Source organism: Miniopterus schreibersii (genome assembly GCF_964146895.1).
Source record: "Miniopterus schreibersii genome assembly, chromosome: 3".
Taxonomy (NCBI): Eukaryota; Metazoa; Chordata; class Mammalia; order Chiroptera; family Miniopteridae; genus Miniopterus; species Miniopterus schreibersii.
Genome location: NC_138103.1, coordinates 41,237,748 through 41,309,836, shown reverse-complemented (window position 1 = coordinate 41,309,836; position 72,089 = coordinate 41,237,748). Strand labels below are relative to the sequence as shown.

Sequence of the window (72,089 nt, the reverse complement as noted above, 5' to 3'; positions counted from 1 at the left end):
GAGCAGGGGTGAGGGGTGGGGAGGGGCAGGGGTCTTGAATTCCAAGAAGATGTAGAAACAGGCCTGGCTTGGCATAGCTCAGCAGTTGAGCATTGACCAAGGATCCAGGAGATTGCAGTTCAATTCCTGGTCAGGGAACATGCCCAGGTTGCGGGCTTGATCCCCAGTTGGAGGTGTGCAGGAGGCAGTTGATCAATGATGACTCTCTCATCACTGATTTTTCTCTCTCTCTCCCGCTCCCTTCCTCTCTCTGGAATCAATAAGGATATATTTTTTTAAAAAAGAGAGATGTGGAAACAGCATATGAGTGCATTTCCTTTTACCCAGGGTTTCTTGGCAAAGTTATAGACTTTCAAATTTGGAAGTAGAAGTTGACCATAGTCAAAGAGGAGAGGAATAATACAGAGAACTAGAAGGTTTTACAACAAAATTCACTGAAAAGTGAAAATATAAGATTGTTTTCATGGGAAGCTAGGTATAGGGCAAGAGGTGGCCCCATCATGGAGAAAGCCTTTAAGTTTTAAGTGTTGTTAATGAGCCCTCAGGGAATCTCAGAGACCTATCCTTGGCCTTCTGCTCTTTTCACTCTACTTGCTTTCCATTGCCTCTTATCTACCTCTCCGCACTCCACTGGGAAGACCCGACCCTTTCTAGTGTCAACAAAAGGCAGGGAGACAATTATCATCAACCCAAAAAGTTTTCCAAAAGCTAATGCATCAAGAAACTAATCTCTACATTCTCCCAGTCTTGGGATTTCATCCCATGCAACAGTGATGACCAGATAGAAAGATATGGCAACACAGATACACAAAGACATTCATCTTAGTTTTACTGACACTAAGCCAGCAAGAGACAGGACAGCTTACAATACAAAAGAAGTTCTGAGCATGAAAGCTCAATCCTGTCCTTTGTCTACAACTCCAAGACCAACACCCCTGTGATCTCACAATCCTCCCAATCCATTCCATACCCATCTTCAAGGTAGAGCTAGACCAAATGCTTTCCTTTCTTAATCATTGATTTATTTACGTTTAACTTGTCTTATTACAATATCGTTTTCAATGAAGAGCCCCCAACACTGATAATCTGGGGCCCAGCAGGTGCCATCTACTCTATATGATAAAGATCTCTGTCTTCTCTGGCCCCACTTCAAGTGTGTTCCTTGTTTATCTCACCCTTAGAGTCACAAGAATTAAAATATTCTTTAGCTTCTTCATTATCTTGGGAAACTGAGCATTTCAACCTAACTTCAAAAACTCCAAGTATTAAGGTTTACAAAATAGCCTCCCTCCTTTTTACAAAGCTTCTTATCAAATACCAAATGTCAATATATCTATTAAATAGATGATTAGATTAATAGTAACATTTCTAGATCCACATACCACCATTGCTTCTATTCTAATATAGCAGTACCCCCCTTCTCTTTGTCGGAATCCATCACCCTCCCTGAGCAATCTCATTTGACCACAGTTTCACTATTGTCTTTAGATGGATGGCATCCAAGTCTCTATCTGCAGCACAGATCTTTCTCCTAAATGCCGGCCCTATTTTCAGCTATTTATCTGACATGTCCCTGAACCATCTTGCTTATCTTGTCATGGACATTGTCAGCCCTCCCGGATCCCCTCGGGTTCCTTTTACTTTTCTGAGTGCCCTGCCCTGGCTCCTGTGTTCTTTGGCCTCAGACATTCCGAGCATGTGCCTCTCTTGGGAGACACCGAGGCTACTAGAGCAGAGGATGACTGGTGCAGGAGTGTGAAAGCCCAGCTCTCTTGTTTTGCATGGGGGCAAACTCTGAATTCCTGGTGGGATTGAGTTGAGGATGAGATCTTGCCTGAAATGTTATGCTTGCTTGGCTCGTTCCCTTCCCCGTCCTGCCTCTCTACCCCCTCATCTACCCCCAGATCTGTCCTGGGATCATGTCTTCAGTAAATCTGCACATGGACCCGGTATTAGGTCTGCTTCTGGGGAAAACAGCTCAGGAAAGATCCTGGATCCTAGGAGGAAGACGGATAGCCTTTTCAAAGGTCCAGCTCTAAACCCTGCAGAAGAGGCAGGTATGTGGGCTTGACAAGATGGGGTCCTAGGGCTCAGATCCCCTGGGTTCAGGATGCTGGTCCTTCACCACCACAACTAATGGATAAGAAAGATGGGATCAGAGCACTCGTTTTGGAATCATCCCATCTGAAATTTGAGAAATAGATGTTCTTACCCTTTCAATTTATCTTTCTGAGCCTTAGTTCCTCCATCTGTGAAACTTTTAAATTAACAAGCTTCACAGGGAGTTAATAGGAATGCCTGGAATTGTATCTTAAACAAAATGTTCTTAAGTTGGAGTATTTTCCCTCTACAACATCACCTCCTCCTGTTTAGGCCACTGTTGGCAAAGACACTGCAGCAAAGCCTGGACAGTTCATGCCTGGCTCCAGCAGGGGTACAGCCACGCCATGGAACCAATACAGGAGTCTCTATGTGAGGGTCAATACCATCACAGTCACCATGCCCACTGAGGAGGCTACTCTTTCTCCAAATTGGTCCATTCAAATTCAGCAAATGCTTCTTGAACTCTCTCTGTGCACCAAGCACACTGTTACCTGCATTGTTAGTGAAAGTGAAAGATTTGCCCTCGTGGAATTACAGACAAAAATTAATAACCCAACAAATAAACACATGCTTGTTAACTACTTTAAATGCCATGAAGGAAAGAGCACAGGGTGCCAGGAGGGCATATAACAGGGGATCTGAACTGCAGGGGTGAAATCCAGGAAGGCCCCCTGAGAAAGCTAAGGGAAGAGCATGGGAAGGAAAGAGTGCAGGCTGAAGGAACCGTGTGCAAAGATTCAAAGGCAGAGAGAAGACTGAACATTAGAACTAAAAGAAAGCCAACAGGGCTGAAGCATGAAGTCAAGTGAATGTGGTGAGAAATGGTGCTGGAGAGGTGACATGAAGAGCTTGCACAGGCCAAAGACCACCAAGCATCTTCCTGTCACTTCTTCCTGCCTAACTGGACCCCCCCCCCCAACCTCTGGGATGCACAGCCCATCCCTACCTAGCAGGTCTGCCTGGGTCCCCCTGGTTTCAACCACATTCCATTTCTGGCATCACCTAATTCAGTATTTTATTGTGAACTGCTACAGAGCCAAGTGTGTGGCACGCTAATGGTGGAAGTGCAATCACAAACTGGGGGGGGGGGGGCAGGGGGGCAGAGGATTTTAGCTTAACAAGGAGGAGTCAAACTGTGGACAATCATTTTCCAGTGATAGCAATTCGGGGTCTGCTTGGTGAAGCTGTAAGTCGTGTTCTCTCCTCTCCTGGATTAAGTAACATAAAGCCTCCTCTGGAAAAAATCTTCTGCTTAGCTGGTGAGCCCAGATCAGAGCACCACTTATCAAGAGACCTCTGAGCACTCGGGGTTTTTTAATGTCATGAGGGACATTCAGCATGAATGCTAAAAACAAAAACAAAAATGCAGCTTTGCCAACAATAACCACAATAAATGTGAAGGACCTGGTCTTTAGTGAATGATGTCCACCGTGAGGAAGAAAGTTCAAGGGAAAAGAGCCCCAGCTGCGGCCTTCGGAGATGAAAGGGACTCTAGGAAAGAGCTCAACCTTGAGCTTCAGCGCTTGAAAGGCAGCTTATCTTTCCACTGTAGTCAGTTTAAAATCCTCACGCTGTTTCAGGGACAGGGACACTCATGAATCCAGAGAAGCAAGTTACAAAAACACAGAATGGAACCCAGGCAGCCCTTTGTCAGGTCCCACAGCCTCCCCGCCCCCAGCAGGGCTGCACTGAGCTGACTCAGACGGTTCTTCTGCCTGAATCCCACCGGCATACTCAGCTGGACCCAGACCACCAGAGAGCAAGATCACGATCACTAAAGCCTATGTTACAAAAAAAACTATATTTGTTTAAGAGATGGAGAAAAATGCAAAAACTGTATGAAGATGTCACTTAGAAATTTAAAAACTAAATAGGAGTGAAGCCTTTTTCAATTCCCTTCCCAAAAGACAGTAGAGATTCACTTTAGATTCATAATGCTTAACTTTTATTTTGAACCCAAGTTGCTCCTTTTTACTATCAGTAGAAAAAGAAGCTTATAAGGGGAAAGAAACCTCAAATATTCCTTTCAGAGTGTGTTTCATGACGAGCTCCCACACTGAGACATGCCCGCTGCAGCTCATCCTCAGCCTTCAGCGATTTTCCAGGCCCCTTGGCCCCCTGTGCTCAGCCCTTCGCCTGAGCCCTCCCTCGGCCTCCTCACTGCAAAACAAGCCCGAGCAGGGTCAGTCCAGGCAACCCACCCGGCCACATCTGGAGGGCACTACGGGGTAACTTGGTCACTCACCCACGGGGCGCTTTCCCTCCACTCACCCGACACTCCAGAATCACAGAATCAGTGGGTTTCTGGGAGCCATTCACGGAAATAAACATTTCTCTTTAAAAAAAGTTTAAGAGAAATCAGTCAGTGGCTCAGAAGTAAACTGTCTGCTTCCCCATAGTCTGTGAGCCTGACCGGGGCACTGTGCTCCCAGAGGGAATCAACTGAGGAAGAATCTTACACTTTCTTTACCTAACAACAGGGAAACTTGTAGAAGGCAAACAAAAGTAAAGGAGCAGCTGCCCAACGAGGCAGCGCAAACTCGGTGGGTCGATGGTTTAAAATAAAATTTGAAGAAGAAAAGTAAGGAAAGTAGCCCTGCTTAACCTGGCAAGGTTTCTGAGCTCCAACTTGACCTTGTCAAGATCACACCAAGGCATTGAGGGCCATTCTCCGAAGTGTCCTATTGCTACTAAAATTCCCTATTTATTGAGCCCCACCTGTATGCCAGGTATGCATGCATATATGTTTAAAATGCTTCATCTGCGTGCTGTCTTTTAATTCTCACAATAACCTCACAAGGTCAGTCTTTTCATTTCTTCTTTATCACAACTGAGGAAACTGGGGCTCAGGAAGTTCAATAAATTGCTCAGGTCGCACAGCTAGGAAGGGCAGACATTCAAACCCAGAGCTGCCTGACCCAAACAAGGGCCACATCTTGTTCCTCTCTGTAGTCTGGCCTCTGTGGCAGAAGGTCAGAAAACAACATTGAGCTGAAATGACACAGCCAGCTTGGATCCAGTTCCCGTCCAGAGCCCAGGGGAGTTCACAGTTCCCACCGCTGGCTCAGGACGGAGGAGAGGGGAGGGAAGGACAAGTCCTTTCCTCTGTTCAAAGAGTGAGCAGACCTATACCAAGTGGCCCCCAGACTCTTGGTGGAGCAGAAAGACAGACTCCCAGTGCAGGGCCAGTTTCCAGCACTCACATCCTCAGAAAGTGGCACTCCTGAAGGCCACGGAAGAAATGTGACACTCTCGAGGGAGAAATGAGAATCCCTCTATGAGGAGACTTACCCTCCACTGCAGGGTTGGAGTTAACTAAGCCATGAGGACAGCTGAACTAACAAGGGACGGACCTCAGGAGGACACAGCTCTGGCTACTACCACTTACTACCAGACCTCCTGGAAGATGCAGAGAGCCAGGTAGCACAGAGACAGCCCTGAAAGGTCAAGGGAGACACAGCCATGGCAGCCCCCAGCCTAGCAAGGACCCAACAGATGAAGGAGTGAACACTGAGCAAACCAGACCTTGGACCTGGATGAGTCTGCCTCACAACCTCTTACGTGGTTGATTATTGAAATTCGTTTGGCCCACATCAGGCACGTGGAGTCGGGTTTCTATGGGGGATTGGGCCTAAAAAATGGCAGCATTTTTAGAAAAGTGAGAGATAGGAAAACAGAGGTGCCTCACCTGAGCTCACATAGGTCAATGAGAGAAACATAAGAAAGAAACCCATCCTTCAATGCCTCCTCCACAGCCTCTCCACTCCACAGGGTTTCCTCACTTGCCTAAGCATAGAGTCACTTGGGCCACTTGTTTTAAAAATACATATTCCTGGGCCTCCCTCGACATTTGCTGAATCAGTCTCCAAGGGCCTGGGCATGTGCATTTTTTGTACAGCCTGCAGGTCCTATTAAGAGCAGACAAGTCTGGTCTCTTGCAGTGGCCTTTCTGATGCAAGAGACACACCAGTGGGACAATTTCAAAAGCCATTTCCAGGCTCAAGTGAACGTTTAGTGGTTTCACGTTTTTAAAAAATTAAAATAAAATACAATGGGAAAATCATCTTTGAGAGAAGAATAGAGATTAAACTTGAATGGATCACTTAGCAATAATTTTCAAAAGCCAGGTGATTTTGAGTAAAACCACCAGCACAGCAGAAGCTAAAGGCTTGTTCCCTTGCATAGAACATGCTAATAAATGTGCTAATAGAGAAGGGTCGTTTGGAATGCAAATAAACTTAAAAGAATGAGCTCATCGGGAGACCTGGCTATATTTTTAGAGACTGTGCTCTCCTAGGAACTTTGGGCCTGAAATTAAGAGAAGTGTATCCTCTGAGTAAATAACTAGGAAAGGTCTTGATCCTGCCCACCTTGCAGAAGGTTGCATTCTCCAGGCCTTGACAAATGGTAGATATTAAACTCTACTCTTTATTTCTACTGATTGGCCTGCAGGAGGCTGGCTGAGAACACTGGCTTTGGAAACAGATTAACTTGGATAGGTTCAAGTCCTGCTTCCAGGACTGTGTCCTTGGGTAAGCAATCTACACTCTCTGGGTCTTGACTATAAAATAGTGTAATAATGAAAGTTCATCCTTAGGGTCGCAATGAGTATAAAATGAAGAAACATAGCATAGCATCTGCACATAGTCAATGCTCTGTAAGTATTAGTCAATTTCATTAGCATTTTTACTGTGAATCATTAATGTTACTCAGCTTTTTAATTAGCATGCCCTTCATTGGTCACTCACTGCAAAAATATTTTCTGTTTCTGATTTCCAAGTTTGCTTGCTATATACCTGACATCTGAATTTTTACCTAAAGCAAGTAGTATCATCCACTTCAGCATCACAACTTTTAAAAATCTATTTCCAGGCAATAAGTTGTTCTTCACTTCCCCATAATAAGTGCTCCTTAGGGGAAATGGCCTAGATTTTCCCATATTTAAACCATGCTGAACAGTCAGATCTTATAGATATATGTATATTTTCTATTTCCTGAAATGGGATTCCCATTCAACCAAGCCTTACTTTTCCTTAAGATGCCTTTCTCCCCAATGAGCATAACCTATGATGAGGTAGCACTTCACTGATGGCCTAAATTCAGCACTTATTCATTCATTCACTCATTTATTCAGCAAAGATTTACCAAATACCTACTATCTGTGAGGCACCAACATTGCTTTTGTCTGTATCTTTCATCTGGCACTTTCTTGTGATTATTTTATTATTATTATTATTATTGTTGTTCCCTCTTTACACTAAATTATGACTCCCCTGTATCAGAGGCCATGCTGAATTCTTCCCTAAATCCTGAGTGCCCAGCAAGCGCTTCCCATACAGCAGACTTGCAAGACAAGTTTTCTTGCGGGCCATCATGCTGACCCTCCAGGTAGAGAGAAGATGTGGTGCTAAACCAGCTTGCTTGGGTTTGCTGCCAACTTTTACGATCTTAAATAAGTCACTTTGTCTCTGAGATCCCCTCAAGCCTCAAGACTTGATGCAACTTAAATCCATGTTATTCTAAAGTTTAGTTACTTCATCCTGGACCTTGGAATCTCCATTAAGGATGCTCCTCTCTGGGTCTCCCAACATAGAAGAAACCCAAGGGGCAGATAGACCTGTGTGTACTCATAGAATGGTTTCTGCATTTTCCCCATGAAGTCACATATTCTGTTTTGGTTTATTATAAAATTCAAAAGCATTCTACTGATAATCTTAACCACCTCTTACAAACCTTTTATCTTCTCCTTCCCCCCAAGAAAAGACAAATAAAAGCATATTAAGACCAAGTTGACTTCAATCATCACCACTTAGCATTCCCTAAAGAACAGTGAACTCAGGAGTTGGCCAGCTACCAAAGATAAGAAAATTATAAAAGTTAAAAGATCCATAGCTACCCTGAAACAGACTAAAAATGTCCTGCCCGTCTACTTTTCATCCAGATGATTTGGCATCATGCAGACACAATTTTTTACTCTGTTTATGCCATCTGCCCTCAAAGGCAATTCATAAGAGAAAAAATAAAAATTCTGTAAAGCAATTCCTAATTCTTGGGTGATGGGAGTTCCAGTAAGACATATTTGTTACCTAGATTTGGCATCATAAATTCTGAGTCTGGTATTTGAATTCTTTCATCAACTTTCCTAGACCTCTAAAATGCAGAAGTTTCACCATATTTCCTCCTTCACTACAGATATTTTCCAATGATGTTTTAAGTTGGTGAGTCATTTATTATAGGAGTTGCCTAAACTGCATAGCCTAGTTGGAGTCCCAGTAACAAGGTCACTCTCTTGGGAGCCACTGGTCTTCACACTGCTCTGGGAGGGCACACTGTATGCATCGCCTGCTCACAGCCCTGTCCTTGAAACCACTGGTCAAGGGGCAGAGAGAACAAGGGTTTCGGTGGATTTCTACAAAGTCATCACCATGACTAGAGAAGCAAAATATGGATTGTGCTTGAGATGGGTGAAAAGCACACTTAACTTTCATAAACTATCACTGGGATGGTCTCAGACAACCTGTGACGCATTTGATTCCCACCCTAAGCTGCCCAAAAGGCAATGACGAGAAAGTCTGGCAATTAGCTCAAGTACATAAAATGCAAGATCAGAAATACTTTATAGATCTCCAATTTGCTGGCTGTTTTCATGCTTAAAAAACATGAGCTTTCATTTCTATTTCTATTCAAACAAATTAAGCCACAGACTCCAGTTCCTGCCACTGGAGCCATCGTATAGCTTTATAACCTCTTTCTGCTTCCCTTGGGTTTAAAGTCTTGGCAGAGGGTGGGATTGTGAAGTGGATCAGAGGACATACTACAGCCCTGATAGAAATAATCTTGCAGAGAACATGAAATGGGCTCTTGGTCATCTTTCTAAGACCTAATGAACACTTAATGCTGGAAGTAGAATAAATATCCTTAATCCTAATTAGTGTACTCTTATCTTGCCTGATAGTGAAATCTGCAGTATGATTTTAAACTAGATCCATCCGTCTGTCCCTAAATTCAATATCTGGGCTCCATAAGTGAAATGGGGGGGCAGGGGGGAGAAAATTCAATAAAAAACAATTGCCCTACAGCTGGTCTTGTCTTTTCACCAGTTCTCTCTGGTTGGGAACAATGCTGGGTGGACCGGCTTTTTAGGGAGCACTTAGCAAATTCATTCTTCCAGAACTCCGACAGACCCATCCCCAAAACTGGATCATTTGTTTGATAAAAGCATTCAGCTCTCATAAAATCGAGGTCATTTGAAACTCTTCCACTCCCTATTTTTAAAAATATGCCCAGTTGGATCAGGTAGTAAAAACGTGATGGGTTATGAGAAATACTAATTCATTTCTCTACTGCTCTTCAATAACATCCTCCTCTCTCCCTTCCCTTTCCTCCCACCATTCCCTTCCTGCTCCTTTAATTTGCCATCCCTATGCACAAAGGGCGTGGGGTCTCTTAGAACAGACTGGATGTTCACGAAGAGGGAAAATACACTGGATCATGGGACAGAAGACAGCTACGACTCAGTTCTTCAAGCAGTAAGATTACCTAACTTCATTCCTTAACTTCCAAACACAAAATGGGTGGCACAAGATGAATATAGCTGAAAGGAAAAAGCCACTTTAATTCAAATAAGAGTAATTTATGACTGTTCCGAATCACCCAGGGTTCAGTATTGCTTTTTTGGCCCTTCTTTCTGAGTAGCAAATAAATTCTATACAGGGAAGTGAAATTGCATGAGTTACACTTTCCAAGTGAGAAAGTGCTAATGTTTTTACATATATATATATATATATATATATATATATATATATGGAAATATAAAGATATATATATGGATAGATCAAGATAAATAGACCTAGATATATGTAGATAAATTGATACATAGACCTATCTAGGTAACTAGATTGATCTAGATATAGATATAGATATAGATATAGATATAGATATAGGTATTTCATCATTCCTAGGACATCAGTAGAGAACTGAAAAACAGTACTGCACGTCTGTATACAAAAAGGGGAAACATATGAAGCCAAACCTAAATAACACTGAGCTGCTTCCCAGAGGTTTTCATGGAAAAATATTTTTCTTCTCAAATGCTATCAGGTGGAGAACACTTGAAGCCAAACCAAATAACACTGAGCTGCTTCCCAGAGGTTTTCATGGAAAAATATTTTTCTTCTCAAATATTATCAGATGGAAAATCCGACAGCCACACTAAAAAGATCACAGTGGGTTACAGCAATGCAGTTCACCATCGACGGGCTTTTGCTATCCTCGCTGCACTGTTTTGGCAGATCATGTTTTGGAGAAAGCAGCTCCAAGGGTTACGAAGAAAACCTATTACAAGTGATTCTTTCCTTCCTTTGTCTTTCTAGAAAGGAATAAGCTCAAAAGCAAACCAACTTCCCCATCATAGCCTGAGATTTCTCGGGCTCCATTTATGGAGGAACAACACCATGGAGTGGCTAAAAGCATGGCCTCCATTGTCAGATATCTGGAATCCACTTCTCCCTCTTCCTAGTACTAGGACCAGAGCCTCAGTTTTCTCTTCAGGCAAATTAAGCTGTTCTCTACTTCATAGTATTATTATGAGATGTAAGATTAATGTCTGTAAAGAATCTAGCCCAGTGTCTGCTGCATAGTAAATTCTCAATAATACCAGCAATAATTATTATTTTTATTAATAAATTGATCATAAGACTTATAGTTAACATTCTACAAATCTTGATATTGTCATGAAAATCATGAGATTGGTTAACAGGACCATATGTCTTAGAATTTCCAGGACAATCTCAGTTTCACCTATATTATCTTATGGTCATACACCCAAAGTGTTGTTTTAGTAAGTAGAGTACTCACTGGTAGATATTGCAGGTTATTTCCAATGAAATACGGAAGGAAGGAGAAATTAAGAGAACACAGGATCTTTTTGGACATGGTAGTTCCCAAACTGGGGTTCCTGAATCCCTTAGATGCTAATGACACTAGTCTTTTTGTATACCTAAAGTCTTAAGAGATATCTTACCAACTACACAGACACAAAGATGCTGAAATATAACCAGCATATTAGGTAAGTATACTGAAGGCTTTAACAAAAAAGGAAATTAGAAATGCTTTTATATATACAACTTACCACTGAGGTGCTAGTGACAGAGATAGTAATGAAAGGGCCATTGAGTTATAGAAAACTTAGAAACTACCCTTTCAGATTGAGTTCTTCTATGGCTTCAGGGGAGTGAACACCAATGCTAGGCAGACAGTAGCCTAGGAATATTCTAGTCAATCAGAATCTTGTCATTTGAATTTTTGATCCAAAGAACAAAGGAAATGCCACCCTCATAAATGCTCCCCAAGCTCCTCTTATATCAAATCAGCAACTGCCTTCTTTTCAAACTATAAATAGATGTGAAGTAATGCTTTTGAAGAAATGGTTCAATAAAATCACATCTTACAGTAAATAGGAAATGTAAAAATATGTATTTTAACTGAGGGTGCTGACCTTTGTGTAAACAGAAAACACAACTTCTTGAATGGGATGGTCTTGAATGGGATGGGATGGTGGTTCTAACAGTGACTTTTCACTGAGGCCTGGGTTCTCCTCCTGTGCATTTATCCTTCTGCCTCTATGGTCAAACCACACCCCTTTGTTGTCTGGATTCAGGAGGACCCTATGGCTGTGGAGTAGAGTTCATCTCTGTGGGGGATAACCAGCTAGTGATGCGGGTGGAAGTTTCCATCTCTGTCTCATCTATGCCTACCTTTTGTGTCCAAGAGATCTTCAACACAAGACTTGGAAGTAGGAGAAGACCACAGGTCCCCCTAAATACACCAGCTTGCAGGTTGACAATCATTATCAGTTCTTAATTGGAGAGCACCAAGCTGTAGCACAATAAAATTTGAGGTATGGAATTTAAAAACTAGAATATCTATATCCCAAGTTAATGACTTAAGAGCTGACTGTGACACTCAACGCACTTACACACAAAAGAAATTCCATCCACTGAGCTAGCCAAACCTCTCTACAGCATAGGCTGGTGTGTGGGTCTGAGGGCCTGAAGCTGTTCACCCAGGAGAGAGGAATTGGGATGCCAAGGAGGAGGGGAGTAATGTCCCTCTTGCTGTGTCTGCCCTCTACTAGGTGATTCCTTATTTTATTTAAAAATATATCTGGGAATGCTCTGAACATACTTCTATATTTTCTTCTAAATAAGACTAAATATGTCTGGACTAGAAAATACTGTGTTGTTACTCTCTGAATAAAAATAAGACAGCAATTAATAGCGAATATCAAGGGATATACCCCCTTACAAAGTAAAGAGTGTTTTTATTGTCACCTTCAAGGTATACCACTGAGGTGTTCCCACCCATCACAAAGAAAAACACACTGAGCTGTCTCTAGGTGGATAGGACCAACTTCCCAGGGTAGGACAGGTGCTATGGGTGCTGTTTTCCCATATTTACTTCTCCTTGTGACCAAAGATTATATTTATGAGATGACTTTTTTATTTTTCCTTTCTTTATGCTTTAATAAATGAATAATCACACTGAAGGATACCATTTATAAAGCACCTACTCGATTCCATGAACAGTAATAAGTCCATTTCATTTAATTTTGCCAACAACCCTTGAGTTAAGTATTATCACCATATCTGGAGGATGAGCAGTCAGAGGCTCAGAGAAGGTGTGTAAGATGCCCCAGCTCACAGTCCTAGCAGCTGCCAGAGCTGGAATTTGGATCCAAGTCTCTCTGTCTAAGTTTTTACCACCTCACTAGACACACCTGCCAAGAGGCAGACTGGCATGTCCAGGGTTAAGTGGATCACGGGGACTGGTGCAAGGAATACCCCAGGATGTCCTGCCTAGTCCTGGCCAGGGCATGAGTCCACACAGCCATGGTTCTCCCCGCCTCCCCTTCCCCACTGGCTAGCTGCCTTCCTGGGCACCAGTCATGGCTTTGACTTGGTGAACTGACTCCAATCTCTTAGCTTCTGACCTCAGTTCCTATTTTTTATCTGCTTTATCCCAAATCCTCACATCTACTCTGAGCTTAATCAACCCTTCCATAGTAGCTATGTCTGTCAGTCTGGAAGCCCACCTCATGGACTAAATGCCAGAAACAATCGGCATGCAGGAGCTAATGAAGTTTTTCTATTAAAGGGGTGTGTGTGTGTATTAGACATAGATACAAACACAGCATTTACTTTTTTTTTTTTTTTTAAGCAGTTCATGCTAAGATGATGACCCTCTGGCTGGCTAGTTGGCCTGAGGAGAGACACCTACTAGGAATCCTTTTGCTCCCTTCAGATAATTCTTCACAGCACTGCATGTCGGGGAAAACAGCCCTACAAGATCCAGCCGATTCACACAACCCACCCATTCTTGCTGTTTTTCCCAGGCCTAGCTTGCCACCTACTGGCAAGAAGCAGGAGCAACCACCCAGGAGCGAGGAACCAGAAAAAGAAAGGACCTGAACCTGACAGCTGCCCTCTGTCTGCCAAGTACTAGTGTCCTTAGACCTTTCAAGGCCCAGATCAGAGAGACAGCCACGGAAAGGCTGGGGGCAAAGGCAGTTCTCTCTCCTAAGCCGCTGTTGACGCCCGTGTCTCCCTAGAGAAACAGGGTGAAGAAGCGAATGGCCTGTGTGTCTGTCAGCAGACAGCAGTCAGAATGCACGAGCCCGCGCAGTGGGCCCAGTGCACCAGGCGCACAGGAAAGCAGTTCAAGCTCTTCCCAGGAACTTGAACTTGGAAACCCCAACTTGAACAAATGCCAACAATGTCAGAGCCCAAAACTAGACCCTACCCTAATGTGATACTTTTACTGACCTTCAAGTGGAAAGAGTCTCTGAAAAAATAATAGTATCCTTACCAAACTCATATAAAATTATGTTTTCAAATACATTTAACATATTAAAACATATCACACAAATTTGATTTTCAAGATCTTCTTTTTCCAACGCCAAATCCTTGCAACATCGTGAACATCTCACTAACAGTGAGACCTTCCAAAAATGACTCTTTTTCAAGCTTTAATTTTGCACCCTAATTTTCTCCACATCCTGAGAAAAAATGAGAATAAAGAAGACCTGTCTACCGGTCCTCATTACCCTCTGCTCTCATATGTTAGAAATCGGCCTAATGGGCTTTAAGTAAATGTTAAATGTCAGGGTCTTTTCTCTATTTAAAGTACATGAGAATTTCAGGTTAATCATGACAGATTGACCACAGGTACTCATTTCCTCTCCCTCCCAACACTCAGCTAAAATGACAATGACAAAATAAAAAAGATATTACCTACCGGGACGAAGAAAATGAGAGAGGAGACAAGAGCAGGCGAGGCTGTCAGCACATCTGTGGGAGGTTGGGGAATGGTGGGCTTACAGGCAGTGCACTGCTCCCCAGCTGCCCCACTGAGCAGCGCAGTGTTCGGTCAGCAGAACCACGGAGGGCCTGTGCGTCTAGAGGCACCGGAATCGAAGGCAGGGTAAAGCAAGGGAGGAGAGAAAAAGGACTTGGTTGAAAGTCTACGCATAGTTGGAAGCCAGACACCCTTTCCAACACCATCCCCACACAGCCAGGTGACTCCCATCCTCCCATTCCCACACTGGTGACTGAGGTGTGTTCTCTGGAGAAATCAAGTCTAAGAGGCTCAAAATTCTGAGATGCCAAATATAGAAAAGGACCCCAATAGAGCATGGGGCTCTCAAAAAAACAAGTTAAACAAGACTTCAGAGTGAACTCCGCTCCCTCCTTCACCGGCACCCTAAATGACAGCAACAAGGTTTATGTGTCACTATGGACTCACATGATATAAACACTGGCTGTTCACTTTACCAAAATTATGTCATAGTCATTACTGATTTAACCAAAAACTGTGGAATAACTATAGGGAGAATTGGGAAAGTGAAGGTAATGGAGAGAAGAGTTACAGCCTCAACTACTATCACAGAAGTCTATGGATCATGTAAAATGAATACATCCTAAAATAGCAGTCAAGGCTTAATAATTTATAAATGTGCAGATAAGCATGAAAAGAAACCATTCGAAGAATAGAAAGTAATTGCCTCTAGGATGAGTCAAGGAAATGGGGAGGAGTGGGGAACTGGTCTTTTTTCTTTATTAGACTTGTACTATATTATTTTTAAATTATATGCATGAGTTACTTTGATAAATATTTTAAAAATTAAAATAGCTAAGAAGTTTCACTTTGGGAAGATGAAAAAGTTCTGGAGATAAATGGTTGTGATGGGTGCATAACAACATGAGTGTACTTAATGCCAATGGCCCACTTAAAAATGGTTAAAAGGGCAAATTTTATGTTTACCAAAATAAATATATTTTTAATTAAAATAGCATTTGATAATTAAACCAGCGATGACTGAACAGTGAACCATCAGTTCCACCTACATTATGTGGCAAGGCAAAATGGTTTTTCTTATGTGAATAAACTTAAGAGTTTAGGGTCAAGCTAGTTGGTCCAGGGCATTTGTTAATTTCACTCAAAAAGTTATCAAGTGATGTGATAGGCACAAAACTAAAGATGACAAGAACAATAGAATATGGATTTTGACCTCAAAGACTTTAGACTTGAATGGAGAGAGAAGAGAGAGCAACAATGCAGATGTAAGAATCGAAGACATAATATGTGAAGACAGGTAGATGGTGCCTTGTAACAACCACTCCATAAGTGCTTGTCAGTGAGAAAGAAAGAAAGAAAGAAAGAAAGAAAGAAAGAAAGAAAGAAAGAAAGAAAGAAAGAAAGAAAGAAAGAAAGAAAGGAAGGAAGGAAGGAAGGAAGGAAGGAAGGAAGGAAGGAAGGAAGGAAGGAAGGAAGGAAGGAAGGAAGGAAGGAAGGAAGGAAGGAAGAAAGAAAGAAAGAAAGAAAGAAAGAAAGAAAGAAAGAAAGAAAGAAAGAAAGAAAGAAAGAAAGAAAGAAAGAAAGAAAGAAAGAAAGAAAGAAAGAAAGAAAGAAAGAACTGCTATGGTACTGGTGATAACAACGTTTTGTCAAACTTAATTCCACCCAAAGGACCAGGGAAGAGATTCCAGAGGAGATGAGTTTTATTTTTTTGTTTGTTTTCCTTTGCTTTGATTTCATTTTCTGCCAAAACTTTAGTCTTTGGGAGGGGAGTTCAAGATTTTTTTAAATTTATTATTCAGTGACAGTTGGCATTCAATATTATCATAGTTTCAGGTATACAACATAGTGATTAGACATTACCTTATAAAGTGATCCCCCCAATAAGTCTAGTGCCCACCTGGTACCACACATAGTTATTACAATATTATTGACTATATTCCCTAAGCTGCACTTTACAGTCATAAAAAAAATGAAGTCTTACCATTTGCGACAACATGGATGGACCTAGAGGGCGTTCTGCAAAGTGAAGTCAGACCGAGAAAGGCAACTGCCATATGGTTTCAGTTACCTATAGGAGATGCCTTTTGAACAGAGGTTTTGTTTTTTTAGATATGTTTTATATTGATTTCAGAGGGAGGAAGAGAGAGATAGAAGCATCCATGATGAGAGTCGTCATTAATCGGCTGCCTCCTGCATGTCCCCGAGCAGGGATCAAACCTCGATCCCCTGGATCCCAGGTCGATGCTCAACCGCTGAGCCACCGGTCAGGCTTGACGAGAGGTTTGAAGAGCATTCCAGTGTCCTCTCCTAGAGCTCCAGGCAGTCCTCACACACTGGAACAGGTGAGCCTGCCGTTTAAAGCTGCAACCACTTTACAATAAAGGCTTTGACATAAAGTCAACAGCAAATGATTTTATAGGGCAAAGCCATGCTGTCTCTGACATGTTACCCCAAAAAGAGAGGCTGACAGTGTGAGCGGGAGCAGGTGGGTGTGAAGAGGAGGCAGGTGGATCACACCTTAGTACTTGCTAATCCTCTTGGTCCTGCTACCCAGAAGCAATTACCCTTCAACTTCACTCGCCTTCTCCTCACTTAAACAAACCAAAAAACTCTCACCTGAGGAAATTGGCAAGATTTTCCCACCACCCAGCAGAAGCAAACAAGACAATTCATAAAGAGCCCCTGGAGCTTAGAGGGGGGGTGCACACTTGGTGTGGCCCTCTTCCTGCTGCTAGCTTCAGAGCTCATCTTTTATTCATGCTTCCACTACAGTGAGGCAAGCCTTTGATTTTTATTTTGATATGCCTCCATGTCCCACACACTGAGATCATGCTTTCTAGCAAAATGCTAGATCTAGCACATTACCCTTAAGACCAAACAAATCACCTGATAGAGCTCCTCAGTGGAATTTCATGGCATGTGGAAGCACTTACTTCCCAATCATCTAATCAGGTCCTGACCTGAGAAAATCTCACCATTACAGGTCTTCCCAGGAATTTTTGAGAATTTGGTTTAGTTCAGTTTCTCTACAGTGGGGATCCCATGAATGCTTTGGTTCTGTTACATTTCTACTGTAATGTTACTTGTGCCCTTTTTAGTTCCCTGTGGAACCGTGAGCCCCTTTTGAGAAGAGACAATGTTTTATTCATTGTGAAAAAGCAGTAAGAGTTGGTAGAAATAGAGAAACATAAAGCAGACGTTATGGGTGTCCTGTGCCAATGACCTCAGCCCACTGTGGAGAGACCTGTAGGTGGTTCTTATTCCCAGTGCTGGCTTCTAGCATCTCTATGCCTGGGGGCATCTGGCCATGGGACTGTGTCAGCCTACATGTGCAAGACAGGCCAAAGTACAAGGAGTGAATGTCCCAGTGAAGGAGGAGAGTTGGTGTGTGAATACCCTAGCCTGATGACCCAGTAGGACAATTCAGAGCTATGTGCCAAACAATTTCTCAGATGGTCCCCAGCAGTGGGTCTAGCAGCATGTTAGAAGCTGCTTTCAAATCAAGATTTTCTTAGGAGTTCACGTATTTTTCAAATTCAGGAGCTGGGTATGGTCAGATCCATGAAGTCCTAAGGTCAGGTAGGTTCAACATACAGGGTGTCCCAAAAAATGTATATACTCTTTGAATAACTATTAATTCCAACAGGTTAAATCTGAAAAGAAAAAAAGAAAAGAAAAAAAAAAAAAACCTATTGAGCTACCAGGAAAAAAGTGTATACATTTTTTTAGGACACCTGTATATGCCTGATATAAGAGAAATGCTACATTTAGGATTGGGCCCAAGTAGGTCTGAAAGATACAATAATCGTATGCAAAAAGATGACCAGACCCTAAGTTGCCAAACTCTCTCATTTAGTTCTTCTATGGCCTTATGATGGATTCTCTAAAACCAGCTGATGGCAAAGTGGGGCAAAAACACGCCTGGGTCATGGGAGGGTCATGAAAACGGTCTGCTACCATACTATAGTACAACTCAGGAAATTCTCCTAGGAGGGAGAACCCCAAGAAGCACACATAGTCATTAACCTTGTGTGGGGAGAAGTGGTCAGAGGGAAGAAGATTCAAGAATTTCTAGACTGATGACTGGATTGGTCGGTTGGTCAGGGGCCTGGAAGGAGCAAGAAAACAATATTTGAAGATAGAGACAAAGAGGTTTGGAGAAGCACATCAGTGGATCAGTGGGAACAGGGACAAAATGTTGCTCTTTGAGATTCGGATCAGTGCCTACCAGACCATCCACCATGAGAAGTTATACAGAAAGGCTCACACCATGGATGCCAGCAAGCCTGTGTCCTCAGACATACCAGTATCTGCAAACACAGGCCCATAGCATGGGCTCCTTCTTACTCAGTCAAATCTTGTTACTCCCACTGCTGAATGTCAGCAATAGAAACTGGTACTGAGCTCTCAATATGGTACATTCCTCAAGGAGTCCAGCAAGCCACATGGTAGCAAGATGATTTCATTGGGTCTTATCCACCCTAAGGAGGACAATAATCTTTGCTTACACTGCCTGTACCAATACCACTATTGGGGAATTCACAGCATGGGATCCCCTATAACATCTCCTTGGACCAAGGGACCCACTTTACAGCAATGCACCAATGAACACATGACCACAGGATCCACTGGTCCTGTTATTATCACTCCACTGAAAAGGCTGCCAATCTGATGGAATATTGGAATCACCTTTTTTTTTTTTTTATTTTAGAGAGAGAGAGAGAGAGAGAGAGAGAGAGAGAGAATGAGAAACATCAATCGGTTGTCTCCTGCATGTGCTTGACCAGGGATCTAACCGACAACCTGGGTATGTGCCCTGACCTGGAATTGAACCTGTGACCCTTTGGTGCACAGGATGATGCTCCAACCAACTGAGCCACACCAGCCAGGACTGGACTCACCTCTTAAAGACACAGTTAAGGTAATGGCTTTAGAATAACACTCACAAAGTTGGGGTGTAACCACTCAAGATGAGTTATAAACATTGAATCAATAACTATTATGTAGTCAGTATCCCCAGTTGTTAGAATACACGAGCCTGGGAACTAAGGGTGTGAGTGTGAGTAACCTCTCGCACCATCGCTTCCAGGGGCCTCTTGTGTATTGTGGACTTCCTGTCCTTGCAACTTTAGGTTCCACAGGATTAGAAGTTACAGTCCCTGATGCCCGGCAAACCCTCAGATCCCTGACTGAGTTCTACTTTAGGGCAAACCCAGGCTAAGACAAAAAGAAAATGAAGGAAAGTTTGATATATCCAACTAAAAACAGAATAATATGAGAACAATGAAAATAAGTATATAGCAATATGGAAAGACACATGCATTACAATGTTAACTGGAAGAATATTGTTTGTCTATTCTGATTACAAGCAAATAAAAGCATATGTTTATAAGGGAATATATAAGATCGATCATTGCTTTGTTGGGGCTGAGGGAGCAAAATTTTTCAAGGAGGGAGAATAACGTTCTAGTAGATAAGGCTGTCATTTACCCAGAAGACTGGGAAGGCTCACCTGAGTCTGCTGGGGCTGTAGAAGGCCTAGCGGGAGAAGTCAAACTAACAATGTGCAGCCCTCATAAACCTTCCGAGTTTGAAAGAAAAGCCTGACTTAATGTTGGGATATTCAGTAGCAAAACTCATTACCCCCAGGGGCCCCAAGCCCTGACCGACCTTCTGAGTCTAACAGGGCTGAAGGTGCCCAAGCCACCAGAATGACCTCATCATGGCCTCTGTCACTGAAAATTTTCCTTTTTACTAAGAGAAACAGATTAGCATGTGTCATAGGCCAGACCATAAATGAAAAAGATGAAACGAGTTATCACATAAAAGCATAGAAAATTTGGAAACAAAATATACTCCAAAAAGAAAGTCAAAAGCTAAATAATAAACTGGAAAAAAGCATGTAATATATATGGCAAAGAGTTAATATCCTTAGTAAATAAAAACAGGAGACAGGTGGTGAATAATCTTTATTCAAAAGCTTCACCAACATATTTGCACTGAAAGAGACTGTCAGCCCTCAGCAGATATGTGGAATTTTATGCTGACTTAAGAGAAAAATTGTAATGCTTTCATGGTAGAAAGAAATCAGCATTTATCAATGGCAGTGAAACTGCTAGAAATTGTGGAGGAATCCAGGAAACGCCTGGGCTCATTTTCCATGGTTTTATACCGAGCAAAATCAGGAACGGGAAGTGTTACCCTGGAGCTGAGCATATTTAAACTATAGAACAACATGTAAAACTGTGATCTAGGGCTTCCTAAAAGTTAGTCCTAGCAAGCTATGGGGAAAACAAATAGGGGAATCATTCAATAATAACTCTGTTTTTAATATGATAATGTTTTGACAGTTCTACAGATTTGTTTCGGCAAGCTTTGAAACAACCACAAAAGTAAAATATGAGGTAATTATTTTGATAAAAATAAAAACACAACCCAAGAGTTCACAAAGAGCAAAGGACATCAGTACACTGTATTCCTCAGAAACGGCTAACCGCACACATTACCAACACTGGTATTGTGGGACCCCAGGAAGGTTCCAGTGGAGATCATTGCCCTAACTTCCTCCACTGAAATTCGACCCTTGAAACTGAATTCACTGAGATCTCAAAGGCCTTTGGTTTCTTGTGCAAATAGCGACAAGGTGATTAATCTAAAGTCACTTCCAACTATCACCTTTTGGGGAGGGCGTTTTTCAGTTTAGCATCGGGACCCAAGGAAAGGAGAACTGAGACTGGAGAGTGAGGTGAGACCCCTCAGAGAGGAAGACCTGGGAGGGGCAAATACACATTTCTATCAATTCCGGTTGTGCCCAAAAGCATTCCTCCTGGGCACACGTACTCACAGGCACATCTGAAAAGCATACAGCCGGAGTGAAAGCTTCTCCGAGTCATAGTACATTGACTGCGGGAGTGTGGTGCGCTGGCTCGGATGAAGGCCCACCTGAGGAGGCCCAGCTAAGCCTCATAATGGACCGTCCTTCCAGAACTCCTCCCACTGCCCTCTCAGCCTTTGGTGCCTCTCCAGAGTTTCTCAGACCCACCCTTTTAAAGAAGCTTCTCACAAATCAATAGCCTGCCCCTGAGCTGGGTTTGCACAGCCACTGCACACCTTCTCTTCATTTGCCTGCCTTGCTGGGTTTTAACAGTGAAAACAGTTGGTCACAAATGAGTGAGCACCTCGAGAAAAGGAAGTTTTTCTGAGAAAATGAAGAGAGAAAGCTGGCGACGCCTCCAGATGCGAAAGAGCTCAAAAGAATCGCTTGGTACTGCTTTGAACTGAGCCTTCTAAGCAGCAGGTGAGAGCCTTTTGATGCCAGAGGAATTAATAAGCCAGACTTCCCAGGCACAAGTGGGAGCGAGGCTCTCACAACAGCGTCAGAAAATGAATTTGCCAAGTCTCGCACAGGAGGGTGGGATGTGGAAGAAGGCTCTATTGGTGTAAAGTTGCATTTCTTGGGCCCCAAATCCCCTGCACTTTAAGCCAGTCCTGAAAGAGTGGCAGCTGGGAGTTCAGCGAAGTCAGAGGCAGGGTCAGCGTCTAGTTTTTGTTCCATGTTTCAGCTGGGTGTGGTTCAGCATTCAGGCCAGATTAAAGTCCATTAGTCCATGGTGGAGCCCCAGATGGCCACGAGCCACGCGGGGTGCAGGGGAGCATGCCCCTGCAGCAGGAGTCCCAAGAGGGCCCAACACCCTGGAGCGGAGAGAGGAGAGAGAGAAAGGGGGGGGGAGGGGGAAGGGAGGGGGGAGGGGGGAGAGGGAGGCAGGGAGGGGGAGAGGGAGGCAGGGAGGGGGAGAGGGAGGCAGGGAGGGGGAGAGAGGGGGAGGGGGGGAGAGAGAGAGAGGGAGAGAGGGGGAGGGGGGGAGAGAGAGAGAGAGGGGGGGGAGGGAGAGAGAGATGGAGGGAGAACTTCCTTTGTTTAGAAGTTTATATGTTTAGATTTCGAGCTAGGGCAGTGACCACACCCATGCCGGCCCATCACCTGTTTCCAGGTGTGATTGACCCACAAGTATTTTCCCAGGTCACTCAGACCTTGCTGGGCGTGGTTCTAAACTGCCTTTGTCTAGTCCCTTCCCCCATTAATTAGTGGGGAACAGACTTGGAGAATGTTAAATGCAGTCTTTTCAAAAAGCTGTATAAATGGCTTGCCTATATCTAGTCTTCCCTTACCTCCTTTCCTGTTAAATAATAACCAGGTTATTACAAAGGGATCACTTTCTCATCCTAAACCGCCTTCCACCAGCCCAGGGACAGTCAGGCTTCGTTCGTCGCCTTCTGAGGCTATCTTCAGTGTTCAAAAACCAAGAACACTGCATCTTTTCCACCCAGCAGTGTCAGGCTCTGTGAAAGGTGACTTACATGCATTTAATCTTCCACTTGCCTCTCTTTGGGGTGTGGGTGTAATTGCCCATTTCATCAAAGACGGACCTGGTGCTCACAGAGCTCAGACGCCGCCCAGAGTCAGCAAGCAGGCAGAGCCACGTGGCAGAGAAAAAAAAGCTGATTGACACTAAAGCAGGGGCCTCTTCTACTTTATCACTCTGCGCTTAGGATCATGAATGTGAAAAAAGTGCACCTAAGCTGGACTAAGGTCCACAAAAGTCAGCTTAGTAGAGGAACTGGGTATACTTGTGAGATCCTTACGAGGAACAGTGGTCATATTACAAGGACAGCAGGCCCCTCAGAATGCTTTCTCATGCTGAGACATGGAGGAAATGGAGTGTGTCAGTTATCAGTTTATTGACTCTCAGGGTCCAAATATCCACCCTTCAGTGCCTGCTCCATAAGAAGAGAGAAAGAACCTGCATTTTCCCTTGGTGGGGGAGTGGGGGCTGGCACAATGTTGAGCTTCAGCAGTATAGGGTGTGGAGAGGAACCCTGAGGGAAGAAGAGGGTCCCTGTCCCGTCCTGTCCCGTCCCGCCCCCCCACACCCCACACCCCCCCATTCTGGGTGGGTGTGCTCCTCTGCAATCTCCCAAAGTGCACACAGGGGCTCATGCAGCAGGTGGTGGTGGGCAGCTCCCCGTCTGCTTCCACTCGCACCCCTTTTGGCCCCACAGCATGGTCCCCCCTCTGAACAGCTCACCTTAGCACCCCAGACGACCTATTTCTAGCAAGTTCCACCGATGTGGCACCTCAGTGACTTCTCCACCGCACTTCCCAAGGAGCCTGGGTCTCAGCCCAGAGAACTGATGGGGTGTGGGGGCGGGGCCTGTGGACTTGCTCCCCACTTGAGTTCTCGCTCAGCCCTGGGGGCCTTGGCTGTTCCCCATGGCCGCTATTCTTGTATTCTTTAAAGTTCTTTTACTTCCTTACCAGCCAATTCCCTATTGCTCCAATCCCTGATAATATTCACTATTTATGCTTAAACTTTCCTTTACAAATTACTGTGTGCTTTTTGTCTCCTGGTTGTACCCTGGTGGATACAGGTGATCAGAGGAAGGAGCCGGTTTTAACGCAATTGCTCTCCCTGCTAGTAAAACCCAGATACGCCTTTTGCCTCACTTGTTTGCCAAGTTTAAAAACTGAAACCAATATCCTGACATTGTATACAGAATTTAACACCAGTGACATTCAATACAAGGTACATAAAAGGTATAAGATTATCTTCCATGAAGGACAATAGGTTCTATACCCTGGCAAGATTCGTACAATAAAGTAAGCAACCACTCACCACAAATGTGAAAGAAAACCCTGTGAGCCAAACTCATCACTGAAATGAACTGCTACTTCTAAAGGCGCCATCTACCTCTCTAACCTTATATTTATATGAGTGATCAGTCCCTGGAAATGTCCACGCTTGTTTTCCAGTCGGTACCTACGCGGGCAAGATTTCTCTTACATTGTGAAATTACCACTCGTTCTTTTCAGCCCCCACAGAGAAAATCAGGGCAATATATACTCTGGAGCTTTCCAGCAAATGCTAAAAGAGCTCCAATGTCCAGCTGTGCTTTGAGGCGGGGTGCTCTTGGCCGGGCCCTAATTGCAGCGCTAGGGGGCAGTGTCCTCACTTAGAATCTGCTCACACCCGCCACACACCAGACAAATTGTTGCTTTTTTCCCCAGTTAGGGGCCTTGTCCAATTAGAGGGCAGAGTCCAAGGGTGCGTGAAAGAAAACAAATGCCACTTACAGTTCCCTTGGGGACTGAAAGACATGTTCACCAACTGTTTTGAAAACCCCCAAGACCAGTCAGTTAATTCTGATTTTTACATGAGCAATTAGAACTTGGGATTCCAGTGTGAATGACTGTGAGCAAAACCCAAAGCCTGATTTTATCTGCCCCCGTTGTCCTTTGCTTATCAACCAGCTGTCAAAACAAAACTCTGATTTTTTTCAAGAGTGAATTTCACTCAGACACTGAATTTAAAAGAGGTGAGTTAGTTAAATGAAATTTCAACCTGATACATCAGGACTTGGTTAAACAGAATCATTCTGTGGTAGGGGAGAAGGGAGAACAGGGTTTTTGTTTTTTGTTTTTTTTAATTAAGCTTCACTGCAGGAACCACAGGAAAAGTGTCTTCCTACTTTCCCAATACTTGGAGAAATATACTCTCATTTTTCCAGGGTAGCAGGCCCTCCTCCATGAACAAGGCCAGATTGCTTTTTAGGGAAGCTCTATCTTGGGAGAGTAATCGTGAAGTTTATGGGAAAGTCAAAATTTATGATACAAGGATGTGTTTAATTCACAATTGAAATTGTTAACATTTTTTGAGCATTTATTTCTCTGCTAAATATATTACTCATCTTACCTTCACAGCAACCCTTGTCATAACTTGATCAAGGCCCTTCCATTTGAGAGGCGTGGAGCAGAGCCTGACACCAAAACCCACTTTAATCACTTACCATGCTGCCATCCAGAGCCTTAAGAGTCAGAGAATGTTCGAGTAAGAAAGAGGGGCTTTAGCGGATCATTCAGTTCAGTGAAACTGTGCCTTCAAATAAATTCTTATGCAGACTTGCAAATTTTAAAAAATATTGGAAAGTAGTGGCTTTAGTTAGGTGGGGTGAGGGAGGGGACTCCTGGCCTTACCCCTTCAGCATGGCCCCGCTCTCATCATGTCTTGTTCTGCTAACCCCAAAGCCTCCCTCCTTCCCCCCCAGCAAGGTGCATGAACTCCAGTTCAGTTCAACTCCCAGTTTGTTGAGGAGGAAACTGAAACTTAGTTACTGTTCAGATCTTGTAGATCCAGCTCTGACACCAGAGACAGGGTTCTAAAGATTCCCCAAACATGGCACTTTCCAGTGAAGTTGTATTTAAAAGCACAATAAAATGAACAGAAAATGATTCCTCCCAGGTGGTATAAAAAAACTTCAACAGGAAGAATTGACACTGCCATCGTGACAGCGCAGCTGACTCCTGGTACACAGCTCATCTTTTCTGTGGAGAGCAATTTGCATCTGTATCATCGCAGTAACATTAAACATTAACTACCTGCCAGGCGCCAAGGCTGCTGCATAGAGCTCTGCAGTTTATTTACAGAACAGCAGGACTCAGCTCAGGAGGGGGTGAGGCGGGGCCCACAACTCAGCCACCTCTTCCCAGAAGGGGCGCCTTTGTCTCATTCACACAATGGCAGCATCTGCTCACCACGCTGTGACCCTCCCACCAAGCCAGTGTCTGTGAGGAGGAGGGTGCATTTCCTAATTCACACAAAAGCACCACGTGGGCTAGCTGAGGCCTTGCTGGCGAAAATGCCTCACATAGTTTATCTTGTTTAATCACTAGAACCCTACGAGGTGGCTCCCATGCCCATTTCCCAGCTGAGGAAGCTGCCTTCTTCTAGCTTCCCCACGTTACGCAGCCAGGAAGCAGTAAAGCAAGAATCAAGCCCAGGTATCTAGTGCCTAAGCCACTGCCACCAAGTCCAGGTGCAAACAAACCAAAGCTCTATCACCGTCAATGTCAGTCACATACAGTCCCAGTGAGAACAATTGCCATGTGATCTTTCCAAAGTCCCCAAATGCACCTTCCTCCCCGGCTATGCTCCAAAGTAAGTACATAAAGTAAAATAAAATAAACTTGAAGACTGTTGCATTAGCTATTTCATTGTGGAATATTACATAGGAGCATATAAAAATGTAGAGTTTAAGGAATAAATGATTCCACTGCTGTGATCACCATCCAGGTCAAGAAACTGTCAGTACTTTGGAAGACGCCGCTCCATTAGCTCCTTCCCAGTCATACCTTCATCCTTCAGCCCTAGAGGCAACACTCTCCTGACTTTTATGATAATGGTTTGTCTCTATATTTTGATACCCACATATATATCCCTAAACAATATGGTTAAAGTCCCTCAATAAGTATCCATTAAGCATCTAGCATGTACCAGGCTCTGTTCTAGGCACTTGAAATAATAATAAAGATGCTTCCCCTCATGGGGCTCATGTTCTAGCAAGTTTGTGTCTGTTTTTGAACTTAATGTACTATCAGACATATAGTGCAGCATTTATTCTGCACATTGTCGATTCATTCACTTTGTTCTATGTAGTTGTAATTCATTTTCATTGCTTTTTATAGTAGCCCATTGCATACGTTTTATAATTTGTTTCTTCATTCTATTATTGATGGATACCTGGATTGTTTCCAGGTTGGGACTATGAGCTTTTTTGTACATGATCCAGATGGATAAGACTATGAAATCTCTAAAACACACCTATGAATAGAACTGCTAGGTCATTGGGCATGCAAATATTTAAATTTGTCAGGTAATAAACTATTATCCGAACATGGTTGTACCAATCTACCCTCCCACAAGCTATGTATGAGCTCCTATTGATCCATAGCCTTACAAACACTTCGTATTGTTAGACTTAAAAATATTTGCCAATTTGATGTGTTAGCAATCTCATTGTGATCTTATTTTGCATATCTCCAAACAAGTATTGGTCTTTTAGATTTCCTCTTTTGTAATGTGCTGGTTTCAAGATTTTTGCTCACTGACAGCAGGGGGGTTGGGGATAATTGTCGAAGCACATGAGCAAACCTGATCCTGAATATACATCTGATACTTCTGGGGACTCCCAGTGTGCAGGTTAAAGGGTCAATATAATTTAGATGTTAATGTTGATGTTATGACAGTTGTACCACAGGCTGACCAGGTCTGGAATTTGCTGAGCACCTACTATATGCCAGACACTTTATGCCAAGCAAGCTACAGAGTCAACTCACCTCCAAAGGTAATTCCAAGGTAACTGTTAACAGAAGCAATACAATAATAAGGGCAACTTTTTACATCTAATCCAAAATATTGGTCAAACTCAAAAAATAAAATTGTTAAATTACCAGAAAAGAGAAAAAGAAAAATCTTATTTCCTCAGTCTAACATGCTCAAAAGAGATGCTCATGTAGTTGAAAGGAACCAACAAGTAAATTCCTTGGGTGAGAGAATTGTAAAGAAACCCAAGGGCTTCTAGAGAAACTGGGACTTTGTAAAGTTTGTTCCCAGTTTGAGAAGGTGGAAGGGGATTAACTTTGCCAAGGTTACTCCCTGATAAGTAGCAGGTCTGTGACTTGAATTCAAGTCTACCCACTCAAACGTTCACATTGCACCACGATCCCCAGCAGCCGATTCAAAAAGCATGCCAAATGAGAACTTCGTGGCAAAATCCAGGAGAGCAACTCAGCCAGAATTTGACAATAGCAGGAGGTAGGGAGGTGGGAGAACTTACCATAGAAGCTGTTATTCTCGATCAATGACTTACCCGGCTTTCAGGAGCGGCGTGTGTGGCGCATTGCTGGTGATTTTCTGGCGCTTCGATGAGTGACTGAGCATACCGAAAGGTTCCTCTAAATTCTCTCTTTTTAAAAAAGATTTTGAATAGTCCCCCCTCTCCCCCCACTTTTTTAAATATGAATTACCTAGTTAGCAAAGGTCAAGAGCCCTGGGAAACTGCAGTTTAATTTTGAGGTACGATGGAGACATCCTTGTGACTATATAAGGGTTCTTCTACACCCAATTCCAAAGTATGGGGGGTCCCCACATATTGAAGCAATTCTCTGGATACCAACCAGCTGGGTGTCACAATTCAACACAGTTCTGATGCCACCTACCCGGAGATAGCATCAGATTCTACTCTGAGGGCTCAGTCCTGTACGACTGTCCATGACCCACCCCCCATTTCAGAGGCCAATCGAAAGTTCAGGTTGTCACCTGCGCTTCTGACCGCCTGGTATGAATCAGAAGTTCCCCCAACTCCCTCCTTGCATTTGACTGATTTGCTAGAGTGGTATGCAGAAGTCCGAGAAATAGTTCACTTACTAGATCACCAGTTTCCTAAAACAGGATATAACTCAAGAAGAGCCAGATGGAAGAGATGCACAGGGCAAGGGTGTGGAGCTTCCAAGCTCTTTGAGCATGCCACTCTCCCCGAATCTCCACATGTTCACAACCCAAATGCTCTCCAAACTCACTCCTTTTGGGTTTTTACGGAGGTTCCATTACATAGGCATGACCGACTAAATCACTGGCCATTGGGGACTGATTCAACCTCCAGCCCCTCTCCCCTCCATGGAGGTCAGGTTTAGAATTGAAAGTTCCAGTCCTCAAATCACATGGTTGGCTCCACTAGCAACTAGCCCCTACCCTTAGGTGACCTAGGGGCTTTCCAAAAGTCACCTTATTAACATAAAAAAATATACCTTTATCATACCTAGAAATTCCAAGAATTTTAGGACCTCTGTGCCAGAAATAGAGACCAAGACCAAATATATACTTACTATAAATCACAGTATCACAGCATGCTAAGTGGCAGTCATATAAATGGGTTTAAGATGCAGAGAAGAAATCTAAGCCGGAGATAATAAACTATGGGACCACTGGCAAATAGGTGGTTACTAAAGTCCTTATTCACAGGGTATCTAGGCTGAAAAAAATGATAAATAGCCTCAGAAAAATGGCCAGTTGGGGGAAAAATTGGTCAAATTCATGGGTCGCCATAACATAAGAATATTAAAGTACATAAACTAAATCTAGGTCAGTCAATTACATTCCTACATTAATTAGGAACTGACATAATTGAGTCAAATACTTGAACTTTAATTCATTTATTTCCATCATCAAAATATTTTATACCAAGTTCAATGTGATTTCTTTTCAATCAATGTTCATTTCTACTGCCCCTAAATCAAACTATACATAACTGAAATGCTGAGATATGGAGAAAAGGTTAATATAGACTAAAAACCTTTTCAGTTCCATCAATAAGCTTTTAAAGTATAAAATAATTTCAGTTCTCAAACTACATACAAATGAACTCTAGACAGGTTGAAAAATGAGAGAGGTTACTGTGGCTCCTGGTTGAATTAAAACTGTTGGAAGTAAAAAAATCTTTGGGGGAGTTAGGGGAGTTATCTCAAATAGAATCCAAATGATACTTTTCACACATTAAATTAAAATCTTTCCTGAAACAACTTATATTTTAGGGTAAAGGAAAAAGGTGAAGAGTGCTATAGACTATGAACAAGGTCAGATTTGGGGCACTGTCCCAAGAAAAACCCCAAGTCTCAGGATGTTAATCCCATAAATGCCTTTAAAATGAATGTAATTTCACCTGGTAGAACATTATTTCTTAAGTGTATTCTTGCCTATAACACTAGTTCTCAATTGTTTTCTGCAGCAATACAACTGATTACTTTCCCACATGGAACACACTCTCAGAACCTAATCAGACAATGGGCTATGACTTGCTTTGCTTTCAATCCCCAAGAGATAGCTTTGACTCTTACCACTTTCAAGAAAAGCAACCGTAAATATGAGAAGTTATTTCACAGTATCATAGGGATAGTCCACTGTGATCCACAATGAACCACAACTAGCAGAGCCTCATAACCCAGAGTATAAATGGCCACTCATCTGATCAAAATCTGATCCATGATGAATCAGAAAAATCAAACTGATGAATTAATTGAAGTAAATTAGTTTCACGTTAAGCTTCTCCAATGATCACTTCCACAAGAATTAAAGCTAATAATTAAATGCCCAAAATAACTTTACATAAAACTTTAGCTCTAAGTTAATATATTCAGCTAAACATCTTTTCATAAATAATTTGCTTCCATTTTCCATATAAACATACTGAGAATTCCTGGAATAACAATTTCAATGATTACACTTGACTTTTAATTTTTATTAAAAATGAACGAAATCCAGAACAATTTATATACAACTATACAATGTCTGAAACAGTTTTCCTATTCCTATTAAAGCTTTACATTTGAAATGTCTACATGATATGTGCTTACGCAGGCTTGAGACTATCAAACTTCACCACCCAGTGACGTTAGCAGTTTTATTGCACAATGAGTCACAGAACACTGCATATTTGTCTAGTTCAGCCTATGTCATAAAGTGCTATTCATTGGTGGTAAAGTAGCAAAGCCTACTAAACAATGAAATTCTCCACAATATTTTCTATTTGGGTTGTAGGGGAAACTAATTTAGTGCTACCAGCCTGAATAACAGATTTCCATTAAAATATATATAATTAAAAAAAGGCCTAAGGGTTTTTGTTAGTCTATTAAAATGTCACAAGCGTTACAAAATGATGAGTGTTAATGAACAGTAGAGTTTCTAACATTCTAACTTCAAAAAAACCAACCAGTTTAAATAAAACCCAAGAAGAAACGTGTTTCAAAAATAAACATAGCATTTACATAAAGTAATTCTTCAAATTAAGAGAACTTTTAAAAGAATTCAGTCATCATGATTTTAGTTATTACTCCTGAACAAATCAATCTGTATTTTTACTTGCTTATTACCAATGCTCATTACGAAACAATGAGCCACAGAAAATGTCATACAACTGACCAGTTAGTTATTCCACATTTTATATTATATTTAATGACACTAAAAATATATCGTGAATTTTTTTAAAATGTAAACATAAACCAGGACAATCTGATATGTAATATTTGTGCCCAAAAATGAAAATCACAAGACATAGGAAGAGAGGATTTAAAAAAAACCCACAAATATGACCAATTTCAATGTATCTTCACTAATACTTATGAAAAATAATTATTTAACATAGGTGCAAATATTTTCATAGAATAAGAAAAACTGAAGACAAATTTTTCTGAAAAAAATTATATAAAATGAAGAGCTTCATGTGTTAACCACTAACTTTGTGTTTCCTGCAAGAAACTGTATGGGCATTACAGCTAAGAAAACATGTCCTCAAGAATACAGTTTATGGTCTTTAAAAAAAGCAAACAAACAAACAAAGAGCAGTATTCATTTTCTAGGCAATACACACTCATTTTAACATTACTTACAAACCTCAAAATACATAATTTTCCATTTAAATATATTACCATTTCTATGGCCTTTTTTCTTTTTCCCTGTCTATACATTTATTTTCCTTTTAAAAACAAATGCAAGACACATTGCTTATTACTAATTTCCATCCATAAGGCATTTAAGAAACATCTCTTAGGACATATACATGATATAAAAATGAAAAACCAAACACAAAAGCAGCATAATAAATACATCTGTATGCCTTCCCCGAAAAAGGAATGTAAGTATCAGCAACACCAGCTAACAAATAAATTAGATTTCCTGTTCATAAAAAAAGAAAGACAATCCAGTTAACCATTTCAATGTTAGGTGGGAAAGAGTGTCTTTTTCCTGCTATTCGTGAAAGGCAGAAGAGTGACATGGAAGCAGCAAGGCTGTTTAGGTTTTCTGCCTTTTAAGAAGAAACATACACAAAAAACAAGTGTGGCGACAGAATACTTAGACGATATGTAATTAGTTAGAAGGTTAACACCAAGGCATTACTTTGCCTACATTTTTCCTTCTAATTCGCATCAGATGCTTAAACTACATGTCCTCTTGGTATTCCAGATATTTGGCTGTGATAGGCTCTTCCAGCTGAATTCCTCCACTGCCCATTAATGCAAACGCCGGGTACATGGTGTGCGAGCAGTCCACTTGGCGCTCGTAAAGGCATTTCATGTGATCCATATCGTAGAAACCCACTCTGCCTTTATCATAGTCCAGGAAAATCCCTATACTTGTTGGCATGGGAAGAACTCTGTTTTCAGGTTCATTAGAAGAAGTGGATGACTTGGGGATAAAGAATTTCTTCATGCCTATCGTGACTAGCGTGAAGCGCTGAGAAGAGTCGAAGCAGGCGTCCTCGCTTCCGCTGTCGTGCCCACTGTCTTGCTCATACCTAAAAACACAGGGAGAACCTCATCCGCATCATTAGCCACAGGCCTTCGCATACCTTCGAAACATTTTACAAGACAATATACACTGATTTAAAATTAAAATAAATTACATACCAAAAACTTTCTATTAAAACAAAAATACAAGAATTACACATTGCCATTCGGAATTATACCAACACACTCACCCAAAATTCTCTGTCTTAAAACATTATCCCTATGTTCATAGCAGCGCAGTTTACAATAGCTAAGATCTGGAAACAGCCCAAGTGCCCATCAGTAGATGAGTGGATAAAAAAGCTGTGGGACATTTACACCATGGAATACTACACAGCTGTAAAGAAGAAGGACCCTGTACCCTTTGGGGCAGTGTGGATGGACTTGGAGCATATTATGCTAAGTGAAATAAGCCAGGCAGAGAAAGACAAACATCACATGATCTCACTTATATGTGAAATCTAAAGAACTTAATAAACTGATGAACAGAACAGATTCAATGACATGGAAGCATAGATGAGACTGACGAACGTCAGAGGGATGGAGGAGGGCAGGGGGGAAGGGGGAGAGAGTAACCAAAGAATTTATATGCATATATGCACAACCCAAGGACACGGACAATGGTGGGGAGAGGGACTGGGGAGGAACAGGTCATTGGGGAGAAAAAGGGACATCTGTAATATTTTAAACAAAAATAAACACACACACACAAAAACCATCATCTACTTTTACCTCGATATATACACAGATGAGAACCTAAAACAAAACTTTGGCCTATCAAAAATAAAGCTGGAGGGTGAGGACAGAAGGATTTGTGAAAGATTATGTATTTATAGCACACAATCATATGCAAGGAAATACAAAACCAAGATGTGTGTCCTAATCCAAGGAATTACAAACTAAATAAATAGGCGCCACAAATAATGAAGGAGAAAAAAGCATGTTTCATTGTCCTCCACAGAACTCTATTTCCCAGCTGGGATTTCTACATGGATCTATGATGTAGCAAGTATTATGAAGGTTTTTTCCCCTGTTGCATAAAACAGTAGCAGCTTATAAACAATTTTGATACCAAGTTCCTTTCCATATTTTTTCCTATGCAGTTTGCTTTTTATATATTTGTGATCATACATAAATCAAACTTTTTAATAATAAGTTTTTTTAACTTCTAACATTCCTCATGTTATACACTTTTAAAATGATTAATACTAATATTCTATCAAGTAGGCATGCCACTATGTTTAATTAACCATTTCTCTAATACAGATTTCATTGTTATCTCAATTTCTCATCTTTGTGCAAAATGTTTCCTATCACTCAGATTGTTCATGTAAGTGGTCAAAAGTTCAAGAATCATGGGATTCTGTTCATGTAAGTGGTCAAAAGTTATTTGTCTGGGCTAGTTTACCTTACACCATCTAAAAAAATTACACCACACAATCTCCATTAAGTAATTTCTCTCTTTAGAAACTGAAATTCTTTGCTATGGAAACATGTTTAGTATGACCCAATTCTGTAAAGTATTTATGGGATGTTTAAAGATACTGTGTCTCAAAACAAAAGAATGACTTAATATCAATTGTAAAGTATGCAATTGAGGCATTTCACCATGTTCGTAATTTTTATCACATAATTAAGGCAACTAATGTGACTTTCAAAATTTAAAGCAGACTTACTCATGACATCATAAATTAATTGATAAATCTCATTATTTCCTGTGTGAATAAAGAAACCTGACTCCTCTTATCCAACCGCATAAGCAAAGCCAAAACTCCTGAATCTAAGAAGTGTGCTGGAAATGTAACAAGTCAGTGCAGGTCTATTTTCAAGCTTACCTTGCTAAACAAGCGTGTTTATTTTTTAAAAAAATTATCAAGTTCTAGATGGAAAAAAAAAAAGTACCTTGGACTAACTGCATCCCGTGGAGAGCGAAGCCATTCTTGTAGTTTGTCACTGGAAGCAACTCCCGCTTTTACCAGGTATGAATGTGGTTCCACACGGAAGGCCCAGAAGTGTTTCCCTTTCGTGATGCCCACATCTCCAATGATGTAGTCCAAGGTCGTATAGCAGCCCACCTGGATGCGTTCCGCAGCAAGCAGGAGGCTAAACCCAGCTCTGCTCTCCACACGGTCTCGCTTCAAGTTCAACAGCAGGTGTTCATTATTATAGCCACATTTTTCATCAAAGAGGAAACTGAAAACTGTAAATACAGCTTAAAGTTAGTCTGAGAAATATTTATTAGCATTTTTATAATTTACAGTTAAATGTTTTCCAAATAGATACTGAAAAGAGACCAAACGATGACAAAACCTAAATCCCAACTTAGAAATAACTTCCAGTAAATTCTCTATACCTGAAAATCTTCAGAAACCTCAAAGGCAGAAAATATTTTAAATATGAGAAAATTTATGAATGTGGTTCCTTTGAATACATACAGCAAATCTATCCTAAGTATTTCACACCATTGGATCTGTCTTTTACCCCTAAAACAAAGGGTTGTACACTTTCATAATTATCTATATATTCTCTTAAATGCATACTCCAAATTTTATAAATTTGAAAAAAAACGGCAATTTTAATACATCTTTTCCTTATTCATCAGCATGGCAGACGTGGACACAGTGTACAGTGTGAAAAAAGAAAGCACAGGCTTCGTGTTCAGAAAGACATGGGTTTGAATCCCTGCTCAAGCATTTAACTAGAGCTTCACCTAAACTTAACTTCCTCAGCTAGAGAATGGAGATAACATCACTTCTCTTAAGTCTCTATCAACTCAAATCCATTAAGTGGAACATTGGCTGCTAGTCCAAAAACTGGGGACAATCCAAATGTCCACCAGCAGATGAGTGGATAAAGAAAACGCAGTACATACGCATACAAGGGGCCACCATTCAGCCTGAAAAGGAAGGAGGTTCTGATGCATGCTACAGCACAGAGGACCCATAAAGGGTTCAAGGCTCACAAAAGGATTATGTGAGATACACAGAACAGGCAAATTCATAAAGGTAGAAAGTAGAATAGCGGTTACCAGGCTCTGGGGGGAGGGAGCATGGGGACTTACTATTTAATGGGCAGAGTTTCAGAGTGGAAAAAAATGAAAAAATTCTAGAGATGTGAGTGTGGTTGTGGTTGTACAACACTGTTAGTGTACTTAATGTTACTGACCTGTACACTTAAAAATAGTTAAAATGGTAAATTTTAACTATATTATACCACAATTTTCAAAATTGTCTATTAGCAAGCTAAAACCATTCTCCATATGTAGCTGGCCATTCATTCTTCCTGGTAATGCCTACTGTGCTAACATGGTAAGTCACACATGCTTCCTTTTGATCTCAAAAGTCTCCCAGTTTGCAAAGTAAATTGCAATGGTCAACCTATTTATGTGGCTTCTCTCAGAGAAAAAGAAGACAATATTTAACGCCTCCCTCTCCCTCTACTATGCTACTGAAAAGAGCAGCTGCTTTGAGGTTTCTTTTTTCTCCCACATTCAATCAGACACTAGAAAAGAAAGCTGGGACTGCATAAACTATAAAATATTTATTTCATAACTACTAATCCATCCTAAAATTCTATCAGATTTTATTAAGACTCAAGAAAAACAATTTTAGCCAATCCTATTTATTTGTAACCTAATTTTTTTAAATTACCCACAATGTGTATGAAAAACCAACAGTGGATAAGTACACTCTGAACAAAAAGGGAAGGAAGGACAGACCACACAAAACATGCATACATAAGCCACTAACAATGGGGTCTAGAAGCCAACTAATAGAACCTCTCAGACAATGACCAACAGAGCCAAATGTTTTCCTGGGAACCACAGTGAGCACAACCTTGGTCTAAGTGTCCCTTGTCCATGCAGACATTGTAGTGAACATCAACTAACCCATAAATCATTCCCATTCTATAAGTATCTAAACACAATCTATAAGTAGTAACAGCGGGTTTTAACTTGAAGGGGAGAGGGGAGGTTGCTGGGCAGGAAGAGTTTTAATATGGGGAGAAAGCTGTCCATATGTTTCTAATATATCCCACTGAGCTGGGAATCACTGTATTAGAAAATCCAGGCAGGTCTAAATTAGGTTAATCAAAATTATATTTCATATTTTACCAATAAATTTTTAAAATATCTACCTTGATCCTATGTTCTAGAGAGTTCTACAAACTGATTTTAAAAATAGAGAATTATATTATTTAAAATTTGTAAAACTTGTAAGGCAGCATTTATGCTATTTTAATCCCAAATTAATAGCCCTAATCCCTCAAATGTCTTCCTTTCAGTTTTTAATTAATATCAGTCAAAAATCTAATCCTCACCTCAGCCTACATGGTGAAATTCATGTAATCAGTCCATTTCTAAACCTTAGCTGGGTATGGGATCTATTTCTCTAGGATCTTTTACAAATGCGAACTGGCTTCACGGTAGGTCTACATAGAGACATTGACTAGTTTATTTTTATTAAGGTTTCTTCCAACTCTTTGCTTTTCAAATTCCCAGGGGTCACAGTACCTGGAGCTGGAGGAGTACGAAGAATCAATTCTCTGCTACAAGGACTACAGATGGAGCCCTTGTAGGCTCTTACTCTGAAAGCGTAGTTACAGTTACTCTCGAGATCTGAAATAACTTTACTCGTGCCACAAACTTCTATCTCATTCCAGGACAGCAAATCGTCATCTCTGTTAACCTTCCGGTATTCGAGGGTGTAGCTGTCAGCTTGGTCCTTCTCTGGGTGGTGCCAATTAATCAAAACATTGTTGTAAACTTTGCTCTGCTCTTCGTTGATCTCCGGCACATCTACGCCTGAAAGAATTATGAAACAGAAAACAATGGTAAAATATTGTTATTAAAGAGCCAATGATTCCTCAATTAATAATGGCAATACTTAAGTGATTTCTTTACTGTTCAATTTTCTACATAGTATACCTTTCTAAGGACTGTAATTGTTCACAATCACTAGAAGAAAAATCTGAGGGGATGAAAAGGTGAGTGAAAAAAGAGGAAAGGAAGAACTCTCTTCTGGGGAGCAGCAACACACAAACATAAGCAAGTCTATGGGCTGAACTGTTTCTCCCCTAAATTCATGTGAAGTTCTGATCCCCACCACCTCAGAATGTGACTTTAAAGATAGGGTCTTTAAAAAGGTAATTAAGTTAAAATGAGGTCATTAGAGTGGACCTTAATCCAATATGAATAATATGACCGGAGTCCTGATAACAAATTTGGAAACAGATATGTAAAGAGGGAAGGCCATCTGAAGACACAGGAAGATAACCATCTGCAAGCCCAACAAGAGAGGCCTCTGAAGAAACCAGCCCTGACCTCAGACTTCTACTTACAACTTCAGGGTTGTAAGAAAATTAATTTCTGTTGTTTAAGTCACCCACTCCAGATATTTTATCTTGGCAGCCATAGCAAAGTAATACAGCAAGGCAAACAATCATCTTAGAGTCACTTTTAGCCTGAGGATATCTAGATTTCTGCCCTAGAGAAACTCACATACATGTGCACAACCACTGACAAAGATGTTCAATACAGCATTGTTTATAATAAGAGAAAAAAAATAGAAACAATTTTCTCAGTAGGAAAATGATTTACATAAATACTATAAACAGTTAAAATATAGCTTTAAACCAGAACTTTGTGTATTAAAAAATATTTATCTTAAACTTTTTCTAAAAAGCAATTTACTAGAAGGATATGTACAATCTGATGCCATTTACACAATGTTTGTTTAAAAACATAAGCCAATAGAATATAGTTTTTGTGTGTAAAACCATGGTTTTAAAAACATAAATCCAGTATGATTTTAAGATATCATGGTTCTGAGCAACTCAGATGCTGCTTCATAATGCCCAACTGAAGAGAACCTGTGTTTTTTCCTACGCAATGCAAATTCAGACTAAAAAGAGTGTGGGTTTGCAGTCAATAAAACTTACCACTAGAGAAAAAGGACAATTCTCCAAGAAGTTCTGTTTGTTTAGAAGTATTAACAACATAGTCTTCAAAAGAAGTCTGGGCTGCAGGTCTAAAGCTCTTCAAAGATTCCGTAGCTTTCTGTATCCTGTATTCAGACAGATAGATTTTATATAAAAATGACTTGTTAAAAAGGCACATCAGACTAAGTATTTGCAATGTGATTAACAAAAAGAAAACCTCACTCAATATGCAAGTCAAGAGTGAAGCAAGAGGTACTTCACATTCCAGCAGCACGAACGAACCACTCGGCTAGAGCAGAACATGCAGCACCATCTAAGGACAGTGCTAAGCAGACTCCAGGTTAGGGGAAAATACCTGAGGTGCAGCTGCTTGGCTGTCTGTACGAAGCAAGACTGATCCGTCTCCTTCAGCACTTCCTGAGCATATCCCACAAGTCCATTGTTCTCTAGAAGCCCCTGATATTCTTCCATTTGAATCTGAAATTTGTCTAATCTGAGTTTCTTCGAAGTGTCAATCGCTTTCAAAACAGTTGATTTCCTCTCTTCTAGAATTTCAAAGAGCTTTTCAAAATGTGTAATTGCATCTTCTTTAGCCCGCTCTCCATTACACTATTATAAAACAAACAGAGCGTTACCTCATCTCCTAAATCCCAATGTCTTTTCACAAAATAACCAAAATTCAACAAAACAAACCCAAGTATTGTAAAGAAAATAAATTCTGTCCCACAGAAGTTTGGCATCAAGGAATGATCAGCGAGGAACGATCGGCAGCTTTTATTTAGATGAACTTTGTAATTTTATAATATTTTACCTTTCTTAAACTTTTAATCTCCAAAGTCCAGCAATAAACAATGTATTTAATTAAATAAGAAAACAACCTTCAATTTGTAAACAAAGGAAATTGAGGTAGAAATTAACTGACTTAACCAAAGATAGGAGAAAATACAATTCTGGAGTTTTTAACTCATTTCTAATCAAGAATTTTTTTTTTTACCACTTCCACCCTATTCCAATTTTTTAAAAAAGTAAATCACCACCATGAAACTCAGTAAAATGACATCGTTTATTAAGATACAAAAATATAACTCTTCAGATAATATAATTTGTCTAAATCCTATGTGACTTTATGCAAATCACTTAAATTCTTATGCTTGAGTTTCTCTCTTCTGAAAATGGGATAAGAGAACCATTTGGGTTTGGGTTTTTTGGTGAAAATAGAAAAATATTACTTACAAAAAATGCCCACAATTGTCACATACTCCCAATAAACATTATTTTCACTGTATAACATGAGTGTTCCTCTACTTTGTCAAAAAACGATTTTATCTGTAGTGCTTATTAAACATTTTTAATGTCAATAAAATCAGAGATCAACTTTGAAAATAAGACCATCAGAGCACTCATAAGCACTCATCATAAGAGACCCTAAGCAGCAGCCGACAGAAAAAGTCTCCAGGAACATTCTTAAAAGCTGACAATATATTACAGACGTGCACTGTGCATTTTTCAGTGACATGTGGCCAATATTTATAACGAGAGAAAATTTTTTTACCAGATTTCATCTCTGTTTCCTAACCCCAACAGCCAAAATTTTGTGAATGGTTAGGACAGGGGAAGACATTTGGGTAGTATTTCAGTGACCTGTCAAGACATTAAACTCAGAAATACCATTATATGTAGGTAAAAAAGAGATTTTTCCCAGCTACATATTACAGATAAAGTATCCCAGACAGTAACACAATCATCACTGAGTAAAAGAAGAGAGATAAATTCTCTACCGCAGAAAATTTTTACTAAGACTAAAAATGCTGCTTAGGTCAAAGGTACAAAAAGAAACTAAATGATTTCTTCAGGATCCCAAGGAATCAGTGTCTACATGAATATCTGATGGCCCGAGTTCCTCAATTTTCAACCTTCTAAATGAAAAGCTCCAAAACAAGTACTGGGTGTCCCTTATTTCAGAAGGGCAGCATGGCTGAGAACCAGGAGAGTAAAACAAACCTAAAATGACCAGAGACAAAATCCCTGAAGCAACCTAATAATCCAGGTGATAACATGCTCTGTGTTGGGGGATTAAACCAATGAGACAAAAATATAAAAACAAATTCCACTTTTAAATCACATGGAAAAACAACTTACTTAGGGTGGTGAATGCAATTAGTAAATATCAGAGAAAGAATATAAAAACAAAAGCAATACTGGTAATATAGGGTTAATCTGCATAATTTCTCAATCATTTTAACTCATCTTTGAAAAAAATTTTTCAAGAAATAACAGTCTCATACTAGTCAGGATATTTTTATATTTAATTATAACTTTCAAAGTGATCAGGAGTAATGGTTCTTCAATTTATTTCAAAGAGGAGACAAACAGGCATGAAATCAGTGAATATTTGGAATTGTGAAATAACCCAATCAATCCTGTCCTCTTTTACTATATTTTTAAATGCTATCAATTTTTCTAATTTTTTATTTAAATATAATACACAAACAGAAAAATGTACATAAGTATAGAGATCAATGAATCTTTGCAAACACACCCATGTAACCAGCATCCAGGTTAAACAAAAGGCCATTACCAGTATCCCAGAAGCCACCCTTATAACTTTCCAAGGCACTAATCCCCCCCAGCTTCAACAACTCCTATCCTGAATTCTAACAATATATAGTCCAGTTTCACCTTTTTTGGCTCTTTTTATGAACAGAATCGTACAGTATGTACTCCTTTGTATCTAGCATCTTTCAATATCATTGCAAATTTACCTACACTGTTGCACACAGATGCTCATAGCTATAGATACTCATTCTTACTGCTGTTTATATTCCAAGACTGATGAACACTTGGATAGTTTCCACTTTGTGGATATTACAAACAATGCAGCTATGAACATTCTAATACATGCCTTTTGGTGAACATATGCCAGACATATACTTAGGAATATCTGGAATTTTAAATAAACCTGGTTCTATCCACATATAGTACATTTTTCAAATGTGATCTGTTAATTTTGTAAAATATTGATAATTGCAAAAGCTATCATGTCCCTTATGTTGCTACTCTTGAGACCTTAACATTAAGAGTTAGTCATTCTTTCCTCTGTGCTCCAACATTATTTAATCACTTACCTCTATCCCACACTGATCACACAGCATTATAATTTACATTTTACATGTTTTCCTAGTCCCAGAAAAGGAGAGATCTAACATAACTTTGTACTCCCAGCTCATATACGACCCTCAAAATTTTATAAATGAAAAAATGGTTACCTAGATGAATCTGAAACTAGTTTATCACTTACCTCTGTTTCTTTCATTAACAAATTTAGCTCAGAAATCTGACTCTTCACCTGGCTCTCCTTGCCAATAAGGTAATCAATATCCTTGGAAAGCTTTTCCTGTTGGAACATATTAGTAACACAAATAAGCAGAAATGGAAGTTTAACACAGGCCTTGCAGAATCTTTTTTTTTTTTACACGGTACTTCTCTTCTTTAGCCTGTGATGGACAGGCTGTAAAATCAACTATGGCGATTACAGCTGTTACCCCAAATGGAGCCAGGCTCTCCAATGAGTTGAAAAGGTGAAGCTGAGAGTCCAGGGAGGACAGAGTTTGTGAAGTGTGATTCCTAAGAACAGATGGCTAGAGAAGGAACTCCAGAGATGTACAACAGTTCCCCTTACTTATTAAGAAAGTACTAATCAATTCATATGTGGGAGAAAACTGCCAGAAGCCAGGGAAAGAATCACCCAAAAGGAGAGAGAACAATTCCAGGAGTTCACACAAGACTGGAAAGAGTGACTGTTCCCTACCAGCCAGACTAAATGCATAGGGCAGCGGGAAGAGTAAAGAAAGGTTTCTTATATCAACAATCTGGTTAAAATTAGCCCTGGACTAAATGTTGCTCTGTCCTGCTTAACAGAGCTTAAAAGCAAGGGCCAAGAGGAACAACTGTTCCCAAGTAACTTAATCACATACCAGAAGAATACTCAGGAATATCTGTAGGATATAAAAATATCCAATGCCCAAAAAGGTAAAGAGTAGAGTACCTGGCAGCTAGTCAAACACTGCCAGGCACACAAAGGAGTAGGGACTACAAATCACGATGAGAAGAAATATCGGTCAAAACTCACCTAGTAATGACGCAGATAACAGAAGTAACAGATGACAATAATAGAACAATTATACCTGTAATCCATGTGCTCAATGTAGAAGGAAGACATATAAAATGAGCAAGACAGACATATAAAATGCAAACTATTAAAACTGTATATACAGCCCTGGCCTGGTGGCTCAGTTGGTTGGTCATCACACAACAAAAAAGATGGTGGGTTTGACTCCCAGTCGGGGCACATACCTAGGTTGGGGTCTGATCTCTGATCAGGGTGTGTATGGGAAGCAACTGATCTGTTTCTCTCTCACATCGATGTTTCTCTCTCCCCCCCTTCCTCTCTCTCTAAAAAAATCAATAAAAACATATCCTTGGATGTGGATTAAAAAAAACAAAAAAACTGTATATATGGATAAAAATTAGATATAGGCCCAAAATGCATATATACATATTGTTAAAGTTAGAAATGAAATAAAAATTAAAATGGGTGGTAGACTTATATATGGATTAATTTCTTTTTAAAATATTGTTTAAAATAAAAAAGAATGACACAAAAAAATAGCATTATACCACTGCTGACTTTGCTGTTTTAAAAGGGCCATGTAGCCCGGCGGGGCGTGGCTCAGCAGTTGAGCGTCGACCTGGGATCCAGGCGATCGGGGTTGGATTCCTGGTCAGGGCACATACCCAGATTGCGGGCTCAATCAATGACTCTCTCATCATTGAAGTTTCTCTCTCTCCCCCTCTCCTTTCCTCTCTCTGAAATCAATAAAGATATATTTTTAAAAAAAGGGGGGGGGCCATGTATAAGGTTAAAAGACAGGAAGTAACTCAATTGTAGCTTGAGGGTTCCACCAGAACAAACAAACAAATAAAAATGTTTGTACTAATTCTACAGGCAAGCAACAAGAATCAAGTGTTTTAAAATAGCTACTGTCCTTCAAAGTGTGGCATTCACATACATGCAACGTCACTGGCACTGGGCTGACTTGGGGATCATAATGAAGTGTCCTTCACCCCTGTCTCTTTCCTCAGAGTTCAGGACTAGCACATCAGTATACACAGGGCTACCTAGTCAGAAATCCTGACAACCTAATATATTAACAAGTTACACTGTTAACTCATTTCAGTAAAACAGACCCCATACCAAGTCATGATTTTATAAAGCGAAAGTTAAAGGCATAAAGTAAAATAGAGTTATAAAGAATCAAAATTTAGTTCCAAAAATAAACAAGTCCTACCTTTAAGGTTTTGTAGGCACTGCTCATAGTGGTTACACGGTGATTGGAATGATTACCACCCAGCTTACAGAGATGACAAACTGGCCTCCTACATAATTCACAGTACATGTTTACTCTCTCTGTTTCATGCTCTGGGCACATTAAAATCTATTGAGTGAAGAACAAAATGTGATTAAGGGTCATTATAGCTTCCAGTAAGGCACTCAAAGTCCCAAAATACAAAGATCTGCTTTAGAAAACCACCAAATAAGGCCATTTAATGAATAAAAATGTAAAAATAAATAAAAGCATCTGGTATATCATATGAAAATTCTCTATATTAGAATTACTATTGTTCACTTTCAAATGGTCAATATGTAGATGTTATTTCCCCTAAACTTGATAAGATGGTGAAAATTTCATTCCTATCAGACTTAAGTAGAATGTTTTAACCAACCGAGAAAGGCTCTGACCACCCTGACTAGGCAACTCTTAATGATCATAATCAGTATTTTTATAAGGCATAACAAATAACTTATGAGAACCCATGATCTCACAATCCTCACAGGAAATCTGCTACTAGGAGACTCCTGGACACTTTATGATATAAGCTTCCAGGCGTGTTTACTTTTACATATTAATTGCATACACATTGGCCAAATTTAGAATTGTGTTTTTCTGAGTTAAATTTCTCTTTTACTCAGGAAACTACCATCAAAGGTACATTTGAAGATTTACATAAAATAACTATTTTCATTTGGAAGGGCAGATTCCTTTAAACTAGTGTGCTGATGAAATCAAAAAGGTGTTCATGATATTCCAATAGTGTAGATTTGAAGCAACTATAACTGCTCTGATAATTTAGAAAGAAAAAAAGTACAGTATGAAAGTCCTAATATCAATGTGCAGGTCCTGGAGAAAAACAACTGAAAAAGATTTCAAATTTTTTAGCATGTCCAAGTTCCCAAATTCTCAAAGCCACTTCATTTAAAATAAAATATAAAGTCTGGCTTTCTGCAAGGAATGATCATAAGAACTCAAAGCTACAGGCAAACATTCTACAGGATAACCTTTTTAGAATTTTACTATATTGAGTAACACTAACAACTTAGAGGGGGAAAAATAGAGGTTATTTCTCAAAATAACCTCTTCGTATTTCTTCAGTTCTTATTAACCTTTTATTGTTTTTGTAAACAGAAATAAGAATGCAATTTCACTCAAAATTTTTTCTCAAAATTTCATGAGTTCTTAACTCATAAAACCCAAGCCTAACATAATTTATTCAATAATCATCGGTTCTTTCATGATACAATTTATTAATAAATTTTTTAACTTAAAAACAACAGTAGAACACCAGACTGAACACCAGATTTTTTAAAATCTATGACCTTGAGCTTTAAAATGACATAGGAATATAACAGAGGATTGAAAACTACCCAATAAATCTTACCACACTAACATAGTTTAAAAAAAGAGTCATTCAAAAACATGGAAGCACAGATTTTGTTTTAATCTACCAGTACCCTAACTACAGTATTTAACACAATGTAAATACTCAGCTCACAGTTTCAATATTAACTTTTGGGATTTTTTTTCATTTTTCTATTACAAATTAAAGGTTTTATGCTCAACAATGTAAATAGATTTTCATACACAGTAACTAAGTTGTAAGGAATTAAAATCTTAAGAGAATAAATTATAGTTTTTTAATCTATATAAATCAGAAAGCAGTCTAAGTGAAGATTCCAAAAATCATTCTGCTTTACAGTCACAGAGCAGGGAAGGCAATACATAAAGGTCTTTTGAGCATTATTACAGAAATTACCCAGAATATTTAAGAAATGCAAATCCTACTTCAGATAGTACATAGTATATCATGAGCTTCAGAATATCAGGCTGTAATTACACTTATTTACTCATAGAATTTTAGCTCAGGAAAATGTTTCCTAATCAAATCTTACAGACAATTATGGGTTTAAAACACAAAAGCTTTAATCATTTTAATCTTTTTTTCTTCTCTTTATTTTTCAGTTACAGTTGACATACATTATATTAGTTTCAGGTGTACACCCCAGTGATCATACATTACATAACTAAGCGATCATCCCGATAAAGCTCACACCCACCCAAAACCTTACATAGTTATTATTGACTATATTCCCTATGCTGTACTTTACATCCCCAGGGCTATTCTGTAACAACCAATTTGTCCTTCTTAGTCCCTTCACCTTTTCCACCCATCTCCCCAACTCCCCATCTCATCTGGCAACTGTCAAATGTCCTCTGTTTCTATGAGTGTTTCTGTTCTGCTTGTTCATATTTTTAGATTCAATTGTTGACTGATATGTATTTACTGCCATTTTGTTGTTCCTACTTTTGATTTTTGTTGTTCTTGAAGACCCTTTAACATTTCATGTAGTACTGGTTTGGTGGTGGTGAACTCCTTTAGCTTTTTCTCGTCTAGGAAGCTCTTTATCTGTCCTTTGATGCTAAGTGATAGCTTTGCTGGGTAGAGGAATCTTGGTTGTAGGTCCTTGCTTTCCATCACTTTGAATATTTCTTGCCAACCCCTTCTGGCCTGCAAAGTTTCTGCTGAGTAATCAGCTGACAGTCTTATCCGCCACACATGGGTGTGGGACCAGCCTGGTCCACGTCTCCACCCCTCCTACCAGTCTCCATGTGGCGGCTTCTTTAATTCCCTAGTTGTAAGACTTCCATTCAGTCAGACTTCAGGCGGTTCTGAATGATGGTTTTTCTGTAGTTTAGTTGTAATTTTGATAGGCTTTTGGGAGGAGGCGGGTACCACGTTTACCTACACCACCATCTTGACTGGAAGAACCTAACCATTTCAATCTTAAAGAGTATATCTGAGGTTACTTTCCTTCTATTACTCAGAGTTATCATTATGAACATTCCTGTACTGTGTTGTATTAGACTGTACTAGAGCAGAGTGAACCATAACACTGCCTTCTAACCTGTGGGGATGCTGAGCAACATACTAAAAAATAACTCCAACTACTAGGCCTTAATTTCTGTATACTGGTTTTAAAATTATTTTCTTTCTGTCAAATTCTGGACTTGCAATAATTCCTTTTATATTAATAATTCCTTTTAATATTAAGTTTAATATTCTAACAATAAAAACTTCACTTACCTTGGGTCTAAAATTAGTGGTTGGGCCCACATACTCATGCTGAGCTTTTATAGTACCCCAAGGGTGATAAATTTTGAAGCATTCATTGCAGTAGCTTGCACTACAGTCCATGCAACTTTTTGTGGATTCTTGAGGTGGTGGTTTACAAAGGTCACACATAATGGCTGTGGCTGCCCTGGCTGCCTGCCGATATCTTTCAACAATAGTTTCCAAAGTGAAATTTCGAAATAGACCGTTGATTCCTCGCTCTCCAAGATCCACATCATGCTCACAGCCAGGGCAAGGAAAAGTAGTTGTCTTAGGGGTCAATGAATTGCGCTTCCAGCCTGTGTAATTAGTAAGTCCTTGTTTAGTTACATCAGTAGGAAAATGAATAGAATGAAGAAAAAAGGAGTGACGTTTTGTAAAGATATGTATCTACAAATATATTCCAAAACTGTAACACTCAAAGTGTTAACACTCCCTTTGAATTAATTCATATTCTGAAAATGCTTTTTTAAAAAACATACATATATATTTTCCCTTGGTAAATAAAAGATAGACCCAAGTTATCACACAGTTATTAAAATCAAAGAGGAAAGGAAAATATTCTATAGTAAATCCCATATAAAAACCATTTTAAATCAAACAGATATATGGACAAAATATATAAAACAATACTACACAGGGTCAGGATCTTTTGAAATTATATAATTAACATTTATAGTTATTTTTATATACCATATCCAAAGGAATTTGACTTCCATTTAAATGGACACAGCATTGACTGTGCGATAAGTGATTCATACATAAAAAGGCAGGAGTCTTCAAACTGGGGTTCCATGAATAGGCTCCAAAGAGATCCAAATAGTTTTGCAAACTATTTGAAATTATATGCAAATTTTGCAAATATATACCCCTGCGCATATTTTCCAGTTAAATAATCCACAGCTTTTATTCGAGTCTCAAAGGATTGTGTGACAACAAAATTGTTAAGAACCACTGCAACAAAGGGTTCCCTCTGTAGTATTGTTTTATCTGGGAAAATTCAGTAGGCAAAATCATTAGTTAATTGAGTTCAATCTATAAAGAGTGAAAAGCTCATTCATAGACCTAAAATCTAGTGACTTTAAGAGGGACCAACCATTTAGTATCTTCTTATGACCTGAAAAAAAGAATCATTAAGGTTACTTAATTCAGTTAGCCAAAAGTTACCCAAGAAGTATTACAAATAATTTTACAATATATACACAACACAATGACCTTAAACATCACACTTCCATTCAGTATTGTCCTGACTTTAACAAATCAAAAAACCAAGACATGACAGTCCTTACCCACAGGTTCACAAGAATCCGGGGTTGTCCATTTAACATAGGTGCATGCATACTATAGTCCCTCATCTTATTTATAAATCTATTCTTAGAGTATGTAATCTTGGTTGCCCACAAAATAACTACCTAAAAATAAACATAAACTTCTTAAACTACAGCCTTCTTTCATACCACCACGTATCTAGTATCAAAAATGAATGGTTAAACTTAGTACACCACATTTAGAAAAGGTCTTTAAACAGCTATATTAATGTTACCTTGGCACATTCCTATCATCACTGAAAATACTGTCTTAAAAATGTCTGGCAAGATATTGTACAGGTAATATGTGGCAATCAGTTTACAATATTATTCACTTAAAGTGACTTTACAACATGCTAGATGGCATTGGGACCCAAAAGCTACTTATGTAAAAAGATGCAGAATATTTTTAATATCTCCATTTAAAGATATTTTAACCTTTATATTTTTAAACACACACCAAAATAGCATACAAAAAGCAGCTGCCCCATAAAAATCTGAAAATTCTACATAAAATATATTCTTATACTAATTCTAAAAACATGCAATCTGTTTTATAACACAGCAGGCATATAATGAAATAAGCAGCAAAGCTGTTTTTAAAACACATGCCAATGAAAATTTCACTTAGTGAAAAAACAAGCCAAATAATTCTGGAAGTGATACAGTGCAGTGGTCAAGTTTAAACAAATGGAAATTCACATTTTACTTGCATGCTTCCACACATGAACTAGGTGACAGAAATTAAAATGGTTAACTAATCTCATGAATTTTTTTAAAATGGATTATTACTAGTTTTATGAATTGAAGATTGTGATCAATTAAGCAATGGGATAAAACAAAACTGACTCATGACAACAAAATCATGCTTTAACGTACACTGGTGACACCCAGATTTGGGCAATTTCAAAAAAAGTTTTATCCCTTTTCTGTAAACCTCTTTTAACTTATTTTTATAATAAAAATAAAGTGTAAAGCATCATACTAAACTTCTTAAAGAAGACCAATATTATCTTGTCTATTTTTCTAAACAGATCTTAAAAGCTCTCAATTTAAAAAAAAAAAAATGCTTAAGAACTGATATATTTTATTTCATCTGTCTTATACTTCTATTATTGTTTTCATAAAAGCAAACAACAGAATATATGTTCAGGGCAATAAGAACATCTAAGGATATTCTGGGAAGTAAATCTAATGAAAAAAATCACGTGGAACTAAGAACAAAATGTAATAAAGTCAACTTTTTACTCTCTATAGCTGTGCTGTCTAATATAGTTAGTAACCATTAGCCAAATGTGACTATTGAAATTAAATTTAATTCATTTCAAATTCTCAAGAGCCACATGTGGCTAGTGACTACCATACTGTATGGTGGCAGGGTCAAACATTTCCATGATTGCAGAAATTTCCATTGGATAATGCTTCTCAATAGCATGATATAATGAATAAGCATAACCCATGGACACAGACGTTGGTGTGGGGAAGGCCTGGGGGTGGGATGGATGTGGGGCGGAGGGGATCAGTGGGGATAAAAAGGGGACATCTGTAATATTCTCAACAATAAAGATAAAGAAACTTAAAAAAAAAGAAGATAGAAAAAAAGAATGGCTTAGAAAGGTAAAGAAGCAATGTAGGCCAACCAATGCAATGTTATGTCAAACTGCATTTGTGGGGCCAATAATATACGCAAGTGATTTGAATACTGTTGGCTTGCAGAGTCTATTCTTTTCCCCATATACCTTTAGCTCAAAACCAAATTAATCAAGTACAAATCAATACAACTTAAAAATAAAGACTCCAAAAGTTCTTCAAAATGGTTTATAGCAAATCCCCCCAAAAGTCAGCGTTCAGTCATATGTTTTACCATTTACATATCAAAGAGAAAAGAAGAGTATCTGAAAACAAAGAGAGTCAATTCATAACATGTTCAAAAACTCTGCTAGCTGCATCCCCTCCACATTCTGGCTAGAAACAATTTCCCCACTGGTACCACCTGGCAGGCAGTGGACTACCTCTCCACACACTGGACATTTACATTGGGCTTCTTGGTGTTTGGCAATGGACTGATGTAATATACTGCCACCTTAATGTTTCTTTTCACACATTCTGACTACCTGATTCCTACCAGTTATTTTTTTGAGGATTATTAGTATTTTCAACTTGCAAAACGTTTCTTCTCAACTACTGCCTTAATCAAAAACAGGTAATAAGCAATGAACTTTTAAAAAGCAAATTGCTCCTATCTTTCCTCCTAATTGCTAAATTTCAATATTTAAAATTCTCAGGGACTCATTAAAGCCTGTAAGAGAATAGATTACACGTGTATTCTAGAGGTGACTATAAAATTTTTAAATCAAGGCATCTAGAGGAAGGTAAGGAAGACAGAAAAGGGGTAACATTTCAGATGTTTATTTTCTCCAATAAGATATAAGGTATCACCAGCATTTCACAAAAAAAGTAGCCAATTTTACTTTAAAGGTCAACTGGAGTAAAAAAACTCTTTTTAAAAATAAGATAGGTTAGCCCATCTTTCACACAAAACCAAATACTTCAGAAAGTCTAAAAAAGCAGTGTACATTATTTACCCACAAATGGGTATGACTTCTATGTTACAACTCAAATACTTTAAAACGTTAACAAATAAAAGACACCATATGCATAAAACAAGCAAAGACTATGTTTTTAACTACAAAAATTATCAACTTCTTTAAGCAAATTTTTAAATACAGAAGAGAAGAAAGCTTAGTTAACCTCCCCAAGGTAGCAATATGGCTGTTAACACAGCTTTGTTCAACTATAAAGGATAAATAAATGCTAAAAGGATTAATAAATGATTTTTTTTTTAAGGGAGGAGGGAATGGGGGACATCTGTAAATAAGAAATGTTTTAAAGTAAACCTAAAAAATAAATAAATAAAAAGCTAACAGAGGTACGTCATTTTCTTAAAAAATATCTTGTCATGTATATTGACAAAATGCGAGCACTAATAATCAGCGCTCCCTGTGAAAACATCAGAACCTGCTTGGAAATTTAGTCCTGTTGACCTTTAAGTCATTTCAGCCCAATTTGTTCACTTTCCACAAAATTTTGAAGACTTGACCACTGATGTTTAAAATTTTATCTACACAAGGTTATTTAATTTAAATCTAACGCTATACTGCCTGCGGCCACACAAGCGATAAAGCATTTTCTACCTCTCCACCCCAAAGATCTCCGTTGTGATGCTGTGAACAATGAACAGAAAGCTAGATTTAGAATTTAAGAAAGAAGGTTCACAACTTAACAAAAGATAAAGCAGTAACTGTTCTGCACATAACACAATTATTGAGTTAACAGTAAAAAAATGTGTTTTTCCTGGTACACATGATATTTATGAAGCCATCACTATAAAACATTCATCAAGCTTATGTTAGAGTTCAGAATTAAACATTACTGGTGCAGCACTTAAAAGACTGCACTTTATCTTACAGATTTTATTATTGTTGTATTTTTAAAACAACCACATTTCTGGTAACCACTGAAAATACAAAGTAAAACCAAGCATTTTTTTTGTTTGATTTTTTTTTTTACTGGTGTAAATAACACTGTAAATAAACATTACTAAAATCAACTTTATCTTGCTAACAGAAAAAAAATACAAAATAGAGGGGAAAGTTTACATATATATGACCCAAAATGTACAGTAATATAGCTCCTTCATTTTTACATAATTGAATATGCTATGTTTATATCCACAAATCTTACTCCCCTTTCAAGGCACCTTTTATTTTTAAAATCTGTCAAATCTCCAATGCAGTGCTAGCAAAGGAGAGCCAAAAGTATAAGCCACGTACATCTTTTTAAATTTCCCAACAGCCAGATAAAAAAGAAACAGGTGAAATTCATTTTAATAACACATGTTATTTAATCCAATATATCCAAAATACTATTAAATATAAAATTATAGAGAGATGTTTTATATTCTTTTTTCATTCTAGGTGTTTAAACTCCAGTGTATATTTTACACTTACAGCACATTTCAATACAGACTAGCACATTTCAGTGCTCCACAGCCACACGTGGGGACAGTCCAGGTCTAATTAACCCCTTTATTAAACCAATGGCAAAACTAATTTTTAGAATTCTATTGCTCCTACACCAATTACTCAGAACAGGGTCTCTGGTTTCATTCTTAAGCATGTCTAAATGATGAAAAATTTAAAAAAAAAAAAAACCTGCCAGAAAAAAAGGGAATATTACTTACCCATGAGTTTATGTTTGAAGCTATCCAAATACCCCATAAATGGAGTATAACTATTTTAAAACTGGTTATCATGAGGTAGGAAACCCTAAAATTTGCATTCATTTGCTAAAAACCTCCAGGACTGGATATTATGCTTGGAGCGTTCTCACCCTCTAAGTGCTCTATCTGTATCTATTAACTTACTTACTTTTACGCTCTTTATGAAGGATTGTGTTATTGCATCTCTTATGAAGCTCTTTCTACTTAGGCTATATGCTTCTTGAAAAAACAAAAAAGAGGGAAGGTCTATGTTTTTCATTACTCTTCAGCATTTAGCCATATCTCATAACTAGCAGGTAACTTAAATATTTGGCAAATGAATGAATGCAACTGGGACTCAAAAAGGCACAGCATTTCAGTTGTGGAGAATACATAGAAGATGATATAACAACTGGCTTGACCCACCACCCAAGGCAGAAATCTCCTCTACAATATCTGCAAACAATGCTTACCCATCCATTGTTTAAAACAAAGACTCCAAACACTGATGGCCCAAAAGCTGGATGGGTCAGTCAAAGATGTGTTTTGGCCACTCTTGACCTTACGTTGAGCTGGCATGGTGTTTTTAAATAATCTGAATCGACTGCCAACATTTAAAAAACAGACCTTGCATCAAAACCACTATCAGTTTTTTCTTGGGTGGGGGAAACTGTGAATCTGACAATCTGGAGCCCCCAAATCCATATGATAATTCATGAGTGCCAAATGGCGACTGCTCCTTTAGACAAGGCATCCATTCTGGTCTCCGCAGTCCCAAACCACGCCCACTGTCTCCAACAGGGTGGGCCTAGAGAGAGGTGGCTGCTGACACTTGGGCTGCGGGTTTTCTTATAGCTGAGTTAATGAGAAAATGAAATATTTATTGTCTCTATGCCTATATCAAAGAAGTAAAATAAAAGAGCTTATGGAGCTTGCTTTATTAATGTACCTATTTGGCCCCTGCAGCATCTAAATTTGACCTCTAATTTAAACACTTCCAGTGACAGTGATCTGGCAAAAAAGTAGGCAGCCCATTTTATTTTTGGACAGCCTTAGGTGTTTGTTTTCTCTCACATTAAACTGAAATCTGCCTTCCTATTTTACATATTCACATACTCCTTAATCTGACACCTTTGCCGTGAAGATGCCCAGTGTACTGTTCTCTTCTATAAGACAGCCATTAAATTTTGCAGTCGTCTCTTCTTATTTCCTGTAACTGTTCTTCAGAGAAAAGCTTTCTAAATTCCTCCCTCAGGACATAATCCAACTTAATAAGTTCTTCCTAAAGAAGAGGGAGGAACATCTCAGTAATTCTATGTTTGATCTAGATCTCCTGTTCTGGCAAGAATGCCATTATTACTGAATATAAGCTGTATGGCATGCTTTGAACAAATCTTGCAGCAGAGGGTTTGTCCCTTAATATTCACTCATCACATATTTATTAAACATCTACTGAATACTATGCTAGGTAAATTCCTGGAAACAGAAACAGTTCACTATATTTCATTCCTACTTCATATTAATCACATGTAAAAACTAAACAAGTGTTAAGATTAGAAGCCTACATAAAAATACAGGATTTCATAAAATACATATATAAGCACAATCGAATTATAATTAGAAATACTAGCACACAACTAAAATTCCTTTTAATGGTCTGTGCTAAATATTAGCATACAAAAAGTAAATTTTCCTTGGTCAATCAAGCAGGGGTCCCTAATTAGCCAATGAGGATCTAGAATATCAAGTTTTATCTGGTAGGATAATCTCAGGCTGTTACTTTCTTCCCCTCCTCAGTGCGCCAGTTTCCCAGCAAGGATGGGAACAAAAGTGATGACTTCACAATGAGCATAATATCCCTCTCCAACCTCATAGTCCCTGCACTCCCAGTTACATAATGCTCCCTTTTTTGTATACAGTCAAGAGCTGCATAAAGACAGTCTGATCAGTGACAGACCACACACAGACAGTGGTCCCATAAGACTATAATGGCACTGAAAAATCCCTATCATTTAGTGACATCATAGCCATCCTAACGCTGTAGTGCAACACATTATGTGTTTGTGGTGACACTGGTGTGTAACCAAACCTACTGCCAGTCACATAAAAGTACAGTACATACAATTAGGTACAGGACATAATACTTGATGATGATAATAAATGACTATGTTACTGGTTTGTGTATTTATTGTACTATATTTTTTATCATTATTTTAGAGTGTACTCTTTCTGCTTATAAAAAAAAGTTTCCTGTAAAACAGCATGCAGTTTTACACCAGCAGTAGCCTCATATACTGCATCTTGTTTTCCGTGTCTTGATAGCATCATTATCTCGTGTGTTTGATTTAATCTGCTGTTCTTTTGTACAGTAACATGTTGTACAGGCCCATAGCCTAGGAGCAGTAGGCTCTACCATATAGCCCAGATGTGCAGTAGGCTTGTGTTAAGCACACTCAGTGATGTTCAACCACTAAAACACCTAATGAGGGATTTGAGAATGTATCCCTGTCGTTAGGCAGCATGACTGTATATATATAATTTTTATATGTGCAAAATGTCTTAGTGATTACCATTTAAAGAAAAATACATGTTTTTTAAATAGCACAATACTAGTCTTACAACAAATCTGCTCTGCTCTTATCCACTCTCTGATGGAGCACAAAGACATAAACATCGCCCAGGGAGACTCCATATCACACCTAGCATGGACCAAAAAAGATTACATTCCCTAAAATGTAAATAAGGAGAGATTCTTTTCTGATAAGAAAAGTTTTCGCACAAGATTAAAAAGTTACTCCTATACTGTAAGAGGAAGAAATGGACAGGCAACCAATCGATGTCTCTCTCTCACATAGATGTTTCTCTCTCTCCCCCTCTCCCTCCCACTCTTTCTCAAAATCAATGGGGAAAAAGTGGCTGAAGAAAATAAAATCCTCAGGTGGAATAAAATACCAAATTATTCCCTTCAAAAAATCCTTTAGGATTAGTCACTATGTAGTCTCATCCCTCAATTCTGCATATTTATGTACATATTACCACATACAGATGTTTCCCTAGTAAGTACTTCAGTAGTCCATTACTTTATCCCTCAGGTAAAGGATATCACAGGGCAAGAACACCACCTAAAATGCACACAGTTAATAAGTTTTAACACAAAATTGGCGTTCAATATTCAACTTTAAGTGCATACCAAAAGACAATTAGAGTTCATTTTGGCATTTTAAAAGGGGGAACGGTTCCTGTAAAACTACAGTTTTAATTTATTCACCTGGAAAGATGAACTCTGAAAACGACAAAAATAATTTCCCTTCCAGTTATCAATGAAATTCCCTGACCCCAGTGTTCTACCACATACCTGGTCTGTTAATCCTGTCAATTTTATCCAAGCTTGGGGAGGTGACCCAAAGTCGAGGACTGCTCTGATTGGAGTTGTCTGATCCCACATCATTGAATGAATCATCAAGTGTCAGTAAGAGTTCTTTCACACACTTATGACAAATATTATGTTGACAAGGGAGAATCAACGGGTGGGTAAACAGCTCCTTGCATGCTGGGCAAATGAGCTCTCTTTCAATATTCTTAATGGTAACCTTAAATTGGAAGAAAGAGAAATCAGAATCAAAGACTCTTAGTGGGTAAATATAGTAACATGCTTATACCACTTATAGAAGTACATGTGTTTACCTTTCCAAAAAGAATTAAGAAACAGATTTTTTTTAAATCTGTAGTTCCTTTTTGGCTATGACATACTATACCATCAACCCCCTTCTCAACACCCAATAGCCAAGAACTGAAGTGACGTGAGACGGTAAAAACTGAAGAATGAGAAAAATTAGTAGAAAATATTAGGGAAGCATAATATTTCATCCATTATGAAGTTATTCAAACCATCACTAATTTACTGACTTAGGACTTCAGTGAAATCCTAAAAGCAGATTACTTTAATAAAAATTAAGAATATAGCTGTTTTCCTATTCAGCACATTAACTGTGAGTAGCAAATAACAAGAGCTGGTCAAAACTAGGTTAGCCAGTACGTACATGGAACCTTACCTGAAACCTACTGTCAAGCTGAATTATCAGCAATTTTTACATTAAATGTGACCATTTTTCATATGCTGCAACTGTAATGTAGGTAAAATGCTTGAGGTTCTCATACTGCAATATCAAAGCAGTTATCTTAAAAGCACTTGATAAATATTGAATGGATGTAGAGGATTAGAAGACACCATAATAAATGCTCTCACTGCTACGAGCTTGCACTATTTTCAGTGAAAAACATTTATACTCTTATCACAACTAAAAAGGTTTTATAACCTCATACCAGTTTTCCCATCCTTTCCCTATTCAGTTTTCCCCCCCATGTATGTCAAACTTCAAGGGCTATGAATGCCTGCAATTTTAGTGATAGTTCAACTTTAAAGTACTCGTAGCCTTGAAAATCACTTCAACTACTGAAAATACACAGAAAATTACAATTGAATTAAGTCACTTATTTTAATTAAATAAAAATGTATGCTATACTATTCCCCCTAAAGTGACACAAAGTGCTTTAATCCCTGACAGTGTCACTACAGCCAACTGGCTCAATGGGTCTTTGTAGCGTTTCTTGCCGCATCACTCAATAAATACAGGGTGGGGCAAAAGTAGGTTTACAGCTGTCAATACATAAAACGGGGTTTATTCTTGTATTATTATTTATTAATTATTGTATTATTTCCATATGAACAGCTGTAAACCTACTTTTGCCCCACCCTGTATTTATGAAAAGCCCCACATTGTGTCGTAATTTGAGTAAATTTAGAAGACAGCCACACCTCACAACTCACATCAAAGAATACGGAATATTTGCATCCTATCTCATTTCCAAGGAAATTGACAATTCAAAGGAAAATATTGTCCTGAATATCCAAAATAGGTGCTCACACCCCATTTTAATGGGAGGTTTACATAAAGCAGTACATAAGCTTTTTAAGCACGATGTACATAAAGCAATTTTTACCCAGAAGATAAATTAATGTTCATTTTACATTCATTGAGGGGAAACAATCCGATTAAGAGAAATGTGATGTGGCGGTTTCCACAGTTAAGCTGTTCCAAAATAAATGAGGTTCGACGGAACACTAGCAAGTTCTGAAGAGCTGCCTACCCGGCCCTTCCCAGGCCACCGGTACCCCGCCAGCTGCGAGGCGAGCCCGTCCTCCGGGCAGCAGAGCCGGGAGGAGCCCCAGCTCGCGGCCGAGGCGAGGCGGGCGGGGCCGAGCCCGCGGGGGGCCCGGACTCCAGCGCGACCCCACCGCGCTCCCGGACAAAGGGCGGCGGGCACCAGGCTCCCTAACGCGAATTCATTCTACAGCCCGAACCCCATTAAAGAGCCCCGCCCGGATTCCCCCAGGTGCCCGCATGGGCGGTAACTGCGCCGAGCGGCGCCCCCTTTCGGGCCCAGGTGACGCGGGGTCCGATCCTCCGAGGAGTGGAAAGGGGGCGCAGCGGGCTGCGGAACCGGCCTGGGACGGGGAAGGAGAAGAGGAAGCGGGGCCGCCGCACGGCAGCCTACGCTCCTCCGGAATAGTGGCTCCCTCCCAGCCGAGCGCGGAGGGAGAGCGCGGCCCAGGCGCCCGCCGTCGAGGCGTGGGCGCCGCTCCTCTGCCCCGCTCACCGGCGAGTCTGAACCGTCCCCCTCCATGGTCGCCTTGCGCAGGTGTCATCAACAGCAGGGTCCCAATGGGCAGACGAGCGCCGGGCAGGGGCTGGTGGGCGGGCCCCTGCGCCGGTCAGGAGCCTCGGCTGGGGGCCGGAGGGCGAGCGGGTCAGCCGAGCCCGCCGGCGGAACGACGCGACCAGAGGCCAGGGCGGACGAAAGCACGGGCGCAGAGAGGAGTCTGGCTCCCTGCCGCGGCCCCGGAAACTCGCGGCGCGGCCGGCGGCGGCGGCGGCTCCTGCAGACTGCAGCTGGGCGTGCGGCCGCGCCGAGACCCGGGCGCGGGCGTCGCGGAGGGGCGGGGCCGGGGCGGGGCGGCGCCGTCACCGGGGCAACAGCGCCCACCGCACAAAGGAGGAGGGGCTACGGGCGGGCTGGGGGCTGCGAGGGGACTGGGAAGCAGGTCGGAGGTGTGGCGCGCAGTGGGGTCCCGCCCCCTCCGCCCCTCACTCCTCCAGGGCTGGTGGGCTGGTGGGCTGGCGGTGGTCGCCCCCCGCGGGGCTAGGAAGCCCGGGAGGGGAGGAAGCGAGGGCGCGGCGGCGGAGGGCAGCGCCGGGGCGGGGCGGGGCGGGGCGGGGCGGGGCGGGGCGCTGCGGCGCAGCGCACTGCAGCCCTCGCTCCTGGCCCCGTGGCCCCGCTGTGCTTCATTTTGCTTTCCCTTTTCTTTGGTAAAGCGCGGCACCGAGCATCACAGACAAGTCACTTTTCCTGACTCTAGACAGGGGCGGCGAGGCGCGGGCGGGCCTGTGCGGTCGCACCCAGCCCCGCAGAACCCCGTGCCGCGGTGGCGACCTAGGCAAGACTTCGCCCACCCCACCCCTAGCTGGGGGTTCCCCTAGTGGGTCCCTCTCCCCGCCCCGCTCTCCTTCTCTTCCGGGCGGATTCAGAGGGTGAACCTCACAGTCCCTGGCTGGTCACCAACCACTCATATTCCGCTTTTTGCTTCTGCTTTTCCAAACGCACGACACGTTCTTGCCAAGTGGCGCGGGGACAGACCACATAGAAGTCCCTCTCCCAGACGATGGGCAGGAACTGAATTCAAGAGAAAGCGGCAAGGGAGCACCTGCCCCGCTTGATGTCAGCGCCCTGCCTCCGCCCCCGCAGCTGCTCTGCGGTGCTCCCGCTCCCCCGGGGACGGGGCGCAGGGGAACCGCGACAGCGGGTCCGGAGCTGCTCCAGCACCGTGTACCCACGTGGCGGGCGCGGGCCAAGGGTTACGGCGCGGCTTCAACAGCTCCCGGACTAGGGCTGTAAAATCCACCTGCCGAGGCTCAGGCGCGTTTCTTCTATCTTGTTTTCAAGGCGAATGGGAAACAAAGTAACCTGGGATTGTTGGAAGCCGCCTTAGACCGCGCCACTGCCTTCCCGGCCGAGTAAATGATTCCGTCTTTAAGAACAGAGAGAGAAAACGGACGCGCTCAACAGCGAGGTGAAGGGCCCCCGGAGCTGCAGCGCAGCATCCCCGTTAGGCTTTGAAAGGCTCCCCACTCCGACTCGTACTGGGGAGAACTCTCGCTGTGGGAACTTCTGCTGTCTTTCCGCAGCACTGTCAGCAGTGGCAGCCTCTTCTCCAGCCCGGCGGTTAAACAACCGTGTAGCAGGGCGGAATTAAGAACAGCAAGGGACCAGAGCAATTGTTTTTAATGGAAACCCTCAATTTACAGATGAGGTTAGAGGGGATGAACGCCTTGCCAAATGATGACTGGACTTTCTGATCCGCATTAAAGCCTGCTGCGTGGCCACACCTGCTGGAGTTGAGGCTGCTTTCTTGCCATAGGTCCTGAAGTATCCTAATCAGGAGGGAAATGAGGAAAATAACGAATGCCTGGGAAATTGTTATATATAACATGTACTACACCATGTTCCCACATATATTTTTAAAAGCTCAACCATTAAAAATCATTATAAATCAGTTTCTGTTTTTAATACTGGTCTTCGGGTCAAATAATTGCCCTCTGGCTGTAATCTCATATCAGCACACTTAAATAGTGCTTTGGTCCAAAACTAACACCTAACAGTAAAAGAGATTAGAAGTCTCCATTAACACGAACTAAAGATAAAACTTGTATAGACAATATTTGGCTGAAAATAAATTTGAAAGCCCTTCCATTATGCAAATCAATCTTCAAATGAGATATCATTTTCCACCAGATACTCAAAGTTTAAAAATTATGTTAATACATGCGACAAGAACATGGGGAACTAAGTACTTTCAAAGTGTTTTGTGTGTGTGTGACTGTGTAGATTGGACAGTTTATTCCAAGGGAAATTTTGCAAGTCCTATAAAAAATTGTAAATGTTTATACCTTGTCTAAGCAATTCTACTTCTAAGAAATTTCCCACCGACTTTTTTGTGTGCACAAAAATGTGTGTACAATGATCTTAAATGGGACCTTATTTATAGAAACTATATTTCTATCATCCATAATGTACATCCATTCCATGGAATATTATGCAACAGTTAAAATGAATGTACTGAGGAGAAAGAATTTCTGACAATATTTATTTCTATTAATTTCTAATAATAAATCCTTTCTCCTCAGTACATTTGAATGTATTTGTATGTTTGGGGGTGGAGTGGGACAGAGAGGTAAACTTGTAATAACACAAAATGAATCTACTATAGTATGGAGGGCCTAGAATACCATGCTGCTTTTCTGTAGATGTTGGGAAGCTTTTGAAGGCTTTTAAGTGGGAATGACACAGGTTTGGTAAAACAGAGGCTCAACTAATGTTCATTACCTGACATTTAAATATAAGCCTGTTACCCTTTAGACTATACCCTACTGAGTAAACTGACCAGGTCTCTTTCCACACCGACTCCTAATGTTTAAATTACTGGCAGAGTCAAGTCCTAATGACCATGGCACATATTTCAGTAAGTGCTGTGAGGCACCACTGGCTCTGAATCCCTCTGGGCTGAAATCAAACAGCCAGGGTTTCATAATGTTAGTATGTCCTAAACAAGAAGTAACAAGGTGATGTGGCCACATACTCCTAAGCCTTGCCCCCTGTTGGGAAGCCTCAGTCACTGAACAACCTGGGCACAAAATTAAAAGAGTCCTGGACTTAGGAGAGTAAGGAGGATGACAATGAAGTAAATCACAGGGTTTCACAGTGACTGGCACACACATTGTCTATGCTGCTAAAAGGAAGGGACAATACATGGCACTTATCAATTATTGACCCAAGCCTCTGACAGGCCAAGTTCACCTGTCATAAAGTGTTTCTATGGGAACAAGCTCAGGGGAGGGAGTCCAGGGAGCCAGGAAGCTCAGATTTCCATTGCCTAGCCAAGTCCTACTCAGCTTTCAAGCTGCAGATCGTGAGCCTCCTTCATTAGTCTAGTTTTCAGTGATTAGCTCCCCTTACTCTGAACTCCTTTAGCACTTAGAGTCTTACCACTTAGTTTAACATGATTCCATACTCTCATTTTGTACACTAATGTTTAATGTTTGGTAAGCCTAATCTTATCCATTTAAGTTTTTCTTTTTTTTAATGTTAAATCCAACTAGCTTTAAATTTTTTCCTTGATTTTTAGAGAGAGAAAGAGAAACACCAACTTGTTGTTTCACTTATTTATGTATTTATTGGTTAACTCTTATATGTACCCTGATTAGGGATCAAACCTCCAACCTTGGCATATGGGGTCAATGCTCCAACCGTTAGCTGAGCTACTCTGCCAGGGCTAAGCTTTTATTTGTTTTAAAATAAAAATCTAGTAGGCATTTATCTGCTAAATGGTAGCACCAGACCAACAATTTGAAATTTGATAAGAGGAACACAGTGCTGCTCTGGCAGACATTTTTCCATTAATGGCAGGAATGTACTGGCTGCACGACTGGTAGGCAAAGGACTTAGCTACCTTGAGTTGAACATTGGTAATATTTAGAGGTTGTTAGCAGGTCCCTTTGGCCGTATGTTATCATTCCTACACTTAGGGTAGCAAATAAAAACAAGATAAACACCCTATTAAATTTGATTTTCAGATACATAATGAAAATTTTTAGTATAAGTATGTTCCAGATATTGAATGGGACGTACTTATACTAAAAAAGTATATGTTGTTTATCTGAAATTCAAAGTTAACTCGAATTCCTGTATTTTATCTGGCAACTCTACCTCCACTTGCTAATAATCACAGTTCGGATATAAGGTGTCTCAAGCCCCAACCCTGTTGTCATAGTAGCTAAATGTAATAGCTTTCATTTATTGAGGGCCTACTGTGTACCAATAACAGTATCAGAAACTTTGCATAAAATATTCACTTAAGCCTTACAATAACCCTGTGAAATAGATATAATTCCCTTCAGAGACAACATGCAACACCCACAACTCCTCCCCACCTCCGCCCTCAGATTAAGTAGTACCCTCAAGTCACGTGATTAGATACCAAAGAGCCAGATTCAAATCTAGGTCTCACTCCAGCATCCCTACTGCACTGCCCACAGGTTAAGTATAAAACATGAAACTTACAATTTCATAAAAGATCTCATTTCAACATTCTTTTACAAAGTAGTTTAAGAGATACTTTTTTCCAAATTATCCTTTGAACATCAGAGGAAAATTTCAACGATATTTATGAAACTGGCTATTTTCAAATTATATTGCTTCAGTCTAAATCTTGTTTGCCTTCCGTACCCCCATAACACACACTTTACCCAATCTTTCTCCCTCTCCCTCTTATATATGTATATATATATACACACATACACATATGTTAAAAAATACTTTGCAGTGAACACAACCTTACTATTATCACCCAGTTTAGATTTCAGTTGTCAGCAACTATCTATCAAGCCTAATTCTTTCAGTGTATAAATATTTTCTTGTTCTAAAGTAAATTTTAGATTTATAAAAATGCTTGAAATTTTTGTGCCTAAAAGATGTTCAAAGTTAAAAGTAATAATTCACCAAGTAATGGAATCATTGCCTGTTTCTCTATCAAAATTAAATGTAACATTACAATGCCTCTTTGATTTTGCTCAAACTATTGTACTCTTTGGAAGTGCCTAAAGTAACTACTGAACTATAAGAAACAAGAAGTACTCTGGCTATTTATACATAAATATAACTATGTAAAATACTCTAAATAAAAAGAGGTATACTAAATTTAAATTTTTCAGTGTTCTTTGTCATCAAATCTTCATTATATGATTCCAGAAGAGTGTATAATAATGTAAAGGGAAGAGGTGTATGAACATGATTTTTTTAAAAATTAGCAAGTAAATCATTCTAGAGACCAATAGATATTGACCACAGATTTGGAAAGCTCTCTTTTAGTGCAAAGAGACAAGTTAAAAAAGAAACAAAAAGCAGCTTCCAGAAATACAAATTTCTCTGATAGTGAAATATAAGGAATTCCATTTACATTGATTTTTAAACCTCTTGAGAATTATCGAAGGTATTAACTATACTTAGAGTGTATTGTTTGCCGAGCAGAAAGACCACACTGGTAGAGATCACTGTGTGCTTTAAATATTAATCATCACAATAGAGTAAAATAAGCTGATCCAGTTTGTCATGTGGGTTTTAGGTTACCCTAAGATGAAAGGCTCACCTCCCACATTCAAAGAACAAACAATAAGCTAATTTAATTTAAAATAGACACAGCAAGCTGCTGCCACTGGGGGAGGCAGTGGATTGGAGGTGGGAGTGAAGTTCCACTTTTTACTCTGTAAGACTTTCTCGAAAGGTTGAATATTTTGAACAAGCATATATTAATTTTGTAAAATTTTAAAGCCATCAGAGAAAAGTGAAAGAAATTAAAATAATGGTCAACTCACTGGCCTCAACTTTGAAGGAAAGGAAGGGAGAGGAAAGGGGCAGAGGATGACTGGCTCCGCTCTCCATTAACTCAGCCAACTTGGTATAATTAGGCCGGTCTCACACTACTCTTTACATTGCAAACCTGAACTACAAAGTGGAACCTAACTCCTCAGAAGAAAATAAAGCAAGTAAACCTCAAAGCTCTGCTATTCTTTGGCTAATACTTAGTGTTCAAATCCGTATAATCACACACACAGTGAGGGTTTTACATGGAGTTGAGGGGGTGGGGTTCTCGGGAGGAGTTGGTGAAGACAGCAGGCAGGGGATCAGCTTGAGTCCAAATGGTTAGAAGGCTGCTTCTGACACACACACCACCATCACCACGAAGAAGAAAAATAAGTCAGAGGGAGGAACTGTCCTAAGTTCTTACTGCCAGAGCCTGCTTCCCAAACTCAGAGATTTTACAGGGACACCCGGCCTCTCTAACCTTGGAAGTCAGCTGAGCATGCTCCGTGTTTGCCGCAGGCCCATTGCAGACCCTAGTAGAAAGTGAGGCAAAGAAGTTCAGTGGATGAAACCAGAGGTTATTTTGATTTATTTATTTTTTTTCATTACAGTGGGCACATTGTGGTAAACACAGCTAATTCTGAGAGGTTTGTTTTTGTTTACCTGACTTTATTAAAGGAAGTTTCAAGGGTTCACTAATGGTTCTGTCCTCCCCCATTATGGGAAGTTTATCTGTCTGCTCTACAATCACCTGGGGTGTCAACATGCAGATCCCTGGGTCCCGCCTCAGAACTACTCTCCCAGAATTTAAAGTTTTGCCTGCTAAAGGTAAGCATGTCAGCTAATGCAGTTCTGGCTTACTTTTAAGAATGTCTGAGCACCACAGGCCTAAGCTCACCTCTCAACTCAGAGTGGTCCATTTGCTTTGTAATCAACAAATGGCACCTTCTTTCCGGGGTCCCCCTCCCACCCGAGTTCCCGGCACCAGGGCCCCGCTGTGCGCTTTTGAGGGCGCCCCCCCCCCCCGCTGGGAACCAGCACTTCCTCTGCACTTCCCTCCCCAGTGTCGATCCTGCAGAGGGTGCAGTGGGCTGTGTATGCACCGTAGGCCTGGGGGTGGCCAATGGGAGGCTACTGGTGGCGACAAGGCGCTCGGATATACCGGCCAGGGTGTCCCTACTCATGAGTGGGAGCCTCTCGAAGTGCAAAATGAAGCCCAGGTAGGAAGAAAAGTGGAAAAGGAGTCTTCCATTTGTACTTATGGTTTAGGGCTGCAATTGCTAGGAGCCGCAGCCCCGCCTTCAAAACGGGCATAAGCATCCCGTCTTGGATGAGCGAATTCCCTGTTTGCAGAACAGCAGAGAAAGTTCAGGGAGGAGCATGGCTGGCCCGGGAAACTTTAGTCTGGAAGCGCATTAAAGCAGCCGCAGGGTATGGTGCGACCCCATACTCTCTATCCGCGGAGTTGGGGGGGAGGTCTGAGACTGAAGCGTCGGGTGCGCACACCCGGCTGGCAGAAGCATCCCTCTCCTTTCTGATGACTGTGCGCAGGGAGTCCCTTTTCCTCTGTGCCATCCCCTCTTCTCGAAACTCGACGTGCAGAGGGCAAAACGCAGAGCCGGTGTCTGCCTGCGAATCCCTGCGCACCGGGCGGCCTTCGCGTTTCCCGACACCTCCCCCCTGCAAACCACTCAGGAGCCTCCCGGGCAGTTTCTCGCGCGCAGCGTGGGGCCGGGCTTCCCGAAAGGCTTTCCGCCGGGCGCGGCGCCGCCGGCCGGGCCGAGGGCGTGGTCTCGGGCGCCACCGACAGCGCCAGCCTTGATTTGGAACCGGCTCCAGGACAGGTGCGCGGCTGAAACCCGGCTCTTTCTCTTCTCCCCCACCCACCAGAGGAAGCCGGCTCGAAAGGTTCTGCGCCTGGGGCAGCGGCTAAGGACTTGGAAGGAAGGTGAAAACGCCTCGGCGTCTTGGTCAAGGGTTCTGCCCTGTTGACCAGCCGCACAGTCGGACTTCATGCTCAAGCCGATCCTGCTCCCCAGAGTTCGCCTCCTCAGCCCCTCCCTCCGCCCTCCGTGCCCGGACAGCCGAACTGACCCACTCGAAGTCACCAGGCCTGCGCAGCCCTGGGTGCGTCCAGGAGCGCACCCCTTGCCAACGCCCGGCCCTCCTCCCCATCTCCGCAAGCTGAGCGTTCGCCCCTCGCCATCCAGCTGGCCCCAAACACGCTGGAAACTCCCCGTTGACACATTTTAGAGATGCCGGGTCATAAAGAAAAGGCAGCTACTTTGCATTCTGCAGCCGCTGGGACGCCCGGGCTGAGCCCAGCCCCCGCCCAGGAATGGAGCGGGGCGCCCAAACCTCAGCGGCCAGGTAGTGCCCGAAGTGGGGGCCCAGGCCGCCGCGCGCGCGCCCCATCCCTTACCTTGCCTCTGGCTAGCAATTCCATGATGTAGCCAAATTCACTGATCTCCCCCGACTCAGACATAGTTTCGACCCTTCACGAACTCTGGAGGGCCGAGGCAGGTGCATCGAATTTGTGCTTTTTTTTTCCCCCTCTCTCTCTTTCTCTGCTTTTCCGTCTCTTTTGCCAAGCGCCCCGCCAGTGCGCTGTTAAAGAGGCAAAACGAGAACGCGGGGCAAGCAAAAGGCGGGGCCGGGTGGGAGCCAGGCCATCTAGGGCTCCTGGGCAGCAAGGGGCCGGTGGGCTCGGGCCGGGAGAAGCGGTCAGCTCTGGGCGAAGCAACAGAACAAACGAGGGCGGAGGCGGCGGCGAAATCCACGCCCCGCGGGCCCGCGCCGAGGCCCCGCCTCCCGGGGGTCGCGCCCGCGCCTCCCGCCCGCGTCCCCCCGCCGCCGAGACAAACACCAGCACAAAAGCGGGGCTGCGCCCGGCGCGGCGCCCGCACCCGCTGAGCGGTTAAAGCGTCGCTTTATCCGATGCCCGGGAAGGTGGCCGTCCGCGCTCCCAGCGCGGGGACCGGGGAGGAACCCCGTCCGGAGTCTGGAGGTGCGAGGGCAGAGTGAAAGCAGGGGAAGCACAACAAAGGGTCTGGCTGCCGGCGCCGGAAAAAATAATAAGCGAGGGCCCAGGAAATGGCAACGCCGCATCTCAAGTCAGCCTTCCTGAAACCCAATCGGTAACAAAAGACCAAACCCAGCGCTTCTGAAATGAGAACAAATGCAAGGATTGTATTTTAAACACTCTAAGTGTGTAAGATCGATGGTATCTCTGTATCCCCTGGATACTCAACCTTTCCTTAATTTTTTTTTTTTTTTTAAAAAGCATTCCTGCCAGCAAGGTTCCTGGACACTGTCACCTTACGACGAACTCACTTTCCAGTTACTCGTTTCACCCGTCGAGTTAAACATTCAGTGCATGTTTCTCACATTTTACACTTCTTTTGAAAACAGCAGCTCCCCGAGGAGGCTGCAGCTGAAATGGCCCTCAGGCTTCTCCCAGCTTCATTCATACCTATCTTTGCTTGTCTTGAAAAGACAACTGGGCTGAACAAAGTCAGTTCTGGTCTATTACTCCACTCTAGGCCTTTCTTGAAAAGGTGGAAAGCAATAAAAAATTTTTAAAAATAAAAATCTGCCAGTGATGACTAGATTAGACACAAGTATAAGATTTACTACAAGAGTGAACCACTTCCCTTAAGCAGGTTGGCAGGGTTTGTGCCGGGCTCAGCATCAGTGGCTGGGTGCAATGTGGAAATTACCTAGTTTGCAGGAGCATAGGAGTTTGAAGGCTTGATGAGATCCAGGTTTCTTGTTTGCCTCTTTTTTTAGTCATTTTTAAACTTTTCCTCTCTGGCCCAGAAGTCCAAAAGTATATAACAATTTTTTTTTTCCCCTGCACACCTCTTCTTAAATGTCCAATAATCACTCCTTGACTGTTCTATCAGAACTTTGCTCCACCTTCTGTGTTGGTTCTGATACACTTAGAGCACGCAGCAAAAATTAATGTGCTGGGTTGTTTATTTGGGGGGCCCATTAGCAAGTTAGACACCATCATCATTCTTTTTGCATCAAAGCTACTTGTCCTTCTCAAGTTCTGTAGAACTAGTGCATTCTCTTTGCTTTCATAGGGAAAAATAACAAAATTCAGATAAGGTCTGTAGCTATGAATGGATTCCTCCCAAACATTAGCAATAATTGACAGATTGCTCTAAAATTGAAAGTTTTTCATGCTCAGAACAGCTTCTGGCTCATGATAAAATTCAGTGTTAGAGCTGAACTACTAATTTTATGTCTGCTTTACAAGCAGGAAGGAGGAAAGTAGAGACAAAAGGACATAGTACAGGCCAAATGTTTCCCCAAAAAACTTTCCCCCAAACCCTATCCAATGACCCCCACTTATATCTCCCTTGTGAGAACTGGGTCACATGACCACCCCTTGCTGCAAGAAGGCTTAGAAGGTGATTATTTTACTCAGGGAACATTGATTGCGACTCTAAACAAAATCAAGAATGTGTTATAAGGAAAGGGAGAGACATATCAGGTAGGAAACTGACAGTTTCTGCTTCCCCTGGGGTAGGTCCATTTAACTCCTTGAGTTTCATCTTATCTTCTGTGGAATGACTGGTTTTGAACAAAATGGTATCTAACCCTTCCTGTTCTTCATGCTAAGACTTCTAGGATCCCTTTGCCCTCTGGCAACACTAGCTGCCACTCTTTTCCCTGAAAAGGTTGCTAAAATAAAAGGTCAGGTTGGGGGAATACATCGGCAACCGATCAATGTTTCTCTCTCACATTGTGGCTCCTCTCTCTCTCCTCTCTAAACTAAATTAAAACATATCCACCAGTGAGGATTAAAAGAAAATTAGGTGGCTGACTCTTGGGCTGTAGTTTGCTGACCCTGGCCTAGAATATCATCGATTTGGGATAATATTGCCTGTGTGCTTAAAAAGAGTATGTTTTCTGCTGTTCGTGGAGTGTTCCATGAATATCAGTTAGGTAAAGTTGGTGACCCATGTCTTATGTCTTTGTTCTTCTGTTCCTCCTTTACTGTCTTTTTTGTGTTAAATATTTATTAGTATACCTATTTCATTTTTCTGTTGACTTTTAACAGAATTATTATTTTTAATAGTTACTCTAGGTACTAAAATATAAATCTTAACTGATCACAATGTGCTTTAGATTAATACTTAATTTTGGTAAAATACAGCAACTTTACAATATAGTTCTAGTTCTTCCTCCATTGTCACACATATTACATCCACATATGTTATAAACTCAACAATACAGTGTTATAAGTATTACTTTACACAATCTAACAAAAGATTGCATGTTTTTAAAGAAATTAAGAGGAAAATATATGTATATTGTTTATTTACTCACGAGTTTATCATTTCTGGTGCTCATCATCTCTTATTATCTAGTCATTTCCTTTCATTCTGAAGATTTCCTTTAGTATATCTTGTAAGACTATCAGTAACAATGAATTTCTTCAATTTTTTTATTAATCTGTAAATCCAACACAATCACAATACAGCTGTCAAGGATTTTCTAGGAACTTGTCAAGTTGATTCTAAAATCAATTCAAAGAGAGGGGGTTGAAGGGCTGGATAAAAGAAGGTGAAGGGATTACTCAAACACACACACACATATATGTGTGTGAGTGTGTGTGTATGTATATGTATATATATATATGACACGTACACAAAGACAACAGTGGGGTGATAGCCAGAGGGAAAGGGGTGTGGGGAGTAGGTGGAGGTGGGCAAAGTGAGGGAAAATGGGGACGGAAGGAGACGTTGCTTGGAGTGATGGACACACAATGCAGTGTGCAAATGATGTTTTGTTAAGTTGTACACTTGAAACCTGTATAGTTTCGTGAACCAATGTCACCCCAATAAATTCAATTAAAAATAAATAAACAAATAAAATTAATTCCAAAGAGAAATGCACATGAATGCCCAAGATGATTTATAAAAGAACAATGTTCTAGCAAATAGAAAAATGAAGCCATAATAATTAGAAAAATTGGTATAAGGATAGACAAATAGATCAATAAAACTGTAGAAAATCTAAAAAAAAAATCATGATTAGAATTTACATGATTTATATTTATTTACTAAATAATAAAGGTGATATTTCAAATCAGTGTGAAAGCATAGATCAATCAAATGGCGATGAGAAAACCTCTGTACATCAAAAGATACCAGTGTTAAAAGAAATGAGACTGGGAAAAAACATTTGCAACATATACAACAGATAAAGGATATACTTAATAATACATAAAGAACCTTTTGTAAATCAATAAGAAAAACAAAAACCCCAATAGAAAAATGGATAGGGGATATAAAGAAAATATTTGTAAATAGGGGAAAACAAATGACCAATAAACATGAAAAGATGCACAACCACAATAGTAACAAGGGAAACAGAAATGAAAATAATGAGACCCCATCATTCATTCATCAGCTTATCAGCAACTAAAAGAAATTGATAATACAAATTTTTTAAGAATCTAAGGAAATGTGTACCTTTAAGAACTTTTGGTTTTGAGTATTGATATAGCTATTTTGGAGGGCAATTTGGCAACAGTGTCTAAAATGTTAAATGACTCAGCAATTTCACTTTTCCGTATCTGTTCAGAGAAGCATCCTTCAGGGAGACATATATAAATGTGTTAATTGCAGCAGTGTTTATAATGGTAAAAAATTGGAAGCAATTTAATTTTCACTAATAAATGCTTGAATAATTTATGCTATATCCATATTTTGGACTCCATGTAGAATACAAATTGTGTGTGTGTGTGTGTGTGTGTGTGTGTGTGTGTGTGTGTGTGTGTTGAGAAAGAGAGGAGAAACAGAGGAAGGTACAGGAGAAATCATAGCTAAAAACTTCCCAAATTTGATGGAAAACATTAATTTACAGATCCAAGAACTCAGCAAACCTATAGAGAGATAAACACAAAGAGGTTCACACCTAGACACAAGCAAGTAGTGTCGTCTTCCACTGTTTCCTCACATAGCATAAGAGGTAAGAGAGCTCCCCAGGTTCTCTTTTATAGGGCACTAATCTCATTCTTGAGGGCTCCACTCTCATGACCTAATAGCCTCTCAAAGGCCCCATCCACCTTCTAATACCATTGTAGTTAGGAATCAAAATACATGTCTTAGGGGTCATGTATTCAAATATACATGAATTTTTGAGCAGATGCATATCCTTTACATAGATATTGCTAGTAAGTTTGAATGCTATAGCTTTTGTCTGTTGATCTTGTTTCTGGTCGGTCACCTTGGTGGACTCTCTTATTATTTCTAATAGTTTGTTAGTTGATGCTCCTAAAATTTTTTAAAAAGTCAAATATATTATCTGAATATATATAGGCTATTTCCTCTACTTTGCCAATATTTAGAGATTATTTTGTTCTTGTCTTACTTTTATTTGTTAGAATATCCAGTATAATGTTGGATAGCAGAAGTGACAGTCAATCATTTTTGTCTTACTTCTGACTTTAATGGAAACCGCCCTAATAGTTCACCTTTGTAGCTGAGGATTTTGGAGACTAAGGGCTTAAGGTTAATAATATCTTTTATTTGGGTTTAGAAGGTTCTTTCTATTCCTAATGTGCTAAAAAAAGATTTTTAAAATTAGATATACATTTTGAATTTTATCAAATACCTTTCTGAGGCATCTGTTTACATGATTGTATGGTTTTCATTTTTAATCTAGTAATAGAGTGAATTACATTCATATTTTTGCTTCCAATTTTGAACCTCTCTGGTATAAATCCTGCTGGCATAATAATTCTATTAATACATGACTAAGTCTGATGTACTAACAAGTTCTTCAGCATTTTTGCTCTAATGTCCACATTTGTCCCATCTCAGTACTTCCTGGTGGCCTAGGGCTCTTCCTGTTCCCTGAATCTGCCCTTTGTAAGTCAGCAGCACATTTGAAGTCATTCCCATTTTTAGGTAGTAGCTTATCTTTGTTAATATTATTCCATCTGCTT

The 72,089-nt window shown here is 40.5% G+C and overlaps 1 protein-coding gene across 5 annotated transcripts; it reads right to left on the bottom strand.

The window, feature by feature from the left end:
- Nucleotides 1-30,569: 30,569 nt before the first annotated feature.
- On the bottom strand, nucleotides 30,570-66,615 carry TRIM36 (tripartite motif containing 36). 5 transcript variants are annotated; one of them, XM_081132544.1, is made up of 11 exons: nucleotides 66,546-66,615; nucleotides 56,004-56,238; nucleotides 51,582-51,611; nucleotides 47,054-47,379; nucleotides 43,921-44,067; nucleotides 41,871-41,966; nucleotides 38,928-39,181; nucleotides 38,573-38,697; nucleotides 37,146-37,436; nucleotides 34,535-34,832; nucleotides 30,570-32,640 (listed from the first exon to the last, which is right to left on the bottom strand). In XM_081132544.1, the coding sequence occupies exons 1-11, from the start codon at nucleotides 66,606-66,608 to the stop codon at nucleotides 32,286-32,288; spliced, it is 2,220 nt and encodes a 739-aa protein (XP_080988670.1). In that variant the 5' UTR covers nucleotides 66,609-66,615; the 3' UTR covers nucleotides 30,570-32,285. The 5 variants fall into 5 exon arrangements, with proteins under 5 accessions (XP_080988670.1, XP_080988673.1, XP_080988671.1 ...); XM_081132547.1 differs by lacking the exon at nucleotides 66,546-66,615 and adding an exon at nucleotides 58,307-58,522; XM_081132545.1 differs by lacking the exon at nucleotides 51,582-51,611 and having other exon boundaries at nucleotides 47,054-47,397.
- Nucleotides 66,616-72,089: the final 5,474 nt, after the last annotated feature.

What these genes read in the sequence shown, in the direction of transcription:
- TRIM36 (XM_081132544.1), bottom strand. Translation starts at nt 66,608, where the DNA reads ATGTCTGAGTCGGGGGAGATCAGTGAATTTGGCTACATCATGGAATTG. An exon ending in CCACTAATTTTAGACCCAAG is followed by an intron (nt 44,068 to 47,053) that starts GTAAGTGAAGTT and finishes TTCACTCAATAG; the next exon opens with ATTTTAATGTGCCCAGAGCA. An exon ending in TCGTACTCCTCCAGCTCCAG is followed by an intron (nt 34,833 to 37,145) that starts GTACTGTGACCC and finishes CTGTATTTACAG; the next exon opens with TTTTCAGTTTCCTCTTTGAT.